The sequence below is a fragment of the Malania oleifera genome, chromosome 2 (genome assembly GCF_029873635.1).
Source record: "Malania oleifera isolate guangnan ecotype guangnan chromosome 2, ASM2987363v1, whole genome shotgun sequence".
Taxonomy (NCBI): Eukaryota; Viridiplantae; Streptophyta; class Magnoliopsida; order Santalales; family Ximeniaceae; genus Malania; species Malania oleifera.
Window position 1 is genome coordinate 131,272,586 of NC_080418.1, and position 64,416 is coordinate 131,337,001.

At 36.0% G+C, this 64,416-nt stretch overlaps 1 protein-coding gene and 1 pseudogene across 3 annotated transcripts; one reads left to right on the plus strand and one right to left on the minus strand.

Annotated features, from left to right (window-relative positions):
- Positions 1-25,593: 25,593 nt before the first annotated feature.
- On the minus strand, positions 25,594-60,505 carry LOC131148514 (uncharacterized). Of its 3 annotated transcripts, none has more exons than XM_058098249.1 (6): positions 60,280-60,505; positions 60,127-60,158; positions 49,182-49,373; positions 42,601-42,651; positions 26,134-26,198; positions 25,594-26,024 (listed from the first exon to the last, which is right to left on the minus strand). In XM_058098249.1, the coding sequence occupies exons 1-6, from the start codon at positions 60,375-60,377 to the stop codon at positions 25,923-25,925; spliced, it is 540 nt and encodes a 179-aa protein (XP_057954232.1). In that variant the 5' UTR covers positions 60,378-60,505; the 3' UTR covers positions 25,594-25,922. The 3 variants fall into 3 exon arrangements, with proteins under 3 accessions (XP_057954232.1, XP_057954233.1, XP_057954234.1); XM_058098250.1 differs by having other exon boundaries at positions 25,594-25,979; positions 60,280-60,504; XM_058098251.1 differs by lacking the exon at positions 60,280-60,505 and adding an exon at positions 49,560-49,623 and having other exon boundaries at positions 60,127-60,149.
- On the plus strand, positions 33,042-33,415 carry LOC131149834 (large ribosomal subunit protein uL14-like; annotated as a pseudogene).
- Positions 60,506-64,416: the final 3,911 nt, after the last annotated feature.

Here is a 64,416-nt window from a genome sequence, read left to right on the forward strand (position 1 = left end):
CCTTTTTCAACTTTTGCTCCTCTAAATTTTCTAAAGAACTTTTTGTTTCTTTTATAGAATTTTCTGAGTCTTTTAGTAATAAAGGCTAGTTCATCTTTATCTAAGTCACTTGATTCACTATCTTCATCATTTGAGCTTTCTTTTGATGCTTTTAGAGTTATGGATTTCTCATTCTTATTTTCAGGATTTCTTCTTTTAAAGCCATTTTGTAAGTGAATAGTGATCCTATAAGTTCATCTAGAGATGTTTTTTTAAGATTTCTTCCTTCAGTTATGGTCGTAGCCTTTTGTTCCCATATGGGTGGAAGACCTCTAAGAATCTTACGAATCATCTCATAGGTAGAGTATGTTTTCCCTAGAGCATTGAGAGAATTTATTATGTGGGTGAACCTAGTATATATACTAGTGATTGATTCATCTGGATTCATTTTAAAAGCTTCATATTCACTAGTTAGCATGTCAATCCTATTATCTCTAACATCTTCGATTCCTTCATAGGTTACACTCAACTCGTCCCAAATTTCTTTAGCAGTTTTTCAAGTCATGACTCTATTAAATTCATTAATGTCTAGAACACAATATAACGCATTAATTGCACTTGAATTTACTTGTAGCATTTTGTGATTGATTTCAGTCATGTCTTTTTCTTCCTTAGGGACTTCTTTTCCATCTACTAACTTGGTAGGAATTAAGTCACCATCCTTGACAACCTTCCAAGCCCTCATATCCATAGTTTGAAGGTAAATTCTCATAGATTGTTTCAAAAAAGTATAATTCAATCCACAAAAGATTGGTGGTTGGGTTGAGGATTGACCCTCTCCAAAGGGAGCTATTCCTAAGTGTGCCATTCCGATCTTTATATAGCTTCTAGTTAATATTTACTATGACTTAGCTCCGATACCAATTGAAAGTGGAATAGTGTTCTCAAGAGGGGGGTGAATTAAGTTATTTAAAAATTTTAAGTTCCTTTTAAATTCTTTGTTTAGTTCTCATAGAAAAACTTAAGTTAATCAATCAATTCTTAATCAACAACTAAAACCACAATTAGTTGAAAAATTAAACAATCCAATCAACCACACAATGATTTAAGATAACCAACACAAACACTTAAACAATCAAGATTTTGCAACTCTTTGAAAGCTTTCAGCTTTTGATGACAGCACTGTAATTTGTATGCAAACCTTGTTTTGGATTGATTTTCATTGCATTCTCTTAATTAAGATTTCCGCAAATTAACCAATGTACTCCCTTGTGGGTTTCTGCAAATGGTTAATTGAAACGTACTTTCTGTAGATTAAGAGTCTTCTTAGAATTCAGTGTTTACGCCCTACAACCTACACTTAACATCCACAATATATATAATGCAGAAATTAAAAGAGTAGGGTTGAGAAGAACTCCAAGTTTTTACAAGGTTTGGCTTATCCCCAGCCTACGTCCTCACCTTTGGTGATTCCATTAAATCAGTTCCTTTCCGAGCGAAACAATGCCGTTACAATACCTCCTTCAATTAGGCTAGAGTGTGCCTCTCCAAACGATAACCCTCGCTTAGTCTAACAATGATTCAAGGACTGAACCATCAATCAATCTACGAGAAAAGATTCAAGAGAATTTGTACAAGAGATGCTCTCAAAAGAGCTAATTAGTACAGTTTCAAACTATATACTTCAAAGTAATTCAATATGAAATTTAAATTGAAGCTCAAAAGAATTTATCACCGAATGATTCTTCCAATGATTGAAAGGATTCAGAATTGTAGCACAAGATTGGTGATTGAGAGTCAACAAAGCTTCAGTAGAATTCGTGCACAAGATGAGAGTGAGAGAGCCTTTGAATGTTGAGAGCAATTTAAAGAGTATGAATGTTGATTTTGATGCTTGGTGAATTAATTCAATGATCTTGAGGCTATTTATAGATTTAGAAAAGCATTTAACTTGATCCCCAAGTTTACTTGGAGTAGTGCCCAAGTTTTAAACAGTTTGAACCCCAAGCAATCTAATTTTAAAAATTTGTCCATTATAAAAATTTGAAATCTGCTGCATGGTAGTAGCCTGATGCTTTTTGGTCAAGCACCTGTCACTGAATTTCTCAGTTTAAAACAAAGTCAGTAGCCTGGCAGTAGCCTGGCAGAACCCAAACAGGCTTCTCAGATTGCCTCGTCAAGCGCCTGTCAAGGTTCAGGTAGCAACCTAATGACATTTTGCCTGTGTGTTTTAAAATCAACTATATTGGAAGCCTACTATTGATTTCAGTCAGACTCTTGTCAAAACAAAAATTCTGATTTTGAAATAATTTTGTAAGAACTCTCTTTGCTTCTCAATTCTTGGAATTTCAATTTGTTTACTTGAAAAATATGTTCCAAGTTTTAAGTTTTTTGGTCTCTAGGTCTCTTATGCCTAATGAGCTTCAAAAATAATTTCATACTTGAATATACTTGAAGTACTTGCAAAGCTTGTCCTATTGACTCTTTTAACTCTTCATTTCTTGAACTCCTTGAAATTTTGAAGTTTATTGCTTTAAGTTCTCTTTGGTTCTGAGCTTCAAATCTTTATTGCTCTGAGCTTTCAATATTAATCACTTGAATTTGATATAAGCTTTCAAAAGTTGTTCCTTGTGATCATATGAAGTATGCTTAGGCTTCAATATTTCACAACTTTGAAGTATGTTAAATTATCTTACTTTGTTATCATCAAAATTAAGAGTCATGTTAGGCCAACAATTATTATTCACCACATACATTGTTCTCCTCATTATCATTCACCCCATGCTATATTCTCCTCATTATTATTCACTCCATGCATTGTTCCCCTCATTATTTTTCACCCCATACATTGTTCCACTCATTATCATTCACCACATGCATTGTTCCCCTCATTTTCATTCATCCCATGTTATATTGCCCTCATTATTATTCACCCCATGCATTATTCCCCTCATTATCATTCACCTCATGCTATATTCCCCTCATTATTATTCACCCCATGCAGTATTCCCCTCATTATTATTCACCTTAGGTTTTGTTACCCTCATCATTTTTCACCCCATGCTTTGTTCCCCTTATAATTATTCCGCTATATCTTGTTTCCCATGCTTACCCCAAGCTAAGTCCATTAATAGTCTTCTCATTGTAAGCACAAAAGAGGAGTTTTTTTGGAGATATTGAAGTCTTGCATTGTTAAGTTTGTTTCTCTTTGTGAGTGAGCGGTAAGGTTACATTTCATTCTATCGGGAAATCTAGTGGTTGACCAATCTTGTTTCCTACTACTGTTGAGTCATTCCATCTGAAGAAAGTATTCAGTAGTGCCTCAACTCAGAGTTGAGGAACTATCCCTGGAAAGACACTATAGATTGACCCCCTGAAGGCTAACCAATAAGAAAAGAAGACCAAAGGAGAGGAAGACAAGAGGTAAAACTAATAGGTTTCTCCCTCCTGAGTTATATTCTAAAATGTGATAGAATAGGTATAAAATTGTGAATGCAGGAATTCAGGCTCAACATTAGGTTCAACCTTGGATTTAAACCCCATTTGCTCCTCTGAGAATCATTGGATTCACTGAATCGGTTTGAACCGGTTACCCAGTATTTTCTTATTTATTTTTCTACTATGTTATCTATTTGAAAATTCAAGCTAAATGTGGAAAAAGAAAAAAATTAGAGATAAATCCAAAAAAAAAAAAAATATTTTTGAGACCTAGAAAATCGTTTTGTAAACTTTTCATCCCAAATGAGTTTAAAAACCTCCCAGAAAATTTATAAAATACTATTTGATATTTTGAAAATTTCTATAGAGTTTGCGAAGCAATTCTGGGAGTTATTTTCATAAAATATTTTCTTGATTTTTATCTCTATGATTTCAACAAAGGGGCATAAACTTTTAAAACTTCTCGTGCCTTAATTCTGAGGGAATATGTATGCTATATTATTTATTCCTTTGTTTGCATTTTATAAATTCACAAAGGGAGGAATCTAAATGATAAAAATTACTTCTGTTAACTAATCACTTTAAAGTTAATGTGAATAACCTTGAGGGTCACTTCTTCGACTACAATGTCTCTCTTTCTTATGAAGATGGTCGATTACAGATTAAGCTGTTCAAGCTTCGTATACTCTGATTCTGAGGGAATATACACATATTGTATATTTGTGTGATTCATTTATTTGCATTTTTTTTTCATTCTTGTGCATTTCATAAATTCATAAAAGGGGGTAGTTTCAAAAACTTGTTAAATTTAATATATGGGATAATTTTTTATTAATTAGGTACCGTTCGCAAGAACGGGGGTGTAGAGGGTGTTCACACCTTCCCCTCGTCTAACCGAACTCCCGATCTTGGCTCTAGTAGTGCAGACCAATTCTACCCTTAATTGGGTAGTAATCAAGTGTTCTAACCACTCTAAAAGGTTGGTGGCGACTACATTACACAATTTTTTTCTTTTTTCTCCACAAAAATATTTTTAAAACCACCTTATCCAGTTCGCATTCAGGAACGTCGCAACACTGTATATGTAAATCATCTGATATATCTGTATAATACTAATTTTTTTTCCTAGATGGATAGCTAACTAATATCATGTATTAACCCCACATGATCGGGTTGTGCGGCCCATAGAGGGGACTTAGCAAAGGCTGGCCTACCACCCTAAGTCAAAATTAAATGCGTCTATAAGTACGATTGGCCTACCCAACCTGGTCTAGACTGCCAGGGGGTTCGTTACTCTTCTCTGTGCAAAATCAACTACCAAACACCAACACTCTATCTAAGTAGTGTGGTGGCACTGACTGATCTGACTAGCAATGGTACCATGCTCTGAATTAGAACTAATCCATCAAGATTCTGCTACTATATAATACAATTCATATTACAACCGTAAAGTAAACCTCATTTCTCATAATTCTACATAAAAACCATCATATCATATTTCTGAATAAACTGTTATTTCTTATTGATCACGGCATTAAGCCGGTTGAATTATTATAATGAACTGAACATGACATTAAGCTGGCTGAACTGTCATATCATAATTTCATAATATTTATAACATTTTTTTGACAATCATTATCAAATCATACTTTTTTTTTTATTCATAAAATAATCTAACATACAAATTTTTACAATAAAAATATTCATACTCATGCCACACAATTTAAGCAATAATCTATAATATAATAACTTCCTGAATATCTCAAAAATCATATATACATCATTTAAATAATCATATGTTGCATTTAATTTGGTTAAATTCTAAAATAACTGACATAATCTATTCCCTTACTTGTTTACCGATGAAAGTTGATGTGTAGACCCAAGAGGTGGGGTGAATTGGATTACTAAAATTTTTAATGCCTTTTATGGAATCTTAACCTCTTGTTGATTCAATAATCACACAGTAAAGACTTAATTACTTATTAAATCACAAACCAAAACACAACACAAGTAATCAAAACTTGATCAACCAAATGACCAATCAACAACTTAAAGTAAACAGCCAAAGATACAAAACCAAGATAAAATATGCAGCCTTTTGGAAAATTCAGCTTTTGATTGTAGTCTCGTATTGAATGAAATTGTTTGCACACTCTTAACAAAGATTTCCACAAACGATTAGACGACGTACTCCCTTTTTAGGTTTCCGCAAACGTTTAATCAAAACGTACTTTCTTTTATTAAGAGTCTTCTTCTTATTCTCAGTTATTAACTTCAGCTACCTGCACTTTGCATTCACACAAAACAAAGTATATAGATGCTGAAAATAAAGAGAAGGGAAAGAGAGACACCAAGATTTTTATGAGGTTTAGCTTATCCCCAGCTTACGTCCTCGCCTTTGGTCAATACAACCAAAGGATTCCACTATTGCACTCTCCGGGCGGAGCAAACCGTTAAAAGTGAGACCCCACACTTAGCCACTCCTTCACTAGGCTAGAGCAATGCTTCTCCAAGTGATACCCCACATCGGTCAACAATCCAACAACCTGGAATCGTCCAAGAACTACAAGAAACAAGAAATAATTTTTGCGTACAAGAATACTCTCACAAAGAGTAGATTAGTACAATTTCAAACACTAGATACTTCAATATTCAAATATCAAATTGAAATAAGATTGAAGCTCAAGTAAGAATTCACCAAATTCCTTCCCCAGATGAGAAATCAGCAATGGGAACTCAGAGAATGGTGATCAGCAATACAAAGATTTAGCAATTCAGTTAAGTAAAGATTTGAGCAAGAGAGAGCTTTGATAGCAAGATGGCTTTCAGCTAATTTTTCAACTCTTGGTCTGATTTGATTTGCAAAACCATGTATTTATAGGCTTCTAAAAGTGTTTTTCGTGTTGCCCAAGATTACTTGGAGTATTTTCCAAGTTTTTAGGAAATTTGGGGCACAAGAAACCATTATTTGGATTTTAAAAAATTTTAAAATTTTAGCCGTTAACAGTGTTCAGACAACTGAAGTATCGAATTTAGTTTTCTGATGTTCCTTAACACATTAAAAAATTTGAATAGGACACAGGGTCAAGCGACTGAACTGAGGGTTTAGTCTTCTAAAGTCCCAGATCAGATGACTGAACTGAGGGTTCAGTCTTCTAAGGGTGTACTTCCTCTTCTGTATTCCTTCAGAGAAATCTTTAGTAGACTAAACTAATTCTTCAGTATTTTGAAAAAATTCTTCAGTAGACTATAGTAAAACTTCAGTTTTCTGAGGCACATCTTCAGTCTTCTGAGGGTGCGCCTTAGTCATCTGGGCAGACCAAATTCATATTTTTCATTTTTGTTTTCAAAAATCCTTTTTACTCTCTTGCTTTGATTTCTTATAAATATTTTCTGAGATTTTGAAATAAGGTCTCTAAGCCCATAATTAGCCCTAAAAAGCTTCAAAATATTTCATAAGATATTCAAACATGAAGTACTTACAATATTGTCCTTAAAGCCTAATACTCTACTCTTCAAGCCTTTCATTGTATTTTGCTTTAAGTTCCTTTTGACTTAAGCTTTGAGTCATCTTTAAGTGTCCATATATTTTTCTCATGTTGGTGTTGCTTTAAGCTATCTTTTGGATCACTCTACATATAAATGTGGCTTTATGAATCCTTGAGTTTTCCATTGCTTTTCTTTTGAACTTTGTCTTTCTTGAAACATCACCACTTAACCAACACATATTAAATTATCCTTTATTTGTTATCATCAAAACAAGATTGAAAAGCCATGTTTAGGTCAACAATCTCCCCTTTTTTTATGATGACAAACAAGGAGCAAAGATGAGGGTTCCTTAGAAAAGGCTCCCTCTTACAATTAGCATTCTTTTTAATGATTTTGAAAAGTGATAATATCAAATATGATAAAGTTCAAAGAAAATCTCAATTTAAGCATATGAACACCAAACAAGTATACACACTTTCCAATATATTTTTCAATATAGCATTTTTTTAACATTCATACCAGGTATAACATAACAATCATTCATGTTTCATATTATAACATATTCAAATTTGCTTCAAAGAAGGTCTCAATCCATAGTTTGCTCAAAATATATTTGCTTTCATAATACATCTTTGCTTACAATAGTTTCTCTCCCACTTTGACATCATTCAAAAAGAAACAAGGGTTAACAACAAAAAGGTTATCATACTAGCAAAGAGTCATTACAAGCATACATAAATAACAGTCAAGCAACTTACAAACTAAGTGTTTGAATACATCCAAGGATTTCTAAAATTTAGTTTCTTAATACATCAAAAATACTGAATACAGCAGAAAAATCTAACTATCAGCTGCATCATCCTTTTTGTCATCTTCTTCATCCTTGTCCTCTTCATCGTCATCCTCACTTCCTTCTTCTCTTATTTTGAATTCTTCTTAAACCACTTCCCTACTATGTAGTAATCCAAGTTCTCTTCTAATAGTTATAAATCTTTCTTCATTGAGAGGTTTTGTAAAGATGTTCGCCCATTGATCATTTGTGTTAATGAATTCAAGTGATATGTCTTCTTTTTCAACATGATCACTTAAGAAATAGTGTCTTATATCAATATGTTTTGTTTTTGAATGTGATATTGGATTTTTGGATATATTTATCACACTTGTATTATCACCTTTGATTGGAATGGTTGAATATTCTAAATTATAGTCTTTTAGTTGTTGTTTCATGTGTCGAGTTTGTGCACAACAACTCCCAGCTACTACATATTCAGTTCCAACTGTGGATAAAGTTACGGAGTTTTGCTTCTTAGAAAATCAAAAGACTAGTGATCGTTCTAGAAAGTGACAAGTGTCACTAGTACTTTTTCTATCTATCTTACACCTTGCATAGTCGGCATTCGAATAGCTAATCATTTCGAATCCGGTGTCCTTAGGATACCAAAGACCTAAATCCATGGTGTCTATCAAGTATCTTAAAATTCTTTTAAAAGCTATTTGGTGTGATTCTTTGGGTGTTGATTGGAAACGTGCACACATACACACACTAGACATTATGTCAGGCCTACTAGCAGTTAGATATAATAAACTTCCAATCATTCCTCTATAATACTTCATATCTACTGGTTTTCCTTTCTCATCTTTATCAAGGCTAATGGAAGTGCTCATGGGGGTTCCTATGGGTTTACTATTTTTCATATCAAATTTTTTAATCATATCTTTTATGTATTTTGATTGACTTATAAAAGTCTCATTCTTTGCTTGTTTAGTTTGTAGTCCAAGGAAATAGTTTAATTCCCCCATCATGCTCATTTCAAATTCTTCTTGCATACTTTTTGCAAATTCCTTACAAAGATTATCATTAGTAGCACCAAATATTATATCATCTACATAAATTTGAATTAGTAGCTTATCATCTTTCTTAGTTTTGATGAACAAAGTACTATCAACTTTTCCTCTTGAAAACCCTTTTTCTATTAAAAACCCACTAAGTCTTTCATACCAAGTCCTAGGGGCTTGTTTTAACTCATATAAAGCCTTAGTTAACTTAAACACATAATCAAGATTTTTTATGTCTTTGAATCCGGGGGGTTGTTCTACATACACTTCTTCATTAATATAACCATTTAAGAAGACACTTTTTACATCCATTTGGTATAATTTAAAATCTTTATGGGATGCATAAGCTAAAAGTATCAGTATAGCTTCCATTTTAGTTACGGGGGCAAAAGTCTCATCGTAATCTATACCCTCTTCTTGGTTATATCCTTTAGTTACAAGTCTAACTTTGTTTCTAACTACTATACCATTTTCATCCTTTTTGTTTCTAAATGCCCATTTAGTTCCAATAATTGAATGTTTTTCTAGTTTAGGGAATAATTTTCATACTTTACTTCTTCCAAATTGATTTAACTCTTCTTGCATAGCAATTATCCAAGAGTCATCATTTAGAGCTTCTTCAACATTTTTAGGTTCATTTTAAGATAAGAAGGTGTTAGCTTTACCGTGATCCCAAGAGGGGGGGTGAATTGGTATTTTTAAATTTTATCTCCTAGGTATTCCTCCTAGCAGCAATATATTCACAAGCCTAGGGTCAATCTAGTGCAAGTAATGTAAAAGTACCAGGAATTTAGTAAAGCAGTCTAAACAACCATACAAGCACCAGAAAGCAATAAAGAGCAAATGACACGCAGATATGTTATCGAGGTTCGGCCAACTGCCTACGTCCCCGCCTTGGCTAACCAGCACAAGGATTATCACAATAACTTGCTCACTTAAATGGGTGGAGCGGCACCTATACAAACCAGGTCAAATTACCACAGGGCTGACCTCAACCTTTACACCAATCCTTACCGGGCTGGATTACCGCCCCCTCAGGCCACGCCTGGAATCACTCAGATATACAATCAAAGGTACAATACAAGAGTGCTTTCAAGTAAAGCATATTTGTACCACAAAATGCGCACAAACACAAACACCACAGATGATTTAATAATGTAAGCTCAATGTGGTCTAAGCACATTAACTCTCAAAAATGTTTTCTATCAATGTAGTGAATACGTGAGAGTGTCAATAAAAATCGGTGTATCTTAGAGTGTTCAATCAAACGCCTTCACACAGAGTATTAAACAAGCCTCAATAATATCACTCAATAGAATGTGTCAATCATATGAATGTGTATATGCTTAGATGGCAAAATAAATAATCTTTGTTTTTGGAAAATGATGTATATACTTGTATAAATAATACCACAAAGATTAATGTATCACACACACGAATATCTTTTCACAAATATATCAATATGAACTCCACAAGATATTCGAATATGTTTGAAAGTGTTTTTGCAATCCCCAAACAAAAACGAACTTCCTAAGATATTGCAATGAGAATGCAATACTTGGGATGTCACCACAAGTCTTTCTTAGGGTAGGCTTATTGGCAAAGCCTCCTAAGAAAACTTAGGTTATGCTCTCAAAAGATCGATTCAATTATGCAACAATATGGAGAGCAAACCTCAAGATAACAATACTCAATACACTTACAAATAATATGGATGGATGAAGAAGGTAAGCTTGAGTTGGTTTTCAAAGATGTAAGCAATGAGGAGTAAGATAGAATAATTTTTGCTTGAGAGAGGATTTCTTAATCTTTTTGTTAATCGCTACTTAATCCACCAAATGAAGGAGTATATATAGACATACTAAAAATTTTGACCGTTGGGGACTTATTAGGGATTATTGGAAAAGTTTAATTACACTTAAGATAATTTAACCCTGTTTAAAAAATTATTAACCGCGGTAAAAATAGGACCAAACCGAGAGGTCCGGTCGACCAGAACTGGTTCGGTCGACCAGGACTCAAGTAGCTCGGTCGACCAGGGCAATTTTGAACTGAGTGGCTCGATCGACCGGAGAGGGCGATTTGCCAAATTTCTGAGGTTCGGTCGACCGGGGCCTTTTTGAACTACAGGGCTCGGTCGACCAGGCCGTTGGAAATTCTCCCAAGACCCCTCGATCGACCAGGTAGTTGGAGTACAAATCTGGTCGGTCGACCGGGAGGTCAAAGAGTTGACTCCCAGGAGGTTCGGTCGACCGGGCTTGGGTCAAACAATTGACCCGGACCAGTTTCGGTCGACCAGGCCAAGAATGAACTGTTTTGGCCGGTTGACCGAAAGTGCACCAAGTGTGCATTTCAGTCCCTTCTTGCAACATATAAACCCTATTCAAGTGCCTATTACATACAAGTGCAAAGGTGAGTGTCCTAAGGTCACTTGGGGTCCAATTTGAAATCACCGAAAAAGTCCGGTGTTGGTCGACCGAAGGTTCACCCTAAGGTCTTTCTATGGTTCGCTTTGAGCTTACAAATTAAATCATGCATGTGATGTGTGTGAGCTTATTACAAACCGAAAACCCTAATTACTATTATAGACAAATTTCATTTAAAAACTATTACAATTAAGAGTATGAAATTGTCTTCAAGTCTTTGAGCTTTTCACGTGCCACTGAAGATATGCTAATATGAACCTGCACATGAACTAGATATTTATTAAATACAATTGTATTTGTCATTATCAAAACTAGGGTGTGACCTATAAGGTCAACAGAAGGCATAATGATTGCATAGATTCTTTAATGATGATCTAGTGGTTACACCTCTAGAAGGTTCTCCTATAATTTGATTTTGAGAGTGATTTCTTACATACTTCCATTCTCTTGGTAATTCAAGATTTTCTATAGGATTATCTTTTGAAGTTTCTTCATTGTTTTCTTCTTTGATTTCTAGATCATTCTCTTTTTGTGAAATATCATCTTTTTCTTCATTTTTGATTTCTTTTGCGAAAGGATTTGATTCATCAAAGTTTAAATGAATTGATTCAATGATGGTTAGTGTTCTTTTGTTATAGATCTTATAAGTCTTACTATTTGTAGCATATTTTAGGGAAATTCTTTCATCTGACTTGGCATCAAATTTCCCTAAGTCATCTTTGTTATTAAGAACAAAACATTTACATCCAAAAACATGGAAGTAAGCTATATTAGGCCTTCTTCCTTTCCATAAATCATAAGGTGTTTTGTTTAGGCTTGATCTAATGGTAACCCTATTTATTACATAACAAGTTGTATTTACAGCTTCAGCCCAAAAGTATTTAGGTAGATTATTTTCATTAAAAATAGTTCTAGTCATTTCTTGAAGGGTTCTATTTTTTCTTTCAACAAATCCATTTTGTTGTGGAGTTCTAGGTGCTAGGAAATTATGGCATATTCCATGATCATTACAAAATTTTTCAACATATTTATTATATAACTCTCTTCCTTGGTCACTTCTTATGTTTGAAACATTGTAACCTTTCTCATTTTGAAGTTTCTTGCATAGATTTATTAACATATCACAAGCTTCATCTTTTTTTGCTAAAAACAATACCCATGTGTATCTAAAGTAGTCATTAACTATCACGAAGGGATATTGTTTTCCTCCTAAACTTTGAGTTCTAGTAGGACCAAATAAATCTAAATGTATGAGTTCTAGGGGTCTACTAGTTGATATATGTTTCTTCTTTTTAAAGCATGTCTTGATTTGTTTTCCAAATTGGCAAGCATCACAAATTTTATCTTTAATAAACTTTGTATTAGGTAAGCCTTTTACTAAGTTCTTTTTTTGATTTAGGTGTAATCCCAAGAGGGGAGTGAATTGGGTATTTTAAAATTTTTTGAATCTATTTACCACTTAATCCCCATTTATATATTTAGCAAATCAATTTCAGGGATTTATGACAGACAAATTTATTTTTCCAATGAGTTATTTGTACACAATTAATTGTGTGTAATGTTATTCAACCAACACATGCAATACGAGTAAATCAAATGTAGTGCAGAAAGTAAAGAGTAAAGGGAAGAGAGAAGAAAAACGTAGTTTTTACGAGGTTTAGCCAACTCGGCCTACGTCCTTGCCTTAAGCAACCACTCAAGGATTTCACTATAATCCGTGCTCCTTAAATTGGGACGGAGCTTCCCTTACAATCACCTGCTTACAAGAGGTACAACTCCCTCCTACTCCGTTGCTTACAAGAGATACAGCTCTCTCCTCAAAGCCCGATTCACACACCGAACCGTGAATACAATGAAATCTATAAAACACTCAAAATTGCTTCCAAACAAAGCTGGTGAGTACAATTCAAAATCCTAATATATTACCATATGATGAAATTTGAAGCTCAGAATGTAAGAAACGATACAATCGTTTATGAATGATATGCTTCAACACACAAACCCCTTTTTATAAAATCTCCCAAAAATATTTGCATAACTCAATGCTTTGGAGAACTTAGGTTAAATCTTTGAATACGAAAACACTTTGAAGATTGCAAAGATGTTAAATTACACTTTGTCAAAAACAATATTTCTCTAAATATTTCAATCTCAATGTGATCTTGGTAATATTTGACTTAATGTATATATATGTATCTATAAGATAAGAATACCAAAGATCAACACACTTACTATATGATTTTTAGAAAATATCCTTCAATATATATATATATATATATATATATATATATAGTTATAAACATTAAGGATCTTCAAATAATTAGATTTGTTATATTGCAAATATCAACTCTTTAAATGAAAAACTCACTTGAACCAAAAATATTTAATCAATAACTAAAGCTCTTCTCAAGTGGTAATCTTCTCAAAAATGATTTTCTATATGCACACACAAGATCAACCTCTTATCAAATATTCAAAAGTAGATTTTGCAATGATCAACTCTATGAGAAAATAGATATACTCTTGAACCAAAAGCTTATTCAACCAATAGCTAAAACCTTTCTTAAGTAATGAACTTGTCAAAATCAATCTTTATATGAATGTGAAAAACTCAATATCAAAGTTCTCTAAAGATGTTCAAAAATAGATGTTGATATGAGAATTTCTTAATAAAACTAAATGAATTAACCAAACCTCAATACCAAGTTGAACGAAAGATGTATGAGTGAGATCCCTTTTGGTTTTCTGAGTTGATTTGGCCAAAGAAAATGAATGAAGAATGAAGTGCAGGCAATCGTACAGCAATCAACTCAAGTTTCTCTATTCTCTTTCAATAAGATGTATTCTTCTCTTCTTGTTTATCTTTTCTCTTGATGGACTAGGGTTTAGATATGCAGTATAAATAGGTGCTTAACCCCTAGAACCAATCTTGACATTTGGATTATAAGATAGCTCGCGTGTTTGATCATTAAAAATTAAGTTTTTAATCTTTCCCGCAAATTCATACGACTGAGATCAAGAGCCCAGATGACTGAAGTTCTTTTTAACCTTCAAAAAAATAACCCGGACACAGGGTCTGACGACTGAGGTTGGGGCTCAGACGACCGAGGTGTCGGGTTTAGATGACTGAAGTGTGAGTTCAGTCTTCTGAGGTACTTCTGCCAGGTTCTGAGTTTCACCAGAAAATCTTCAGACGACTGAACTTAATCTTTAGTCTTCTGAAGAAATTCTTCAGATGACTGAAGTTAACTTCGGTCTTCTAAAGTTGCCATTTCAGACGACTAACCGTTGACTTCGGTCTTCTGAAATTCCTAATTTCTAAGATTTTCTTTTCTAATTTAAAAATATGCTTTGCTCTCTTTCTAGACCCTTTTATAAAAACATTTTCTAGGGTTTTGACATTATTTCCAAGCCCATGAATGTCCCCTAATGATGTTCATGAAATGCATGATTCCTAAAATCATTCTAAGATATGATTTGAGCCTCAAATTAAATCATATGAAAATATAAGTACATGAGGTCTAAGTACCCATTCCCATGACATTCTTAAACTTTACCGCTTGCATCTTGATTCTCATATTCTTTAAGTTACATGGAATGTGCAAAGATATGTAAGCTTTAATTCATAGCTTCCATTACTTGTTATCTTTTCATGCATACTTAATATAATTCCTGTTCACAATCTCAATTGCACAGATCAAATACCAAGTTATTTGTCATTATCAAAACAGGATTGGACTCGTAGAGTCAACATCTTCTTAGATAGTTTAGATAGAAAGTTCATGCTTGCATGTCCTAATCTTCTATGTCAAAGCCAACTATTTTCACTTATGGCAGTTAAGCAAGTTACATCTTGAGAAATTTGATTATCAAGATTTATGCAATACACATTGTTCATTCTATATGTTGTGAATAGAATTTCATGATTTTTAGGATTTTGGATTATGCATTTGTCCTTCTTAAAGATTATGTCAAACCCTTTGTCACTAAGTTGACTAATACTTAAGAGATTGTGTTTTAGACCATCAACTAGCAAAACATCATCAATGGTGAGTGAGGATTCCTTACCTATCTTACCAGTTCCGAAAATTTTTCCTTTTGCGTTGTCACTGAAGGTTACATATCCTCCATTTTTTGAGTGAGGGTGGTGAACTTTATTCTATCTCTCGTCATATGTCTTGAACACCCGCTATCCAAGTACCATTTTTCTTTTGATGGAGTAGACCTAAAGCAAACCTACAAGAAAGGATTTATGTTGTTACTTTTGGAATCCAAACTTTCTGAATTCTTTTTAAATCTTGTCTAGTTTTGGTGTTTATTTTCCATTCATTCTTTACTTTGACATATTTCTTCTTAAGTGGACAATTAAACATTATATGTCCCTTATGTTTACACAAGTACTAAGTAGTATGTTCATATATGTTTGTGGAGGATGTACTTGCATAGTGTTTAGCTTGTTTTACAAAGCATCCCATGAGTAATTTTTTCTTTATTTTATTTGTAATTCCATTGTAACCTATTCCCTCTTTATTGTCAGCCATTCTTTGATGTCCTACCATTTTCTCAAAGTTTTCTTTACCTCTAATAAAGTTATAAATAATCTTTTCTTTATCTTCAATTTGACTTTTGAAGTCATTTATTTCTAACTCTTTCTTGCTTTGATTATTTTCTTGTAATTTGTTCAATTCTTGAGACATAGTGTTTATTTTCTCCATTAGTTTGTCAATATGAGATTCTTTTTCTTTTTCAACAAATTTTGAGGATTCTAGCTGATTTTTAAGATTCTCATTTTGTTCTTTTAAAGCTATGTTCCTCTTTGATACTTTAATAAACCTATTATGAAGAGCAAATAATTCATCTTGGAGTTCTTTGTAGGATGGCATACTCTCAAATGAATCATTACACGATTCATCACTAGAATCGTCCAAGGAGGAGTAGTAAGAGTTTACCTCTTCGCTGTGTGCCATGAAGCACATATTTGTCATCTCTTGTTCGATAGATTCGTTCTTCGATTCACTTGAGCTTGTGTCGTCCCATGTTGCTTTCATTGCTAGCTTTTTCTTCTATTTTTCTTTCTAGAGCTGAGGGCAGTCTGGTTTGATGTGTTCGACCTTTTTACAATGGTAACAAGTAGGTGGATCATTCTGATTTTTGTTGTCCTTTTCACTAGTTTTTGAACCTCTGAATTTTGTAGTGAATTTCTTGTTTCTTTTGAATAATTTTCCAAGTCTTTTAGTTATAAATGCTAATTCTTCATCATCTAATTCACTGGTTTCATTCTCTTCCTCACTTGAACTCTCTTTAGAAACTTTAAGAGTTATGGATTTCTTATTTTTATTTTTAGTGTTCCTTTCTTTCATAGCCATTTCATAGGTGAGAAGTGATCCTATGAGTTCATCAAGTGAGGTTGTTTTGAGGTTTCTACCTTCTGTTATGGTTGTGGCTTTTGGTTCCCAAATGTGTGGAAGTCCTTAGAGGATTTTGCGTAACATTTCATAATTCGAGTAAGTCTTTCCTACGGCATTAAGGGAGTTTATGATGTGAGTGAACCTAGTATACATACTTGTGATAGATTCATCCGAGTTCATTCTAAAAGCTTCATATGCACTAGTGAGCATGTCAATTCTATTATCTCTTACATCAATGGTGCCTTCATAAGTTACTTCTAGTTTATCCCATATTTCTTTGGCTAATTTTCAAACAATGACCCTATTGAATTCATTTATATCAAAAGCACAATATAATGCATTCATAACACTTGAGTTTACTTGTAACATCTTATGGTCATTGTCGGTCAGTTTTTTTCTTCTTTGGGTACTTCTTTTCCATCTACAAGTTTTGCAAAAATTAAGTCACCATGTGTGACAACCTTTCAAGCCTTCCAATCCACTGTTTGAAGATAAATTCCCATGCGTTGTTTCCAAAATGTGTAGTTAAGTCCATAAAAGATGGGAGGTCTAATTGAGGATTGACCCTCTCCAAAGGGAGCTACTCCTATGTGTGTCATCTAGATCTTTATATAGCTTCTAATTAAGATTTGCTAAAACCCCGCTCTGATACCAATTGAAAGTTGAGGTGTAGTCCCAAGAGGGGGGGTGAATTGGGTTATTAAAATTTTTAATGCCTTTTATGGAATCTTAACCTCTTGTTGATTCAATAATCACACAGCAAAGACTTAATTACTTATTCAATCCACAAACCAAAACACAACACAAGTAATCAAAACTTGATCAACCAAATAACCAATCAACAACTTAAAGTAAACAACCAAAGATACCAAACCAAGATAAAATATGCAGCCTTTTGGCAATTTCAGCTTTTGATTGTAGCCCTGTATTGAATGAAATTGTTTGCACTCTCTTAACAAAGATTTCTGCAAACGATTCAACAATGTACTCCCTTTTTAGGTTTCCACAAACGTTTAATCAAAACGTACTTTCTTTTATTAAAAGTCTTCTTCTTATTCTCAGTTCTTAACTTTAGCTACCTGCACTTTGCATTCACACACAACAAAGTATATAGATGCTGAAAATAAAGAGAAGGGAAAGAGAGACACCAAGATTTTTACGAGGTTCAGCTTATCCCCAGCCTACATCCTCGCCTTTGGCCAATACCACCAAAGGATTCCACTATTGCACTCCTTTTCTAGTGGAGCAAACCGTTAAAAGTGATACCCCACACTTAGCCACTCCTTCACTAGGCTAGAGCAATGCCTCTCCAAGTGATACCCCACATTCGGTCAATGATCCAACAACTTGGAATCATCTAAGAACTACAAGAAACAAGAAATAATTTCTGTGTACAAGAATGCTCTCACAAAGAGCAAATTAGTACAATTTCAAATACTAGATACTTTAATATTCAAATATCAAATTGAGATAAGATTGAAGCTCAAGTAAGAATTCACCAAGTTCCTTCTCCAGATGAGAAATCAACAATGGGAACTCAGAGAATGGTGATCAGCAATACAAAGATTCAGCAATTCAGTTGAGTAAAGATTTGAGCAAGAGAGAGCTTTGATAGCAAGATGGCTTTCAGCTGATTTTTCAACTCTTGGTATGATTTGATTTGCAAAACCATGTATTTATAGGCTTCTAAAAGTTTTTTTGTGTTGCCCAAGATTATTTGGAGTATTTTCCAAGGTTTTATAAAATTTGAGGCACAAGAAACCATTATTTGGATTTTAAAACATTTAAAAAATTTAGTGGTTAACAATATTCAGACGATTGAAGTATCGAGTTCAGTCTTCTGATGTTCCTTAACACATTGAAAAATTTGAACTAGACATAGGATCAGACGACTGAACTGAGGGTTCAGTCTTTTAAAGGTGTACTGCCTCTACTGTATTCCTTCAGAAAAATTTTCAGTAGATTGAACTAATTCTTCAGTCTTTAGAAGAAATTTTTCAGTAAACTGAAGTAAAACTTCAATCTTCTAAGGTGCATATTTAGTCTTCTAAGGGTGCACCTCAGTCGTCTAGGCAGACCAAATTCAAATTTTTTATTTTAGTTTTCAAAAATCTTTTTTGCTCTCTTACTTTAATTTCTTATAAATAATTTTCTGAGGTTTTGAAATAAGGTCTCTAAGTCCACAATTAACCCTAAAAGAACTTCAAAATATTTCATAAGATATTCAAACATGGAGTACTTAAAATATTGTCATTAAAGCCTAATACTCTACTCTTCAAGCCTTTCATTGTATTTTGCTTTAAGTTCCTTTTGACTTGAGCTTTGAGTCAACTTTAAGTGTCCACATATTTTGCTTATGTTGGTGTTGCTTTGAGTTATCTTTTGGATCACTCGACATATAAATATGGTTTTATGAATCCTTGAACTTTCCATTGCTTTTCTTTTGAACTTTGTCTTTCCTGAAACATCACCACTTAACCAACACATATTAAATTATCCTTTATTTGTTATCATCAAAACAAGACTGAAAAACCATGTTTAGGCCAACAACCGAAGATATGCCTGTAGGGATCCTAAAACAATGTCTGCAGCATTCTGAACCCAAATCCCTGTATTCATATATTTTAGTTTAATCAATTCAATTCTGAAATAACAACTATTATAACAACTCTGGGCTCACGTACTCCCGTTAACCAATTAGATTTTGGAATAACAACCAACTCGATATCCAGATACTCATACTTTCCAATTTAATCGGTTAATCTTTAAAAACAACTAACATAATTTATTTTCCTTACCTTGACCTTGGAGTGGTGCCTAGGAACCCCAAACTACGAATTTGCTCTAGTTAAATTGCTAAGAATCGATGCTAGGACCTCGAAATAGCATTTATCCTTCAATTTAGCTTAGTTTCGGGGATAAAATTGAAGAGAGAGAGAGAGAGAGAGAGAGAGAGAGAGAGAGAGAGAGAGAGAGAGAGAAAGCCGCAACCCTAGAGAGAAAGTGAGAGAGAGTGGAATTTTTCTTCCAAAAATGAGCTTAAGTTCCTTTTATAGGTGTGCCGGTTCGGATAAAACCATTGATGGTTTGGTCTTTAACCAAACCGTTTTTCACCGTTTTACCTTTTCTGGGCCTCGGTAACTCAAAACCGTCTATGGTTTTTCCTGAGCTCAGAAAACCATCGACGGTTTGGCCTTTGCAAACCAAAATCCCCTTTATCTTTATTATTATTATTATTATCATTATTTTTCTGGGTCTCTATAAAGAATCTTTCAATCTATTTGTGACGATTGAGCTTGTTTCTTAGGGTTATCCTCGATATTTTTTTTTGTTAAGTAAGGATTTGTCCTTCTTAGTGATCACCATAAACGCATCCATAACAATACCAATTTAGTGCTTGATTTCACTCAAAAAATCCTTTCGATTCTTCACCATTTCGGACAAATAATTAAAGGGATATATTATATAGAAAAAGAATCTTGTGTTATTTCATGTAAAATAAGAATGAGATAGGACTAGACATTCTCATCGTGAAATTTGAGAATTGCGATTCCTTGTTTATTTCATGTTATGTATTTGTAAAAAAATTTGTATTGTTATTTACTTTAAGATGACAAAGCATCTCTTTTTGTAATTAAACGTTTTATGTTATGACCATTCTATTCTTATGAATACTGATTTCGTAAATCAAACATAATCTTAGATTGTAAAATCTCCCTATATAGTTTTTCCATTATATTTAAATATCAAGACAACTTTATCACAAACAATATGCATCATATAACATAATTTTGAATATATCTCATTTATTTATTTATAGATAAAACAAAAAATATAAAATTTAAAGTTTATTTGTAATAAAAACATATTGCAATTAAAAATTTCTTTTTTTTCACATAGTCAAAACATTAGTCATTAGTTTATCGTATATATAATTTATGATTTCAATTTATCTACTAATTTTTATCTCCCTATGTATATGACCCGCCATAAACTTCCTTTGGTTATTTATCAAAATTTTCCTTTTTTTTCTTATTATTAAATTTTATGATTAGGCCTTACACTTGAGCTTTGTTAAACGGCTAGTCAAATAAGTTTATTATGTCAATGCAACGACTCACTCTTTAATGCTTAAAAAATAATTACTTTTTAATAGTAAAAATGACAATAATTACTTTTTGATATGCTCTAAATATATCAACTTATAAAAGGAAATCAAAACCTAACAATCACTACCCATATCAAATTCTCTAGTAAGAGCAATTAGCTCTAATCCAATAATGAATGGAGAGATCCATGTTGGTGCCTTAAACGCTTAGAGTGATCCACGCTGGCGCTTTAAACCTCCAAAGTGATCAACGCCCACGCGTCATAATGACGAATCATCCCCAGGATCAAATCTCGTCACTATAAAAAAGGGTGAAACTTACTCTTAACCCACTTTACTGTTACATTTAACCTCTTTGAAGCATTCCCTTACTTAAGCATCGGAGTGATCCCCGGAGTACACCCCGAGTGCTCCAAACCTGCTATGTTTCAATCCTTTTCAGGTCATCGAAAGTCGGAGAGCAACGTCGTAGGTCATCACCAATTTTATCCCGCAACACTTTTAATAGTAAAAATGACAATAGTGTTAATAAGCCTATGTTAACCCAATTGTTGTAGTTACAAGGTATCTAACGTCTCAAATCTTATCTTTTGATATATCTTATTGCAAGAATTCCTTCATATATAAAATACCTATTGAATAGCGTATGTGGATTCTTGAATGGAAAAATCCTTGCAGATGAAGTTTTGTCAAATAAGTTCCTTCCACCAGTTAGCGCGGCTAATGCCAATGTCGCTAATGCATCAATTGAATACTCTTGAGGATAAACAAAAAAATTTCATTGCATTTTCATTTTATAAACCTACTTTTAATACTAGATTCCATGAAGGCCAATGGAACAATCTTAGTTTGAGTTAGAGTAGAATATGCACCGATGGACAAGGGCAGGCAAGCTGCTTTAAGTAGTGCTGTAGGGATGATTCTTGCTAATGATAAGTAATCTGGTAATGAAATTATTGTCGATGCACATTTCCTCCCAACAACGCCTATCAATTACAATGATGGTGTCATTATCTTTAGTTACATCAACTTAACCAAGTAAGATGATGCTCTAATAGCAATTCATTTTCATACACTAGAAGTATTTTCCCCTTAATAATATACTAAGATTGGTAAACAGCTAAAGGCGTAGGCTGTTATTTGAATTTAAGATTTGGTAACTCTTCTATTTCTTATTATAGGCTTTATCTTGGAGATTGAGAACAAGGTTAGGACTAGAGGGATGATTTGGTGGACATGTAGCATCTTAGGCCCTTTATTTGTGTCCAAAATATGGATACATATAAACAGGTTTCCCATGGCTTACATTTCAAACCCAGCAATGCAATTGGGCATAAGGCCAGCACCTGTTGTGAAACTTTCTCATTTAGGGGACCAAATCCAATTGTACTAAAAATTCTGACCCTATGTTTGGAGAGGCCTCAATTTGAAGTTGTATTGGATCCGGAGTTGTATTGGATTAGAAATTTATCCAACCCACCCAAATCCAAATCCAAATTCAAATCCAAAACCCGAAATTCATGCTCCCAAACACTACCTAACGGTTTTCTTAAGAACTAAATCTTTAAAAAAAAAAATTTCCTCATAAATTTCATATAACAACTTTAAATTAACTTGCATTTTATGTTTAGCATTTAGATTAACTTCTATATTATACTTTTAGCTTGATATAACTGCACTAGGGGTAAATCATTTTTTTTTTTTTTTTTTGAAAAAAGATGGCGACACCTCCTATCTTTGTCAGAAAATCCCTCACTTATGGCGGAGGAATACCATGGTTCCAATCTTAAGATTTGGGAAAAACAAAATCAAGCCCCAAAAACCTAAACACAAAGGCTTAATATCACCTTATATTATACGTCAAGTTCTCTTCAATGCAATTCATGTTGCTGACATCGTTGGGGTTCTTAAAACCCTCCATCCAAATTGGAATCTTGCAGCAATTAAATTACTAATCATGACAATTGGTGAGAAGACCATGTCGCTAATTATTTTGTAATATTATTGTTGTCATCAAAATCTCAAATATTTAAAAGGCGACAAATAGGAAAAAGTGCTTTGCCATTTAATTTATAGTCAAACTTGATAGTCAATCTAAGTATACTGTTGTCGCATGATCTAAAATTGTCCTTAAAAGTCCAATGAATGCATTTTGTCTTAACATCCTAGATAATCTAGTTATAAACTTTACCCATGAAGTTCGGGAGCGAATCGTTATTTTTCTTTTCTAATCATCCATCTTCTTATTACCAAATGAATTTTACAGTGATTATTTAAAGTCATTCATATTTTTAATAAACATATCGAAGTTGTATTCTATTTGAGTGTGTTCCATTAAAGTTTCATTTCTATATTTTTCTCCAGCGAATGCTTGATTTATTCCACTACTTGAAAGCAACACTGTTTGCTTATGGAGTAGGATACATGCAATCAAACAACACCATATAAATTTGCTTTGTGCCCTTTGTAATGGTCGAAACATATCTTTACCCTTATACATGCCCTAAATCTTTTATTCTAATAGACTTCAACCATCCTTCAATCACAGTAGCTAGCATCCATGGCCCAATCACTATCACTAGAACCCTTAAAAATGTTGGTTCATCTAGCATTTACACAGTACTTCTCCCAAATCTAAGTGGGAAGCTTGGTAAGAGAAAGACCTTTAACCTTACTTTGAAGGTTTTAAAAGTAGAGGTTGTGAGGAAATATTTATTTGGAATGTTGACATGCTAAGTACGTTATAAGTAGTCCTATTGTTGTAGGCGCAATTTAACTTTTGATTCTTGACATGCTCTATTTTTATTTTTTATTTTTTTAAAGAATGGCGGCACCTCCATTTATTTATTGATAAACCCTCACTTTTGGCGGAGGAATACCATGGTTACAAGATAATCAAAGAGAGAAAGAAAAGACAAAACTTTAAAGGTCTCCCAAATAACAACACCAACATCCAGCCAAAATAAGATTTCAAATCCAATCAAATCAAAACAAAATAAGGACCTACAAAACAAATATCACGCAACAAAACAAACAAAAGATAAACAACATAAAGTATAAACCAAAACCAACAGGAAATCAACTAAACATATCTCATATAAGCCGTACCCATCTTCTCTTGACTTGCTCTGTTACTCGATGCTTTTGATGTTAAAGACTAGATCTAAACTTTGGTTTCTATGCAAAGCTTTTTACATAAGGATGTGTTTCATTATGTATAAAAGAATTATGGGCATGTTAAAAAATACTGCACGTTTGGTTCAAGAAATCTATTTCAAACAGTATTAGCTTTCTGCACTTTTGGTTCAAGAAATCTATTTCAATCAATATTAGCTCCTTGATTTTGTACTACTTAATTAATACTTCATGAAAAATGATATTAATAATGGTGAATTAACTTTTGTTTGAAAAATTCTTCCTCTCTCAAAATTTCGCATTGAATTAGTTATATAGAAATTTAGAATGCATGAATAGATTCTATTTCCAAAGCCTGCCTCCTTCTGCACTTTGTATGTTACCTAACATTGGGCTATACCACACTGGTTTTGAAAGTAGAAAATGAACCAATCAGTGTTATTCTAGGGTTTTATTGACATTTGAAGGGCTCAAAATGTGCTACCCTATCCTTCCCTCAAGTCTTATATTTGGCTTCTTCCACTTATGGGTTCCCACTTCACACTTTTAAAGCAGTTCCTGCCAAAATAATTAGAGATGCCACTATAGGTGATAAATTACATTTTGATAGGAAAAAAATTTCACAAGCCCATTTACTACCTTTAAGACTTGATGCTTCCTTTAAGAGCATGAATAAATTCACATAGATTGCATTTAGGAACACAAATTTGCAGTTTACATATGTATATCATATATATATATATATATAAATTTGAAATTCACATATTTATAAACTTATTATTTGAATAATATTTAAAATCTATGTATTAAAAATTCATTGTTTCGATACCTTAAGAGCCTACGGAATTGATTATAAATTTAAATTTGGAATGAGAAAAGTAGCCTCAAATTTAAATAAAGATATTAAAAATCCAGATGTCAAATTAAATTTGTGTTTGGGGATGAGGGCACACAACAGAGAGAGAGAGAGAGAGAGATTCACCAAAGCAACATGCCAAAAAGAGTTGCATCAAGATTATAATTTAGGACAAAATGGTTTTACGAAATCTCTTTTCATGCCTTTGACCTATAAAAAATCATAGTCAAATATCAGTCTTCTTATTATCAAGATACCTTTCATCAGTTTAAAATCCTAGGATTTAAAATTTTCGTACAGTAGAACCCATGCAGTTTTTGAGATGATTAGCAAGAATTTTAGTACTGCATTTATAAATGATGGTGTAGCAAAACACAAGTCTGAAATTAAGAAAAACTACAAATTTAATAAAATGACTTTAACTGCACATTTTGTACATAATAATAGAATGGGCTTAATTGTGTGACTTAATTTCTTCATATTCTAGTTCAAATTTTCATTACATTTCATCCCATAAACTAAATATTAGGTAAGTTGAATTGCTTAAAATGATCAAAATGACCATACCAATTTGACTTCTCTCTTAACCGTCGGCTTCTCTCTTTAAATCTAATATACATTACCCAATCATCTATGACTGTTGCGGGATCCTTTTCGCAATTAAGCCTTAATATTATCCCATTCTGGGATACTCCTACTAATCCTGGGCTTGAATTCTTCTTGAACTCTATCCGGAAAATCAAGAACCATCTAAAAACAAACAGTAAAGGCACCAACAAAATAAAATGGCTTGTTAAAGAACATAGAGCAGAGGCTCGCAAGCAACGTGGTTGAAGTCAAATTACAATCATATGCAATCTTAATTAAGGAAACATTGGAGACGAAGAATAATTGAATTGAAAAATAAAAGAAATATAAATATAAAGATTCAATTAGTTTTATTTAAAAAAATAATAATTAAAACATATCATACATGCACCGACAGGATTATGCGTTTGCCATGGTCGCCGATTCTGCAGTTCCAAGCGCCTGGAAATTCAATAGAAGCCACGAGTTGCTGTTAAAACGCAGCATGTTTAACATGCGGACTGTGTTGTAGTAAATCAAACATGGCCTAACACCAATTGGATTTTCTAAATATACAACAGCTCTATTGAGCATAAAAACGGTGCCAGGTATAATATATGTTCTGCAAAGTCCATAGCCAAAAGCAAACTTCAACTAAACTTGGTGAGGTGAGAGCGTCAGGCTTCAGAATTGGCATTGCGCATTGCACGTCGAAGCTCGCCCAAGAAATCCATCTGACAACCAGAAGAAGGTCCAGCACTCATTGTTGGTGACATTAACTGATGAAAAACATAGAAGCACATCAATAGAGAGAGGGAGAGAGAGAGAGAGAGAGAGAGAGGGAGAAGCAAAAGAATTGAGGGACAGCAGGTAGATTTACAATTTTACCTGATGAGGAAGCCGAAACTGTCCCCATGCCGATGCCCCACTTCCCGAGCATATGACCGGTCTTTCTACAAAACGTGAGGAAAAATTAACACTAGTTTATATATTCAAAAAAAAATGGATCTTTCTTCCCATCCCAGGGTCCATTCATTAAGAAACAGAAATCAGTATCAGAAAAATGGAGTGGCAAAGAATCCTTCAGCAAACATAAAGGGTGCACGAGGTTATAGCCATTCTATTGAACAATATTTTGAAGTTTCAAAACATGTAAAGGCAGCCAAGGTCTAGGAGTGATTACATTTGAAATGCAGAGTACGGTTTTCTGGCTGAAAATAATCGAGGTGTCTAAGATTCTGTAAATACAAGGCTTCAACTTTTGAGCGCCTTCCGAAACTAAGAGTATGTTCCGTTTAAGCAAATGACTAAACTTTCAGCATAGGTGTTGGAACCAGAACACGCCTGCTCCCTCGCTCAATTAATAGAGCGTCTTATATTCAGACTTTCTTAACCAGTTCCATGCTAGGTAATACCGACAGTTCAAGAAACCAGACGTGTTGAGTGTCGACACATGTAGGATACCAACACCTGCCTAACACTCCGAAGCACCAATGTGTCGAAAATTAATGAATTAAATTTTTTTTTGGACATGATTGAGACGCTTCCAAGATGTTATAATATGTATACAAAGGGAAAATATGGTAGAAAACACTGAAGCTGACATGTAGGAGGAAATCATCGATGGTTTCCCTAAAACCGTTGACGGTTTTGCCAGGTATAGAGAAATAGTCGATTGTTTTTGGTGATATTACATCGACTGTTTGGTCTCGGTTTCAAACCATCGACAGTATGTCTAAAACCATCAACGGTTTGGCTCGATTACTCAGTGTTGATTTTCAAATTTTGAATTGGGAAGTTGGATAGGTTGGGTTTTGGAGGAAAAACCTTCGAAAAAGTTATATATGTAGATATATTGTATGATGTAACTCAGTGTCTTTGGACACAAGATAGTAAAAATTCACTGTCATTTGCTCCTATGAATGTGGATTTTGCCGAACCACATAATTTTTCGTGTCATTGTTTTATTGCTTTCATTATAATCTGCGTGATTGTGTTTTCTATATATTTCATATTAAGTGCTGCATTGTGAGATTGTTTCCGTTGGACATTGATTTGCACATGAAATTGGTATCAGAGCATTGTTGTAATGGCTTCTAGAATTTCTTCTACAAAATTTGATGTTATTAAGTTCGATGAAACGGGAAACCTCGAACTATGGCAAAGAATGGTTAAAGATTTGTTAGTACAGTAAGGTATGATAAAGGCATTATACGGAGGTCAACTGAAAGGCATAGATGAAACAATTTGGAAGGAATTGGAAGCGAAGGTTGCGGCAACTATCAGCCTTTGTCTGACCAATGACGTGTTGTATCACGTCATGGATGAGGAATCTCCTACGGCTGTTTGGTAGAAACTTGAAAGTCAGTATATGTCTAAGTTTTTAACGACCAAATTGTATCTTAAGCAAAAGTTGTATAAGATGGCAGAAAGTTTGGATTTGAACCAACACATCAATATATTCAATCAAATAATCAGAGTGATTTGATGCAGGTTGATGTGAAGTTCAAGAAAGAAGAAAAGGCATTGATGCTATTGAATTTCCTCCTTGTATCTCACACGTATGAAAATCTAATTGCTACTTTGACATGGGGAAAAGAAACCCTGAATTTGGAAGAGGTAACAAGCGCTCTACTAGGCTTTCATCAGAGAAAGAAGCCTAACGATAAAATTCCACAAGGTGAAGGGCTTGTGGTAAAAGGTAACCAGGAACGTGGGAGAAGCAAATTTCGTAGCGGTTCGAGTTATAATAAGTCTCGGTCGCAGTCCAAGAAGAAGGACATAAGGTGTTTTAAGTGCAGGAAAAAGGGGCGCATAAAACCGGAAAGTAAGAAAGGGAATGTAGAGAATCAAGAGGATTCTTCAAAATCGGCGAACGTAGTTGAAGAAGGAAACTCAAAGAGCAGTAATGGTGATATACTTTCTATTTCATCAGGGTTAGATCGCCTCACGGATTCTTGGATCCTAGATTCGACATGCTCTTATCACATGACACCAAATAAAGAATGGTTCAGCGCCTACAGATCAATTAATTCTAATTCTGTTCTAATGGGAAATGATGTTTCATGCAAAATAGTTGGAATAGGAAACATCAGAATTAAAATTTATGATGGTGTTGTGAGAACATTATGTGATGTAAGGCACATACCGGATCTACGTAAAAATTTAATTTCATTCGGCACTTTAGACTGTAACGGGTTTAGTTACAAGTCTCAAAGTAGGGTTATGAAGGTGCGTAAAGGCGTTCTAACGATGATGAAAGGACAAAAGATAGTAGGAAATATCTATGCACTGCTGGGCATTACAATTGTAGGTGGAGCTACAGCCATAGATTATAATTTAGATAATATTGTTTTGTGGCATATGCGCTTAGGGCATATAGGTGAGCATGAGATGAAGGAACTTCATAAGAGGAATCTTTTGAAGGGTATTAAAACATACAGGCTGAATTTCTGCAAATAATGTGTTATTGGGAAACAAAACTGGGTGCAGTTCAAAACAACCACTCAGTAAACGAAGGGTATTCTTGACTACATTCATTCGTATGTTTAGGGGCCAGTGAGAGTAGCATCACGAGGTGGACTTAGGTACTTTGTGAGTTTTATCGATGATTACTCACGGAAGATCTGGGTGTACTTCATGCGGCACAAGTCAGAGACGTTTTCCAAGTTTAAATTGTGGAAAGCTGAGGTGAAGAACTAGAACGAAAGAAGAATTAAATGCCTCAGGTCAGATAATGGAACTAACTACGCTGATTCGAGGTTTATGGAATTTTGCGAGCGGCATAACATAAGGAGACATTTCACAGTTCACCGGACACCACAACAAAATGGTGTGGCAGAAAGGATGAACCGAACTCTACTGAAAGGGCTCGGTGTCTCAGATTGAATGGAGAACTAGCAAAGAACTTTTGGGTCGAGACAGTATGGCATGTTTCTTGGTTAACCGATCGCCAAGGGCATCATTAGAGGGGAAAGTTGCAGTGGTATGGACAGGTAATGCGGTAGACTACTCCTATTTGAGAGTATTTGGTTGTCCAGTATATGTGCACATTTCAAGTGTGGAGAGATCAAAGCTTAATGCAAAGTCTAGACGTTACATTTTTCTAAGGTATCAAAAAGGAGTGAAAGGATTCAAACTGTGGGATCCAATGGCAAACAAGATGGTAATCAGTAGAGACGTGATTTTCAATGAGAAAGCTATGATGAAGCGTACTCAAGAGGAAGATAAAAAGAAACAAATGCTAGAAAACTAGAGCAGAAATGAGCATGTTGTGCAGGTGGAGTTAGAGACTTAGGGTCAGGGCAATGATGGTGGTGTTTAGAATGCAGGAAGTTCTAGCTCGGGAAACCAGTAGGATGACAGTATCGCTATACACAGACCCAGACGCACTATCATGTCACCGCCTAGGTATGGATTTGATAATCTGATGTCTTATGCTCTCATTACTAATTGCAAGGATCCAACTATTTTTCAAGAAGTGGTGCACAATCAGATGAAAAGTATATGGATGGGTGCTATGGTGGAGGAAATTGAGTAATTACATAACAACCAGACGTGAGATTTGGTGGAGCTTCCAGAAGAGAAGAGGACGACAGGTTGCAAGTGGGTGTATAGGAAGAAGGAAGTGGTATCTGAAAAGGAAAGAGAGAAGTTCAAGGCTTAATTAATAAAAAAAGGTTACTCACAAAAGAAAGAAGATTATGATGAAATCTTCTCCCTTGTGGTCAAATGTAGTAACCCGAACAAAAAAAATAAAATAATAAATAAATATAATAATAAATATCTTGGAGGAAATATTTTTAGATATTTATATACAAATATCTTGGAGGAGATATTTTAGTTACTTAAGAGCAAACTTATGTATTTTTTTTATATAACTCTCTGTCTCTCTCTCTAGAACCCACGCCCACTCTCTCTCTCTCTCTCTCTCTTTTGATTTTTCGCCGATCGTTGCCCGTTTCAACGATCGGAAGTTATCACGAGAATCAGAGAGTAAATATCTACAAGTCTAGCGGAGCGGATTCTCAAACTCGGGAAAAAGCTAGGGTTCGATTTTGGAGCATCTCGGGTTGTTTTTCAGGAAATAGGTAAGGGGATCTAGTTAAGTCAGCTTTTTAATGATTTTGAACCGTACAAAATGTTTATGGAATAAGTGTATTTATATTCTCAGCTGAGGTTTCAAAAACCGACCGTTCAAAATGTCATTTTTCAAACCTAGAATAAATGGTATCCTACTTTAAGTACAAATGAACGGTGGGAAGGCCAGTTTTATGTTTTTAAACCCTAAATACTATGTTTTCATGGTTGCCTATGGTTATGTTTTCAACCCTGTAGATCTATGCTTGGTGCCCAAGGTGGTGCTTCCACCTAAGTTCAAGGTGCACGAGTTTGAAATGTTTGACGGTACCCAATGACCTCAGACCCACCTGCAGCTGTACTGTCAAGCAATGGACGCATACTCCGACGATGAAAAGTTAATAATGCACTGTTTTCGGAATAGTTTAACTGGTACGGCGGCCAAGTGGTATATCCATCAAGATAGAACACGGATCCGCACATGGGGAGATCTGGCTACCGCCTTTCTAGCTCAGTACCGACACATTATGGAGATGGCGCCAACTCAGATGACCCTATTGGAAATGGAGAAGAAGTCTACCGAAACCTTTAGAAAATACACCTACATAAGGCGAGATATGGCAGTCCAAGTTGACCCCCCTTTCATCCCTCAAAAGCTCCAAAAGACGAGTGTATAGTCAAAGAAGTATCCCGCAAATGCTCACTAATTTACTAGGAGCCAATTCAGAGATTTGCTTACTCAAGTGGAATTTGAAAATCTGGTCAGGGGCGGTTACAGATGCATGTAACTGAGGCAAATTCCGAGTAGTGCTTCACTATAACTAGTCTCAAAGCCTGCGCATTAGAGCAGAAGTTGAAAGCTTGGCCAAGAATGTAACTGGGACAGCTGACCCCAGCTGACCCCATTTGCTTACATTCTTGTACATGCTTTGAAACTAGGGTCAGCTGCCCCAATTACATTCTTGGCCAAGCTTTCAACTTCTGCTCTAATGCGCAGGCTCCGAGACTAGTTATAGTGAAGTACTACTCGGAATTTGCCTCAGTTACATGCATCTATAACCACCCCTGACCAAATTTTCAAATTCCACTTGAGTAAACAAATCTCTGAATTGGCTCCTAGTAAATTAGTGAGCATTTGCAGGATACTTCTTTGACTATCCAGTCATCTTTTGGAGCTTTTGAGGGATGAAAGGGGGGTCGACTTGAACTGCCATATCTCGCCATCTGTAGGCGTATTCTCTAAACATCTCAGTAGACTTCTTCTCCATTTCCAATAGGGCCATCCGATCTAGCGTCATCTCCATAATGTGTCAATACTAAGCTACAAAGGCGGTAATCAGCATGGTTCGAAATCGCGGTCGCAGGTAACGTCGCGTAACAGTCGCGTGTGTCGCCAAACGCGTAGCGGGCATAACGGTTGTGAATTTTTTTCACGCATGCACAACCATGCCAAAATCGAAAAATAAGCATGAAATCTATTAATACATAATTTTTAATGAATTTTACAGGTCTTCATTCAACCTACAAATGCTTTTTAATAGGCATTATAATTTTTATATTAATTTTAGTGTGCTGTTTACAAAAAAAAAAAAACATATTTTTTAATAATTTACATTACTTTAAAATTTAAAATTTAACAAAATAAATATGAATTTGTAAATCTTACAATTTAGTTATTTAAATGGTAATAGACTTGAACTTGAGTCACTTAAGAGTTGAGACTTGACTAATTGTGTACAAATTAGAATTTATTATAAATTATAGATCTAATATTAAATTATTAATTGTCAAGGAGCTCAAGGTATTTAAAAAAATAAATCTGTAGAATATTAGTAAATAATTTTTTACTAAATCTGTACTCTAAGTTTCTAAGTTCTACGTTCTAACTCTCTAAGAGTCTACGTAACTCTATAAATTTTATATTTTAAAAAACTTTATACTAATTTTTTATTTTAATTAATAAATTCTACTTATACAATCATTAATAATTTATAATTGTCAATTTGTATTCTAATTAAATAATAAATAAACTAAATTTATATACTAATTATATTTATAAACTGAAATTATAAAACAAAATTTACAACTTATATACTAATTAGTAATTAAATAAACTGAAATTTATAATTTATATAAACTATAAATTGAAATTATAAAACAAACTAAATTTAAAACTGAAATTTACAATTTATATACTAATTAAATGAACTGAAATTTACAATTTATATAAAGCAATAAAGCATAAATTTAAATAATAAAAAAAAATAAATTATTAAGCAATAAAGCATAAATTGAAATAATAAAACAACATACATATTACATACCCAGTGGCCACCACCCACTACCCAATACCCACTCCCGACTCCCACTCCCACGGAAGCTGCGAGCCTACGACTGCAAGAGAGCTGCTGGCCTGCTGCAACTAGGGGTGAGCAAACGGTCGGTTCGGTGAAATTCGGTTAATTAACCAAATTAACCGAAAATTTCGATTAATCATTTTCATTAACCGAACCAACCGAATAAGAGGTATTAACCGAACCTCGCCCGACCGAATTAACTATTTGGGTAATTCGGTTAACCGAATTTAACCGAAATTATTTAAAACTAATTATTAAAAACAGAATTTTGGAAAAACTTAATTATTTAACATATATTAATTTATATTTTAAATTCCCAAAAACCCTAATTCGTTGTCTCTATTTTGCCTGCACGCCACAATGTCGAAGCGAGGTAATGGAAGGTCGGCTGGAAACAAGTTCAGAATGTCACTAGGTCTGCCAGTCGTAGCGACTATAAACTGTACGGACAACACTGGCGCTAAAAATCTCTACATTATTTCGGTGAAGGGGATCAATGGCCGATTGAATCGGTTGCCTTCGGCGTGTGTTGGGGACATGGTGTGACTACTGTGAAGAAAGGGAAGCCTGATCTCCGCAAAAAGGTCATGCCCGCAATTATTGTTCGCCAGCGCAAGCCATGGCACCAGAAGGATGGCGTCTACATGTACTTTGAAGATAATGCGGCCAGGCTTCAGCTTCTGTTTGAGTGTGTTGGTCTTGATTTTATTTTCTTTGATCATGGCTGCGATTAGACTTTTGGAATCATTTGAAATATTTAAAAATTGTTGTTAAAAAAAATATCGGTTAACCGAATTTATATTTCCTGTTCACTGAACCAAAAACCAATTCACCGAATTTTGGTGAAGCTTAACTGAACCGATCGAACCCATTATTTTACCCGAATCGAACCGACCAATTTCGGTCGGTTAAATCAGTTAATTTGGGTTTCTCCGAATTATGCTCACCCCTAGCAGTAGCTACAACCTACAAGCCTCCAAATTTTGGAGGAATCGAAGGCTTCGAATGGAGGAATCGAAGAATCGCTAATTTTTGGGTTCTTAGACGACAGAGACGAATGACGGACTAAGGGAGACGAAGCTGTACGAAGTAGATTTTAAGGGTTTTAGGGATTTCGAAGCTTCATATCAGTAGATTGAAGTTGTACGTATGAAGGAGACGAAGAGTCGAAGAGTGATTCACGTGAAGAGGGAACTGAAACCAGCTTGCGGACGACAGATATAAGGGTTCAAAGGCTCGAAGCTGCATAACGAACGTTACGTTCCGTAACGTTAGTGTAACAGCCGTTAACCATATGAATTTTTGGCACGCCGCTAATGCGGCCCGAAACGGTATCGAAGACCTGTTTTTCCGTTACGTAACGCTCGTTATGCTACGTAACTGCCGTTATTTAATACCATGGTAGCCAGATCTCCCCATGTGCGGATCCGTATTCTATCTTGATGGACATACCACCAGACCGTCGTACCAATTAAACTACTCCAAAAACAGTGCATCATTAATTTTTCATCATCGGAGCATGCGGTCATTGCCTGAAAGTACAGCTGCAGGTGGGTTTGAGGACATAGGGTCCCATCGAACTTTTCAAACTCGGACACCTTGAACTTAAGTGGAAGCAACACCTTGGGCACCAAGCATAGATCTACAGGGTTGACAGAGTTGGACACATGGGTCCCTTCGATAGCTCTTAACCGTTCCTCGAGCTCATCATAGCGATATTCAGCTACGATCTTCCCTGCCCCCACACCCGCCGTCATTACCGGAGGCATCCCAATTCCTAGTATTGGCACTGCTAGGATAAAGGTGGCTACACTTGGCGGTGGGCCCTCTAGGACAACTGGAGGTGGTCCAGACCATGGTATTAAATAACGGCCGTTACGTGGCATAACGGTCGTTACGTAATGGAAAATCATCTCTCCGATACCGTTACAGCCCGCATTAGCGGTGAGCACAAAATTCACGTGCGTAACAGCCGTTACATAACCGTAACGGCCCATAACGCCCGTTACACTAACGTTACGACCCATAACGTCCGTTACAACACATTACAGCCGACAGCCCCTTACACTATTGCATACCTTCCTTATCTCCTCAAATCTGCTCCATTTTGTGTGTTTCTCTATCATCTGGCTTAGATCTCCTCATTTGAAGCCTCCAAAGAAACGAAAGCAGCTTCGAAGCTTCGATTTGTTGTGATGTTCCCTCTTTCACTCTTCGTCTCTTTCGTACAGCTTCAATCTACTGATCTGAAGCTTCAAAATCCCCAAAATCAGCTTCGATTTTTGCCTTAAAGATGTTCTTCGCAGTTCGCAGCCATCGCAGGTCAGCTGACTAGCAGTTCGCCTTGAAGGTGTTTGATTTTTCCCTTGAAGGTGTTTCGATTTTTCCCTCTTCATCAGTTTGTCTCCTTTGTCCAGTGTAAGAACCCAAAAATCAGCTTCCAATCTTCGATTTGTCGCTTGAAGGAGCTATGCTCTGCAGGTTGCCTCCATTCGCAGGCTCGCAGTCACAGCTCCAAAAATAAATTTTGAAGCCTTTGATTCCCCCAAATTTTGGGGGCTTGCAGGTTGCAGCTCTCTCGCAGCTTCGGTGGGGACTCGAGACTCGGGAGTGGGTATGTTTCTTCAGTTCTTCTACTTCATTGGTTAATGTAATTGTAAATTACCAATTTATTCTAAATTAATAATTTAGTTTACTTTATAATTTCAGTTTATATTTATTATTTAATTAGTATGCAAATTTATAAATGATTATATAAGTAGAATTTATTAATTAAAATAAAAAAAATTAATATAAAATTATTAAAACATAAAATTTATAAAGTTACTTAGAGAGTTAGAGTACAGATTTAGTAAAAAATTATTAATTAATATTCTACATAATTATTTTTTTAAATACCTTGACTATTAATAATTTAATATTAGATCTAAAATTTATAATAAATCATAATTTCTACACAATTAGTCAAGTCTCAAGTGACTCAAGTACACTACCATTTAAATAATTAAATTGTAAGATTTACAATTCCATATTTATTTTTTAAAATTGTAAATTGTAATATAAATTATTGTATTGTAATATAAATTATTGGGTCTATTGACTCATTTTAAGTAACTTTATGTCTTTAATCAATTGATTCTTCATTTTAATTACATTTCTACATCTTTTTTACCCATTAAACTAATGCAAACTTTAAAAAAATGTCTTTTTTTGTAAGCAGCGCACTAAAATTAATATAAAAATCATAATGCCTATTAAAAAGCATTTGTAGGTTGAATGAAGGTTGTCAAAATTCATTAAAAATCATGCATTAATGGATTTCATGCTTATTTTTTTATTTTGGCATGGTTGTGCATGCGTGAAAAAAATTCACAACCGTTACACCCGCTTCCCGTTACGTAACGCCCGCGTCCCGCGACCGTTACCCGCTACCGCGATTTCAAACCATGGTCCAGACGATTACCCATGGACTGGTGTGACGCTTGGAGGATGGATGGGATCCATGTCTACTTCATTATCCTACTCTTGAACTATTTTTTCCCTTGTTCAGTAGCAAGTCCAGTATCTTTTTCATTTGGCTGCTCAACTCCTCATGTCCTTGCTCTATGCCTAGGATGCGACTTTCCAACTGCTCTACCATGACTTTCGCTTTAGTTCTAGTGTTGTAAAGGTGGGTAGAGGTGGGCTCAATCTTGGAATTCCGATCTTTTGTTCAGCCTGATTTTACAGGAAATCGGAATGTGATTACCGGTCCATTGGAGATGAAATCTTATGCATTGATGCGTGGAATGCAACCTGAACAATCATTTGGCCAAGGTTTTGGAAAAACCCCATTCATTAATGATCACGAAAATAATCCGTTTTCCCCTTGACAGGGTGTTTTGGAAGATAAAATTTGACTCCATGAATGAAATGGGCTTTTTCCGTAATATTGGTCAAGTGATAGGGATGCCTAGGTGGATGCAGAATGTACAACACACAGCATTTTCCAAACATATGACAGACATAGATTACTACTTGTGGAGAAGGATGTGGCTTCTGTCCCAACCCTAGGGAAGGTATATACAGGGTTTTTCAAGGCTCCAACTTAGGCAAGAGACTCCGGATGATGATATGTGGTTAAGCTCTAATCCCTAATGACAAAAGGTCCTCAGATTGAAACTTCATCCTCCCTCACAAAGGTTCAGACGAAGCTCGCATTGAGCGGAGTGGTTGGCGAGTCCCATCAAGCTCTGCCACGAAGGGACTGACGCTATTACACTCCTATCTAATCCTAAAAGGGAGAGTCCAGGTATAGAGTTGTGAAAGTGTGTGAGTTTATCAATTTCAGCCTACACCCTCTACCCCACATTCATCCATCCATTATTCATAAATAAACACATGTTTTAATCAGACAAATCATGGAAACAAGTGGCCACATGCTTATCATTTCATGCTAAATTAAGGTCTTCACATTGCATGCTTATTCGGTCAATAAAGTAATCACCGGCAAAACCAAACATTTATTCATTCACTTACTGTGATTATTCGTGAAGTACCTGCAAACAAATAAACATACGAACAACATGTACAAAACACTGAAGGAGTAATCAAGAAGGCTTGCTAGATTTGAATTTTGGGATAATCCTCAATTAATCGTTGGCTCGACTCTCAAGCATACCTAGCAGAGTCGCCAAGCTGTCGCGACGTCCAGAAGCGGAACGAGGCGAATGAAAAGTGAATTTAATTTTCAGGAAAAATGGTGTAATGGAGTCGTCACTAACCTTTTGGAATGTGGTTAGAACACTTGATTACTATTTAATTAAGGGTAGAATTGGTCTACGTTGCCAAAGTCGGGATCGGGAGTACGGTTACGCGAGGGGAAGGTATTAGCACCCCCTATGCGCCCGTTCTTACGAACGGTACCCAATTAATCAAAAATTATCCCAGAATAAATTTAATAAGTCTTAAAAAATTACTCCCTATCAAAAGTGTAAAAGAAAAATGCACAAAAACAAATATTATATAGATATTACCTCAAAACCGAGGCATACCATACTCCGAAGAGCTCAATGCCTCCCATTACAATCATCGTGATGGAAAATCGAGAAAATAGTTTACAAAAATACACTCTCAGGGTTTTGAAATCTATAGGATTTTTCTAAGTATGAAAATAATATTCCGGGAGGTTTTCGGACTCCTTCAGGACAACATAAACCTCAAGACCTCAAAAATATTTTTTATGGTTTTCCTATGACTTTTCTAAACCTTTTTGTGATTGGCTTTTTTTTTTTTTTTTTCAAGTGCAAAGACATTTTTCAAAATTTTTTATTTTTGTGATTTTTCAATATTTTCCCTGAGGTAATTAAACAACAAAAAGGAAATTAAAAGAAAATCTGTAAAAATTGAAAAAAATGAAAAATAAAATGGAAGGCTAAAACCGGTTTCATACCAATTCAGAGGATCCAATGATTCTCAAAGGAGCAAAGGGGTTTTAAATCCAGGGTTGAACCCAACGTTGAGCTTGAATTCCTGCATTCACAATTTCATACCTCTCATCTTCCTCTCCTCCGGTCTTCTTTTCCTATTTGTTAGTCTTCAGGAGGTCAGTCTATAGTGTCTTTCCGAGGAGGGTTCCTGAACCTTGAGTTGAGGCACTACAGAGTACTCTATTCAAATGGGATGACCGGGCAATAGTAGGAAACATGATTGGTCGACCACTAGATTTCCCGATAGAATGAAACGTAGTCTTACCGTTCACTCTCAAAGGGAAACAAACTTAAGATGCAAGACTTCAATATCTTCCAAAAACTCCTCTGTGCTTAGAATGAGAAGCTATTTATAGACTTAACTTGGGGCAAGCATGGGAAACAAGACATAGGGGAATAATTATGAACAAAGCATGGGATGAATAATAATGAAGGGAACAAAACATGGGGTGAATAATAATAAGGGGAATATAGCATAGGGTGAATGATAATGAGGGTAACAATGCATGGGGTGAATAATAATGAGGGGAAAAATGCATGGAGTGAATAATAATGAGGGGAACATAGCATGGAGTGAATGATAATGAAGGGAACAATGCATGGGGTGAATATTAATGAGAAAAAAATAGTATGGGATGAATGATAATAAGGGGAACAATGCATGGGGTAAATATTAATGAGAAAAAAATAGTATGGGATGAATGATAATAAGGGGAACAATGCATGGGGTGAATAATAATGAGGGGAATATAGTATGGGGTGAATGATAATGAGGGGAACGTGGCATGGGGTGAATAATAATGAGGGGAAACAAAGCTTACTTGCATTTTACAAATTAGATAAATAATAATAATAATAATAATAAATATATATATATACACGTGTCAAGTATGGCCCCAAATCCGTGTGGGGCCCATGAAGTCATGTGGAGAGGGTTTGACACGAGGCCTCCTCGGAAAGGCCTAGTTAAAATTGGGGTGTTTACGGGCATCATTTTCAGATTTAGGCTTGGGCCCTCAACTGACTACTTTATGGGCTGTATAAGCTTCATTTTGAACAGGCCCAGTATTTCGTAGCGTGCAAACTTAGGGGTGACAAAACAAGTCAAAACCCGACGGGTGACCCGTGACCCACCCGTTTAAACCATATTAGGGTTTAACACGAGGCAACCCGTTTATAAACGGGTCAACCTGGACCCAGCTAACGCACTGCCCAAACACCCCGCACGCAGCACAGCATCCGCACGGCCACAGCCCATAGATCTGCAATCTTGTCAAAATTTCGGTCCATTGATTCCAATAGACAGTCGAAGCTCCCCATACCCACACCATCTGGTGATCTACCCATACCCATAAGCCATAACCCATGTCATCTCGCGCCATTAAATCTAGCAAAGAATCGGGCCTCCTAGACCTCCTGGCCCCTGCCGACAACCCTCCTACCCCGTCGAGTCCCGACCCCCATTTTCCTCTTTCTGTGTGGTGTCACTAGTGTGTGCCTGTGTGGTGACGAGTGTGTGGATGTTCAATGTTCACAGTGTTACTTTTTTTTTTTTTTTTAATATATTATAAAACGTTTAAAAGTTTTTAAATAAATAAATTATATTTTTTAAACGGGTAACTCGTGACCCGCCCGTTTCTTAAATGGAGAGGTTAGGGTTTACATGGTTGTGACCCGTTAAACACCGACCTATTTACGACCCAGCCTGTTTACAACCCACCCAGATCCAGCCCACAAACCCATTTTACCACCCCTATGCAAACTGAACCTGCTCAAACTGTGACTCCCTTCTACTTGCTCAAACAGCCCAGCCCTTGAAGTTGAGCTTCATTCAAATTGGAAGCCTTCCCTGATAAGGAAACCTCAACCCCAAACCTTTCTGCTGAATAGCCATCTTACCCAAATTAGACTGTCTCTTCCAACTGAGATTGATTGCCGAATAATTTCCCCAAGCGATTACACAATGATTCCAATATTGAGAACACCAAATTTCTTTGATGGAATCTTAAAAGATAGACAAACTGTTGCAATTGAAAATGGCATATAAGAACCACCAAATCAGTCAAGGAATCATGCATTAGCAAGTTTGAAAAGTCTTTTTCACTAACCAAATATGTCTACCGATGGATCATCTTAGCATTTCATAGTAGCTGCCCACATGCAGAGAATTCAGGGTTTTAGACATCAAGTTGACGGTGACTGTGGCACTTGGGTTTAGGTCTTAAAACCATGCTCTAGTACCATGTTAAGAATATTGCGTAAATTGAAAGACCTAATCACAATGATAGGTCTCTCCCTCTATTTATAATACATGCCAAGCATATTACAATAACCATAATAGCCTTACTAACTCAAGCACAAACTCACGCTTACTAATACAGCAATAACACACAACAATAGTGCTGAATAACGAAAGTAACCAATAACAATAGCTAACAATAGGGAATCTCTAAAATACTCCTCACTTCTAAGATTCTTTATTTTGCCTTACACTAATAAGATAGGGTGAAGCCCATGATCATAATCTCAGTGGCATATCTTTCTTCGTCCTTGCTAAAAAAGAAGTGAGAACTACTGGAAGTCAAGACTGCACATAGGTGCATCCTCATTATAAGATAAAGCAACACAGCTTTTTAAGTTAGTGTGCTGTATATTTTGTGGTGTTGCAAGTGAGAGTTCTTGGATTGAAAGAAATTGCACTATGATTCGCTCAACAGCCTGTTTAGGTTAAATTCATAAATATTTTTTAACCTCCAGACCATCTTTTCTAATAAAAAAACTTCAATGAAGAACCTGCAGCATGTTGCACCTTGTCTGCCTAGAAAGAAATATAATTCTATATATTATGGAACAAGAAGCTAGTGTTTGAACATTTCCACAAAACATAGTCCTATGCGATGTAGGACAAGAAGCAAGATCATGGGAAGATCCTCATTGGAAAATAATTCCAAAGAATTGGGTCAAGTTATTACTGGTTTAGCTAATAGTTAATTGTGTGTTTAGTTTAATTAGTATAATATTATGTGCACTTGGGGCTTGTTTGTAATATTTGCGTGTTTTAGGGGTATGTTTGTAATTTCACCAAGTTTTAGGGGTAAATGTGTAGTTCCACGTATTAAAGGCATTCTTATAAATGTGTGTGAAAGCCATGTATAAGTTGGTCATTGAATTTGAATTGAGAAAGCAAACGTGAGTACGTGTGTTTCCTCCTTTTGTATCCTCTCTCTCCTCTCTTCCTTCTTCCCCTTTCCTCCCTTCTATATCTCTCATGGCTGCAGATCATTGATGCTGTCACATGTCATTCGGTATCGTGCAAATGGGGAAAAAATGTATGCGAATTCATCATCGATGGAAGACGTCCTATGAACGTGGTTCTTACAAATGGAGTCACTCATATGCAACTTCATTTGGAACCCCACCCAAAGCCTTATGACATCTTGGATTGATAATACTACTTTACATGTTTGTGAAAGATGTTTGGTTCCTATCCACATGGGTTATTATTTTGATAGCATACAGTGTGATAATTCCTAAGATTCTTAGCCATGTATTCTGTGATTCTCCTTGGTTGAATGATTTGGGTGTGACTCAAGGACATGAGAACACATCTTCCACTATAATTTTAAGAAGATAATTTTGTAGCCCGCTCTACCAATCAACCAAAACAAAGAATTTTCCAGAGTAACTCTTATTGAAGGCATTGCAAGCAAGGAAATGCATGTGTTTGAAGACGTCCAAAATCTTTCAAACATTCGTATTGTTGAGTTTGTCATTCCTGATATTTTCATTGATGCCAATTCTCAATTCAAATCTATGGTGCTGTCAATGGAACATGGTGTCTTATCTCACTCAAAGTGCTGGCTTTCAAAGAGTCCAAGTTTGCTTCCCAACATTTTAAAATTTGAGCCCAATTTTTTTCTAACTAGGGGAGATTTCATAGGATAAGAAGTAAGAACTTTGGAAGATCCTTGTTGAAAGATAATTCAAAAGAATTGGGTCAAGGGATTGTTGGTTTAGTTAATAGTTAATTGAGTGTTTAGTTTATTAGTACAGCATTATGTCTATTTGGGGGTTTGTTTGTAATAATTGTGTATTTTAAGGGAATGTTTGTAATTTATCTAATTTTAGGGGTAAATGTGTAATTTAATGTATTAGAAGCTTTCTTATAAATAGTGAGTGAAAGCCAAGTAGAAGTTGGTTATTGTATTTGAAATGAGAAATTGAATGTGTCTCCCCCATTATCTCCTCTCTTCCCTCTTCCCCTTTCCTCCCTTATCTCTCATATAATTGCAGATCATTGTTGCTGTCCCGCATCACAATGGCTTTCTTTACATGAGAGAGAGAGAGAGAGAGAGAGAGAGACTGTTCTGCAATTAAAAATAGCATAGAAGAACAGCCAAATCAACCAAAGGAATCATGCATTAGCAAGTTTGAAAGGTCTTTCCACTAACCAGTTAGGTCTATTGATGGATCATCATAACATTTCATAGTAGCTGCCCACCCTGCATCAAGAGACATGAGAGGCGGTGATAAATTGGAATCTAAATCACAAGGATAGCAACTTGCAATTATCAAATCAACTCAAAACAAATTCTGCTCAAGCTTATCACAGTCGAGGTGAATGGCCAAGGAATTAGTCCAAGACTTCCATCTTGCAAGTGACAATTGCAAGAAAAAAATTATATACAACTAAAAAAGCAGTAGAATCAAGCATATTTTTCAAAACGTAATTGTCTGTATTTCTTATCCAATGAGCAAAGTTTTGATAGAAATTCCTAATACAGGAGAAGTTCAACATGTATGATATCAATCCCAACACAACAAAGAGGGCTGGGCATATGGATCTCAATTCTGCTATGCAGGTCACATGGAATAAGACGTCGCTAAGACAAAAAGGCACAAGAAGCCAATTAATTAAAGACTCAAGTAGATGCATATAAGAAAATCCTATAAAACAGCAACCAAGCCTTAAATCTCACTAGGTGGATCATCTTCTGCCATTCCACACAATCTTGGCAATATCTTCCAAAAGTTGGAAATAAGAAAGTCCCATATGAGGTAATTCGTGAGAAAAGAAATAGATTTAAGTTAAATCATTCATTGTTATCAGGTTATTATCACTCATGCAAGCCCTCGGAAATTTATCCCCCACCCCCCTCAGGTTTTCATTCCTCCAGTGAGATATAGAATTAGTAATGGTGAGGAAGTTTGGTTCCAGGAGGAATTTTACAAGGAGAGATTTTTTTTTTTGAGACACTGGGACACTACCCAACTTTAGGCACTATTTGGATCAAAGATTTGTTTGAGGAAAGGAAAGGAAAGGAAAGAAAAATGAGAAGAAAAATTCATTTTTCATTGTATTTTCTCTCTACATTAAAATACTATTAAAAATGAAATTTCGTTCTAATATAATAAAGAACTTAGAAAAATCATATGTTAATGATATGTAAATAAATTTTTTGTTCATTGATTTGTTATATATTTTATTTTCTTTCTCACTTTCCATAATAACCAAACATGCAAATATTGATTCTTTCAAATTTTTCTTTCCTTTCCCTAATGTTTTCTAATTTCCAAAGGGGCACGTAAAGTCTCTAGATTCAACTATGGTCCCATTTCTGACATTTAAGTCATTGATGAGGTTAATATTTCTTGGAATTTTAGGAGAAATAGTGAGGTTTTTAATGTTGACCGAGGCCCTAACCCTATAAATAGAGGCTTCAACAAGAGGAAGACACAACAGAAGGGAGAACAATCAAGGAGGCCATACACACAGACATTTGGTGTCTCTCGAAGAGACACACATATTGAGAGTATAGTGAGGAACATTGTTAATGAATGTCCTTAATATTAAATTTACCAAACACATACAAATAACAAATTTTTGGATATTTGAGAAAACATAGAAAGAAATTAACCTAACAAAAAAACAAGAGAAAATTGTGATACACATTGGAGTGTTGTCGAGGATGGCATACAACAAACCTAAAGATCACATGTTCAAGTCACGGGCAACCCCTCTCTCTCTATTCAAATGTGGAGGTATAACTAAAAACAGCATGCAACCCACCCACCCCCGACCCCAGTTTTGGAGCCTTGTGCATTGGCTGTTGCATAGTAAAGACTTCTTAAAAAGTTCACACAATTTCCTAAACAATTTTATTAGGAAGTACCAAAGTAGTGTGTTTTCCACTGAGACGTTCAAAAGGAGCTTTAAGTTCTTCTTTTTCTTTTTTCCTCCTTTTTTGGAGGAAGTAGGGTGCCTAAAGGAAAAGATAACAGAAAACTAAGAAACAGATAGGGAACAGAGCCCCTGCGAAGTCAGATATAAGATTATTTAAACCACAAGCAGGAGGTACATTAAAGGAACAAAATATTTGATTCCGAAGTTTTCCTCTAGCAAGGGCATCTGTGCACTGGTTTCTTAATCAGAAGATATGAGAGATAGCGCTAACCTGAATCTGCTGCATGAACCACCTTCAATTAAGGATTAACTCAGAGAGTGCCTATCAGTGTTGCTTCCAGGAAAAGAAGAAATAACAGCTCTAGCATGAAGCTCAACTGAAATATGGGAAAGGCTAAAAGTGTGGGCTAAGGAGAGAGCATATGGTATGCTTCAGACTTCAGCTTTGATGTTAGATGGTGGGAAAACCCAGCAACCCAGCTTCTATAACAATCCCAGATCAAACCCCTGCTCCAGCCCACCCAAGTTGACCAAGAGAAGAGCCATCCGCACTGAACCTACAAAAGTTGGGGGAGGGTGATTCCATTTTATGAGGGCCTGATGAGAGGGATTTCTTTTGAGAGAGAAAACTATGAGGGCATAAAATTTAGCAATCCTGGCCTTGATCCTGCCAAAAATGAAGCACATACAGAGCATATTGTCTGGTTGCAAAAGTCGAGTTTCTTGCAAGCCAAATTTTGAGAACACTCAAGGGAACAAAACCATCCATGGAAGGGGTGGTCCTGCTCATAGTTGCTAGAATCATATGATTCTCAACATAAATCGTACGATTCTCGAATGATTCATATCCAGAAAGGCATAAATCGATTCAAATCGCATAGAAGAATTGAAGAAGACAGTGAATCAAGGGGAATCGTATGATTCGCCTGTTGAATCGGTGAATCGAATCGTACGAATCATAAGATTCAGAAGCAACTCCTCTAAACCCCAACTTAAAGATTTTTAAACCTTTTTCTTTTTTAATGGTGGCCTTCCATTTGCTATTACATGACTTGTCTTTCAAGAGGGAAAAAAGAAGTCTGTTGGCCCTCTCATTCTGCATCGCTTATTTCTAGCATTAGATAAGATTAGAAGAAAACCAAAGAGAAGGAAACCAGTCTTGAGAAGAAAACTTAAGTCAACTAGTTGGGTGAGCATTTGGTTGGCACGTTGTCCTCTCCACTCCTATGGATTTAAAGATCCGATTTTCATTAATTTCTATATTTTAGTAAGTTTTGTTTATGTTTTTTATTTACTTTCTCTTCTTGTTTTAGTTATTAAAGCAAGCCCATGCATTAAAAATGACTTTTCTTATTAAACACCATAAAGTTCAAATTTTTATTGTTTTTCATTGCTTCATTCCCTTAAAAACCATAAAGTTCAATTTTTCATTTGGTTTTTCTTGTTTCCTCTCCTTATTGTTTTTTAAAGAAAGCAAACACATGAATCTTTTATTGTTAAACGTGTAAATTTACACCATAAGCATGAATTTCAATTTTGTAAACATTATTTAGCGTCCTTATCTTAATTTTTAGTGTATCTTGAACTCTCAGACTTAGTGCTTTGGTTTTGAGTCACATAACAAGTGTTATACTTTCATAGAAACTAGCTTAACTTGGTACTTGATAGAGGTGGAATGGTTAGATCATGGCATATCTTGCTTATATGGCTAGTTCTCCTTTTATATCAATATATGTGAGTTAAATAGATCATGGTAGGATTTAGACCTACGAAACTTGCTTCAAAGGCAAGCTTCATTCCAATTATCAACATGGATGATCCATATTTGTTGAAATTTCAACATATTTTACTATTTTACTTGCTATACATATATGCATGTCATTAGGAATCAATTTTTCAAATTTTGCACTGAATCTTACAATTCGATTTGATTCGATTCTCAATTCTCAATTCATGAAATTGGGATTTCGATTCATGATTTGAATCTCGATTTGATGACTATGGTTCTGCCACATGGTCCTGGAGACAGCACTTTATCTTGAGCCGATCTTACAGGCAATGTGAAAGGCCTGGCAGCTTTAAAGGATGGAAAAAGATAGCCAAATCTCCTGAGCCTTAGGACAGTCACAAAGAGTGTGGCTGAGTGGCTGACAGACTCGAGGGTATTTGAGCAGCTAGGGCAAGTAGGAGAGGGCCAGATTTTCATGGAGCATGGGAGCTCCACAGTAGCAGGGCAGCCACGGAAGTTTGCAAGAGGAAGCATTGAATACTAGAACTCCAAATCCAATTCGAATCTAATGTAGGATCTTCCTTCATAATAAAAAAGTGCCAGTAAGTCGACTCGGAGATGAAACATCCTTTCCTGTCAGGGCCCCTGAATATAAAATCTTCTAATATCAAGAAGATGCTGCGCAGGACTGAGAAGATTCTCTCCTTTAAATTGGTTAAGTACAGTGGGATAGAGACAGAGTTTAAGTTCCAAGAACCATCCATATCTATGTCAACAGATTGTGCCTTTTTTGAATACTACAGATGATGGATAGATCCATGTTTGGACAGAAGGGCAAGGTAATTGTGCCTACTAAAATTACAGTATTTAGATTCTGCAGTCTTAACCCAGGCTGCATCCTTTTCTTTCATTAATCTCTAGTTGGCTTTCAAGCTGCTTGGCCGGAGGCAGTCATTGTTCTAATCCCAAGAACCCCAAATCTTTTTAATGTATTATTAGTAATACCTGCTGATCATTTAAACATTGTTGGATTTTCAGATATAGATCCGATGGTGATCATTTAAATAGAAGGTCAATCTAATGCTAATTCCATGGTATTTGGTAACATAAACGAGCAAGACAACTTTATGGCTGTGTAGAAAGCAATATGTACAATCTATAAGATGATGTGTGTAAAGTCTTTCACAACAAATGAGATTTACCAACACAAACCTCCTACAATATTCTGTAACAATCAAGCTACTGCATACATTAAAGATATATCATGAAAAAAAGCAAGACATTGGAACAGATCAGTTTGCAATAAACATGGCGTGAGAAAACCAAAAACCAACAATTGAGGAGGTCAATATATCAAATAGGCAACATATTCACTAAAGCTTTCAAGAATGTATTTTCTAACATGTAACAAGTTCTGCATAACTTTTAGTAAAGAATTATCATTCCAAAGGAGAGATTCTACCTTCCTTGTCAGCAAGACAAAATACTAGTGTTAAAGAACTCAAACAGGAGACTACCATGTCTTGTAGCACTTGTTTGGTTCAGGGGAAGTAGAGAGAAGAAAAGAAAAGGGCTTCCCTACAGTTCTCTCCTTTGGTTCACATTTCACATATAGTGGAGAGACGAGAAATGAAGTGGGAAGGGAAAAAAGGGAAGAAAAGTGGGGTTACTTTGTTTCTTCTTCAAAAGGGATAGAAATGGGGAGAAACTACTTTAAGAAGACAACACAATTTTAGACAATTTTATAAGGTTTATGGGTTGGGAGTGTCTTTGTTTTGTTTCTGAAATATGAAACCTCAAATCAACCCAGAACGAGGGCAATAGCATACATTTGAAATTCAAGAATACTTCATAATTCATGTTTCTGGTGGAAAAAAGAAAGGCCTATAAATCGGTGGATTTGAGTCTCAGTTTTTTAAGCGAAGTGGGTTTATAAATGTTTGTGCTTCATTATTTTAGGGAAAATTATGAAAATTAAAAACCAAAAACAGTTGTTTGCTTAATATTTACAAAACTAAAACAAATTAAAAACTTGATTGAACAAATACTCATTTCTGTCCTTGAAACAAATAACAATTAAAAAAGTATGATTAAAATAATAAAAGCACAAAATAATATAAATAAATAAATATTAAAATAAAAATAAAAAATATTACATTTATTTTACTTAATTATTATATTTTTCAGATTCATTTTATAAGAACAATTTCATTGTACATACCAACTGGAAAACAGTAAAAATATTTTTAAAATGGCTTTCATTATTTTAAAATTTTTTTTGGAATTTTGAAAACACTTTTACTTTTTTGATATTTTAAATTCATATGATAATTTGATTTAATTTTAATTAAAATTTATGTATCAAATGAAAAATTAACCTACAAAAGTTAATTCTGGATGCTGAAGTATTCTGTCAACAAGTAGCCAAAACAACTGAAAAATCATAAAATCTGGTTTTTCATTTTTTTTTAAAAAGTTGAAAACCAACAAAAGCAGAAAACTGGCAACTTAAACAAACACATTTTCATAATCTGTTTGTCTTCAACATTAGAAACGCTAACATAAACCAGAAATGAAACCAAACATATGATTAGGCAACAGATTCAAGTGGAAGAAGAGACTTGGGAGTAATCTATTATGAGTGAAAAATATAAACAATCTTAGAGGCAAATTTTTGGATTTGTAAGGAAAAGATCTCAAGTTTCTGTTCCTGCTAATAGTAGAAGAGATTGGGGATGCCCTGAAAAAAATGATTGGATGTTTATAATTCAAATGTTGAAAAGAAATAGAAGGGTGTCACTGAGCCAAAAGTTGTTGAAAGAGTTCCGTAAACAATAATGACAGGGCATTAGTAAAAGAAATTTCCTTTATAAGCAATTCCTTTTGTTGAATTGTTCCTCTTTTTTTTTTACATTTTTTAGAGGACTTATACCGCTGGTTTTATTCTCATTTTTCTCTCTTGATAAATTCTTTCTCCAATCAAAAATTAGATATAAATGGCATGTGGACCACTACAAGTTAAAACAATTCAGTCGGCAGTAAACAGCAACAACCTTCTTTGTTTGCTTGCTTGATAAAACAAAATAGAATCTATCAAGAAATATCTACTGGAGACGTACGATCATTCAAAAGCCGAAAAGCTTCACTGCTGCAACACCCATCTAAGGCTATTAACTCAGAACGAGGATTATCATTCATAAGATTGCTGCTGCCTGCATCCTTGTCATCTACAGCAGGAACATTTCTTAAGGCCGAAAGTTGACTCTTCTCTTCTTCATTCCCATAAATGTTGTTTGTTCGCTCAAATCGTTCTGCAGAATAGTAAACAAATTCAGAGGATATAAATTTTTTTTTAGCATACATTGTGGAATGTTTTGCACAAGAATGCAACATCACAAGTTCTCTTTCCTCAAATCATTAACCCTATAATTATTAAAACAAACAGATATGTGCCAGTAAGTCTGCAAGAAGGACTGCTATTCTTCTACTTCGTCCACCTTGTGTTCTCAATGACTGCTCAACTTTTTGATATAGGGACATCAACTTTGCTTATTTGGCATTCTGAAAATAAATAAAGTCCATCCTTTAATCACCAGGATTATAAGATCAGTTTTATTTTCAGTCAAGATATTCATAGGCAGCAACATGAAACAGATTGTGCAATAGTTGATTTCCCACCAATTTGCAAATAAACAAAATTGAGGCAAGAAGATCAAAACAAAGGGACAGAACATATTTGGTGACACAGCCTGGTAACACATTCAATTAATTAAGTAAAAATGCGAGAGAGAAATGGGGGGGGGGGGGGAGAATAATGAACAAAGATTAAATTTAAATTTGCATTGATATAGGAAATTATAGTGCTAACTGCCAAGGGCCCAGACTGAGATTTTCTGTAAAAGACAGATTACTGCTTAAATACGATCATCAAAAGCAACTCTCATTATAATGTATAGAACATTGAGAAGTCGACATGCAATGCCTTTTTCATACAAGTACACGCTACTGGGCAGGAACAACGATTTTTTTTAGATAACATAAACTTCATTAAAGCAAAAAGAAGAAAAAATTAACAGAAAAAAAAAAGGGGGACAAGCCATCCTCTTTTGCAAAAACAAAAGATAAAAAACAAAGGGATTTACATCAATGCTGCCTTCCAACCCCTTTCAGATACCAGACAGCCAAATACCCTTAAAAATCCCAAAAGAGTGAGCCCATAAGGAAGCCAAAAACATAGCTTTCTCCCAAATCAATTGCATTGAAGTCTTTTAGTCTCTAAAAATCTTGGCATTCCTTTCAAGCCAAAGAGTCCACAATATAGCAAAAACAACACAAAACCAAAACCTTTTTTTTTCCCTCTTCCTTCCAATGCCCCAAAACTGTACCAATATGAAATCATAAGCAGTCTTCGAAGCCCCCCAATCCTCACCACTGCGGGCAAACAAATTATTCCACAACCCTCTCGCCACCTCACAATGCAGAAATAAATGACAATTAGTCTCGCCCTCCCTTTCATACATCAAACAAACAGCAGGACTGAGCTTTATAAGCCTCCTTATCTGAAGCAAATCATTTGTATTTACCCTGTTGAGCCAAAGTCCAGATGAAAGCTCAAATCTGAAAGGGGAAAACAGCCTTCTACACTACTTTATCCAAGTAGAAAGGGCTAAGATTAATGGATTTAGTAAGATGAACAAAAACAGAAGACACTAAAGACAAAAACCCATTGAATCCCATGTCCAAAGCCTATTATCTGCCCCGCTATTAGGAATGAAAGAATTCAAAACACTCAACAGGCAAGCAAGCTCTTCTATCTCTCTCTTATTGAGACTCCTGAAAAAAATTCTTTTTTTTTTTATTTTTTGATAAACAAAGAAATTTATCAGAAGAGAGAAAAATGTACATCAGGAAAAATGAAGAACAGGGAGAATAAGAAATCCTCCCTTTACATCACTAGCAATAAATTACAACAAAATTCCACTATAAACAGAAAGCCAACTCTATGAAGCAAAGCCAACCGGTCCCGTGGCAGGTCTTCCAAAGAAACATGACGAAAAAAACTGTTAACCGACACCCACAGCAACGCAAGATATACCACTCTACTCCAAAGCAAGTCATTAGCAGTAACCACCCCTTTGAAAATTCAAGCATTCCTCTCCAACCAGACACACCAAATAATAGCCATAACAATGCATCACCACAAGGCCTTCTTATCCTTTCCTTTCCCAAACCCCCAAATGTGATGGCACAAAAAGCCTTCAAGGTGGAGGGGCAAACCTAGTTTCCCCAAATATAACAAAAAGTTTATTCCAGATAGAAGTGAACGCTCTCCACTCCTCAAACAAAGGACACAAACATCCAATGACAAGGCCTTATTAGGCCTTCCCTTCTAAAGCAAATCATTAGTATCAATTCTTTCAACAATAGCAGTCCAAATAAAAGATTTTACTTTTTACGGAGCTTTAGCTTTCCAGGTCAAAGAATAAAAACCAAGTATCTAAACTCCAAACACTTTTATCACTCACCAACATGAAAAGAATCAAGCAAACTGGTTAAAAGAGCCAACTCATTAAGCTCTCTATCTTTCAAATTTCTTCCAAAATAGAAATCCAAGAGAGACTATCCCCTCACAGAAGAAAAAAAAAAAACAAAATCAGTCGTATCATGAAGAATAGAGACCTAATCAAGGCCAGGAAAAGCAATTGACAAAGGCATCTCCCCAACCCATAGGTCCTCCCAAGAACGAATTCACTCCCCATTAACCACCATATATCAACTTTTGGAAAGAAATAATCATAAATCTAAGACACAAACTTCCAAGGATTCACATGAGTAATATTAACCCCAACTTTAGCATCCCACCCATGACAAATAGAATCAGGCTCTCAACAACTATAATGCCAAACATTGTGTGCAAGTGATGCAATGCTGCTCAACGACGCCCCACTTGGCCGACAACCCTCGCTACTTCCCTTCGTCATCTCCTTTCATCGACAACAATGGAGATTTACTTCTCGTGTTTCGACCTAGACAGGAGACCCCTTTCGACCTTGCCTTCCATCTTGCTCGAGCAACCCTCTTCTTGTGTTCCTACCATAAGCCCTTCTTTCTCCTAGCCAAACCTTCTTCTCTTCTCGGCAACCACACCTTCATAATCGTTCGTCACGCACTGGGTCGTATTCTCCAATTTTTCTCTCTGCTCTTTGGTGCTCGCAATCTTTCTCCATGTCGAAGTTGCCCTCTGTGACTAGTCCGCAAGCTTTCCTTTGTTCTTCTGGTGCTCACTCGCTTTCTCCTGTTCAAAGTTGTCCTATAGGTCAAGCTCTAGTTGACAAACTTTGTTTTTTGGTGACCACAAGCTTCTCTAGATCGAAATTGGCCTTTGGTTTTTTGCTAGAAAGTCTTTTTCTCTCATGGACCCTCCCTCAAAGGCTTGGCTCTGTTCGCTGACTACCTTGGCGAGATTTCGATGGATGGGAAGCGTACTGTGGTGGTTGAAAGGAAGTCCTTCAACCTAGTCATTGAAGGGAGAGGTTCTGATTTCCTTAGAATCATGGAATATCGCAAGGGAAGAAGGATTTCCATCTTCCTAGACTAGAAAGTTGCTTGAATCTTGGGAGGAACCATAAGCTTTGGGGAAAAAAAAAAACATCTCCCAAACAACTTCCTAGTTATGTGACGTTGAACAAGGAAAAAGGATAGAACACTCACTCTGCAACTAAACTCGAACAAATTTGGGAACTACCTTGCCCTTATGGAGATTTACAGTGATGGTTGAAGAACCTTGCATTTCCAAATGGGTATGAATCCAAGGGTGGATAAGGATCTCCTTCTCAGCAGCCGAGCTAGGCTGCCATCTTTTTCCTCCCACAAAGAAAGGTTCAATTTCTTCAATTGTTCAAAAGGTGGAGAAGAAGCCTACGGCCTCCCCAATTGATTTGAACCCTCTCCTTGGCAGATCAGCTCCCTTGTACCCCTGCCCTCAATGTGGAAAGGCTTCGAGTCTATTGTTAAGTGATGTCTTGACACCCAACTCACAAGTGGTGGGGAAGACAAGTATTCTCATGCAACCCTTCGAAAGTGTCGTGGGGCAAAAGAGCAATGCTGCAAATGGATATCTTGATTTCCCTAAGCAAGATAAAGGCAGGCCCAAAGATTTTGTCTCATTCAAGGATGTCAAAGCGGGCCTTAACTTGGGCATTAGAGCTACAAATACGAGGATTATTTCGGCCTTGCAATCTCTCTTGACTACTCAAAGTCCATACCCAACTCCTTTTCTCCCTTTAAGCTTCATGAGGTCCTTCTCAAGCTGCCAAAAACTTAGACCACTAATCCACTTTGGGAAGGTCACCCCCTTCAGGATCTCCCCTCACAAGCAGCTGAAACTAGAGGAGGTTGTTATGGGAGTAGGAACCCCCTATACCTCAAATTGATGCTGAAAGACTAGCCCTTATTCTAGCCCTAGCACTAGCTATGACACTTCGTGTGTCAATCCCAACTTTGAGGATTTGATTGATAGATCCAATTTCAATACTTCAAATGACTAAGACAGCACCCACTTCAAGAATCATGTACATGCTTGGGTTCTTCAAAAATAAAAATCAGTATGCAAAACCATAGGTGTGTCCTTCGAAATGTATGAGGATAGAGCCTTACAATTGTTTGAGGATATTGAAAGAAAGAGAAGAGAGGAGATGGAAAGTAATCACATAAAACTATAGGGCAATTCAAAAAGTTGGATACCAATAGAGAATTTAAGCGCTTGGAATCGCAATGAACTATGGAAGAACAAGTGGATGCTCAGAAATGGTAGAGGCATGTAGTAGCCGAAGCCCTTGTGTTAAATCATGTCAAGGAAAATGATTCAAAGAGGAGTGTAATTAATTCCTTAAGAATTAGGGGGAAAATGTGGTGTGCTTGCAAGAAACTAAAGCGGAGACAGTAGAGTAGCTCTTGATCAATGACCTTTGGGGCCAAGATGCTTGTGATTGGATATCCCTTGGAGCAGTAGGCAACTCAGGGGGTATTGTTGTCTTGTGGAATCCTAGTGTTGTGGAATTGCCACGCCATCAACTCCTTCTCAGTCTCCTGTTTGTTCAAAAGCATGAATGATAACTTTTAGTGCATTTTTATAGGGGTTTACAGCCTAGGTGAAGGACCCTCTAGATCTTTGTTTTGGAATGAGCTCTTCGAGATTAGGAGTAGATGGGAAGCCCCTTGGATCATTGGAGGTAATTTTAATATGATTGTTTATCTACACAAAAGAAGTGGGGGGCAGCCTTGAGACCAATAGCACAAGAGAATTCCTTGCCTCTGTCAACTTGAATGCCCTTATTGATTGCCCTCTCATTGGTGGCAACTTCACTTAGCCCAACTCAAGGGAGCCGCCTTCCTTTTCAAAACTTCACTTTCCTTGTGTGATTTAGAATCTGCTTCCTAGGCCCATCTCAAATCACTTCCCCATCATCCTTGACACCCGCCCGAGAGTGGGGGATTTAATGGGGGTCAACCCCCATTCGCTTCAAGAATATGTGGTTAAAGCATGATGATTTCGAGAAGTTAGTGAAAACTAAGCGGTCCTATGAGGAAGGCTAGTTTTGTACTTGTCTCATAGTTAAAAGGAATAAAAATAAAGATATGGAATGGAAACACCTTTGGGAATGTTCAAGCTAAAAAATTTATTATCCTTAATGGCATCAAAGAACTTGATGAGCAAGAGATAGTCCAGGCTCTTGATTATGATCAGGGAGCCAAAAGAGCAATGCTTAAGAAGGAAATGAGCAAGGTAATTAATCTTGATGAAATATCTTGGAGGCAAAAATCCATAGCTTTACGGCACAAGGAGGGGGGCCATAATACAAACTTATTTTATCGAACAACAAACAGTCATCTAGAAGTAAAACCTTATCCAGCATTAAAATTAGGGAAATTACCATAACCATGGAAGAGGATTTTAGGGAAGGTATTTGTGATTTTTACAAAGACCTTTACACTGAACCTGAGTCTTAGAGACCTACAGTTGATGGCATCAATTTCAGCTCTCTTAATTCAATCATTGCAAGGTGGCTATAGAGACCTTTTGATGAAGTAAAAGTCTTCCAAGCTATTAAAATTGCAATGGGGATAAAGCGCCTAGACCGGATGGTTTCTCCTTGGCTTTCTTCCAGGATAACTAGGGCCTTGTCAAGCACAACCTATTAGACGTGTTCAAGAAGTTTCATAGATCAAGAAAACTTGTCAATTGCATCAATACCACCTTTGTCACTCTTGTTTCAAAGATGTTGGGGCTATTAACATCAAGGATTTCCAATTTTCCACCCTATTAGCTTGGCGGGAAGCATTTATAAAATCATTGCCAAAGTCCTAGCCTAGAGGTTCAAAAAAGCAATGTCGAAAGTCATTGGTTAGTATCAGCATGCTTTTGTGGTTGGAAGATAGATTATGGATGCTGCCTTTGTTGCTAATGGGGTGGTGGATGCCTATCTGAAGGAAGGGAAAAGGGGAATCGTGTGCAAATTGGATATGGACAAAGCATTTGATTGTGTCAATTGGAACTTCCGCCTTTATCTTCTCAAGCAAATGGACTTTAGGGAGCACCAGTGTAGTTGGATTGTTCAATGCATCAAAACCCGAAGCTTCTCAATGCTCATGAATGGATGCCCTTCTGATTCCTATCACTCCTTGAGAGGCTTGAGACAAGGAGATCCCTTGTTCCTTTTTCTCTTTATTTTGGTTATAGAGGTGCTTAGCCTCATGCTAATGAAAGCTGGAAGAATCTTTAGAGGTCTCAAGGTGGGCAGAAATGAAAGGCTCACAAAAGTTTCTCATCTCCTTCTCATAGATGATGCTATCATTTATTGCGAAGATGATCTCCTTCATATCCTCAACCTTCGATGCATTTGCCTCGGCCCTTGGGTTTGAGGCTGCCTCAAGCTTGAAAGTGAGCCATGGCAAAAGTGAGCTTATTCCAAGTATAAACAGCCTCAGGATATGGAGCTGCTACTGAGAGAACTCTACAAGACAAAGATGAGGCCTAAGGGGGAGGACACTCCAACATGATTGGGTGTAAGAAAGATAAATTTTCTATTAATAACATTTGTAACCAAACCAGAGCTGAGAAACCTATTAACCTAACCTTTTCCCTTCAAAGTCAGTTTGGTGGATTGCAGTCTCAAGTAAGGTAATTTATTTTTGTTTCAAAAGTAGTTTAGAAAGGAATCTTAATTGGCAACAATCATCTTCAAAAAAGAGAGGTCAATTTGATAAACAGATGCTTGGTGTGTAAGAAGTTAAAGAAGACCTCCAATCACCTTCTTATTCACCATATCAACTTCCGGAGCTCAATATGGCAATGGTTTAACATAAAGCAGATGATGCCCAATGTAATATAGTTATATGTTAAGAATTTACACTTCCAAACTGAATGCACAAACCAAGCAGCACCAAAATCCAATTTACCGTCACCCTCAGTTTATATTCTACAAATCAGTTGTTTTAGTTTGGACAAGAGGCAGCCTACGAATGACCAAAACGCACAATAAACATGCCAAAAAGTACCAAATTGGCTTTTTATAATTAGAAGCAACAGTCTAGCTAATGTGTTCGTCAAAAGTTTGGCAATTCAGATTGTTGATTGATATGACATAAAAATGCCCTTGTATAACTGACGTGAAACTTTAATATATACATTCATGAGAGGGAACCATTACAAGACTACAATAAAAAACCCCCATATGAATGCCCATAAAACTTTATAACCCCCCATAAGCGCAATAATGCGCTCATTAATGCCAAATCAATGAAAGGTCGACCTCCACCACTATACAAGAGGACTTGGAGAAAAGGTAAGACATCTCACTCATATTGACTCTTTCTACTTTTGCAATTCAAAGTCTCTCATTAGTGCCTTACTTAGGCATCAGAGTGATCCCCCGGGGTCCTCCAAGTCATTCTTGTTTGATCTTTTTCAGGTGGTCGTGATCAAGGAACGATTCGTGAAGGTCGTTTCATTTTCAGGCAGCAACAGTTGGCGCCATCTGTGGGAACTATTTTGAAAGGTTTTTCCAATCCTTGATCATGGCTACATCACACAATTCGAGGTCAGAATCGGCAATGGGTGACCAATCACCCCAATTCATACACTCTGCACTAGGTGACAATTCCAGCATGACGAGAAGTGAATTTCTTACATTTCAGAAAAGGACGGAGGATATGTTCACTATGATCCTGCAACAAAAAATGGATCATAAGGAACTTGCTCCTAATCCTAACCGAGTAGAACTCGAGTCAAATGAGAAAGTTGCAGTTCCACCAGAAGTTGCTGATAGGGGTTCTGATCCAGCAAAGAAGTTGGAGGACGCAAATAGCGCGGGTATTTATGAACAACGGTCACACAAATTAGAAGAAAAATTCAAAAAAATTGACCAAATGGAGAAAATGATGAAGGAAGCTCGCAGCAACCCTTCCACCGGGGAGTCCTCAATCAAATCCTCAGATCCACCTTTCACTAAAGAGGTAATGGATGTTCCCCTACTTAACAAGTACAAAATGCCAAATATAGAAGGGTACAATGGCTTGTCCGATCCTGTTGATCACTTGGACACCTTTAGAGTGTTGATGCAATTGCAAGGCGCACCAAATGCAATCATGTGTCGAGCATTTGCAGCCACTTTAAAAGGGAATGTCAAGGTGTGGTAACAAACCGTGAAGCTTGGTTCCATTGGATCTTTTTTCCAAAATAGAGCAACAAATCATTGGACACTTCATCAACAGTCGAAAGATAGTAAAAACTTCGGCTCATCTGATGAGCCTTGTTCAAGTAGAAAAGGAGACGTTAAAGAAATTTATGCATCGTTTCATCAACACAACCCTGCAAATTCGAAACTTAAATCACGGAGTGGCAGTAGCAGCCCTGACAACGGCTCTCCAGCCAAGGGATTTCCTAAATTCATTAAGAAAGAAGCCCCCAATCAACATGGGAGAACTGATGACGCGCTGGGAAATACATCAACCTAGAAGAGGTGATTATCACAAGAAGGAGCTGAACCGACCTAAAAAGGAAGGGCCCAATTGATGAGCACCGCTCATGAGGCCCGCAGACCAGCCCACTTGATGAGCACAGCTCATGAGGAAAAACAAATACTGAGCACTGCTCAGCAGAGTGGCCCAACTAAATGAGCATCGTCAATGAGGCCCAAGACCAACCCACTTGATGCACACAGCTCATGAGGCCTGAAGATTGACCCAACAAATGAGCACCACTCATGAGACCCCAAGACCAGCCCACTTGATAAGCATAGCTCATGAGGTAAAACAAAGACTGAGCACTGCTCAGCAAAGTGGCTCAACCGATGAGCACCACTCATGAGGTCCAAAAAATTGACTCAACTGATAAGCAAAGCTCATGAGGCAAATGAGTGAGCACTGCTCACTGAAAAAACTCAGCAGATGAGCACAACTCTTGAGGTTCAAAAGCCCCTCGCAAACAAAGTTATTGGCCTACGACGAAAGATTCAACCGAACAGTTGCTTGGATTGATAAAAAATAACAAGACAACTGCTCAGATTGCGCCAAAGATCCAATAGAAGCTGAAATGGCTAATACAAGATCAATCAGCTCATATGAGCCAACAACATAACAAAATAAGTCAAGAAAATGGCTTGGTTGAGCTCCATTCGACTCAAATGAGTCCATAGAGACACGAAGCAAGTCGAGCACGCAGCTCGACAGCAGCAGAAATAGCTCAACATAAGCCTATTTGGCTCGGATGAGCTGATAGAGGCACAAAGCAAGCAAAGCGCACGGCTCGGCCACAGCAAAAACAACTTAGTGTTAGTCCATTCGGCTCAGATGAGTCAATGGCAACACGGACCAAGCCGAGCACACGGCTCAGCAGAAGCCGACGACAGCTCGGATGAGCCGATATCCTCCGCATACAGCTCGAATGAGCCAAAACACCCTCTCGGCTTGAAATTGGCCAAAGTTCTACTTGTGGCTCGGATTTTCAACAAATCGCTTGGATGAGCCTGCATCACCCTCATACGGCTTGGCTAAGCCACAACTTCACCTAACTGCTTGGCTAATCGACGAACTACTCATATGAGCCGATATTCTCCGCATACAGCTCGGACGAGCCAAACGCTCTCTCAGCTCAGACAGAGCTTGAGCTACAAACAAATCGGCTCAGATAAGCCGACCAATTTCCAAACAGCTCTGGTTAAGCCAAAGTCCCTCTAATCAACTTGGATTGAGCCACGAACCCATAAATTAGCATTAATTGTGCCCCAGGGTCCGAAATAACACGCATGGTCTAGTTGAGCCTTGATTTTCTCAAATAATACTCAAAACCCTCCACATTGAACAAAAGCCATTGGCACAAAACAAACTCTCGAGTTTTCGAACTAAACTTTTTCGACTCGAGAGCAAAGGTGAGGGACAACTGATATGACATAAAAACACCCTTGTATAACCGACGTGGAACTTTAATACAAATACATTCATGAGAGGGAACCGTTACAAGACTACAATAAAAAAAACCCCATATAAATGCTCATAAAACTTTATAACCATCTAAGCGCAAAAATGCGCTCATTAATACCAGATCAATGAATGGTCAACCTCCACCACTATAAAAGGAGACTTGGAGAAGAGGTAAGGCATCTCACTCATACTCACTCTTTCTACTGTAGCAATTCAAAGCCTCTCATTAGTCCCTTCCTTAGGCATAGGAGTGATCCCGGAGTACACCCCGGGTCCTCCAAACCATTCTTACTTGATCTTTTTCAGGTGATCGTTATTGAGGAACGATTCGTAAAAGTCATTCGATTTTTAGGCAGCAACATTGATTATATTACATCTCTTTTTTCTATTTTTCTTTTGGGGGATTCCAAGGGAGAAGAAAATTTAGCCATTATATTGTTAAGCCCATGCCCTACTAGTTCAAGCTTTTGGTTAAAAGAGAATGTTTAACAAGGAAATAAGAACATTATTGAAATCAGAGTGTAAAGAGTAAGTTCACAATCACAACAATTTTAGAAGTAATAAGAGATTAGATCAGTGGCAAACCTCCCGACTTGCGCCTATTGAGAACACGATTCCTGCCCATGGAACCAAAACAACATTCATCGATTTCATTCTCTAACCCCAACTTATGAGAGAGAGAGAGAGAGAGAGAGAGAGAGAGAGAGAGAGAGAGAGAGAGAGAGAGAGAGGGAGAACCTTTGAAAAGAAGGAGCATGACGCTTGGTGGCGGCGGCAGCGGCAGCGGCGGCGACGGGTGTGAGAACTGAAGAAGGATCTGAAGGGTTATCGAGCATCTCTGCACAACCCCCCAAATCAGACCCTCCTCGCTTCCCTCACAATGGCCGTACGGAACCTTTGGAGAGAGAGAGAGAGTGAGTGAGTGAAGCTCTTCTGAGCTCTGACGGTTTTTCTTCTTTTACTAATTCTTAAAATAAACTTTTTATTCTATTTACCTGTATTGCGTGGTATCACGCGCCCTCTGAGAACGCGCCGCACCTGCAGCTGCAGCTGAATGGGCATTGGCCAATCAATTGCCGCCACGAAGGCAGAATTAGATGTGGACTGGTCAATTTCTCTCAACCCGAATTTATAGAGTTTTTGCCTATTTTAATATTTTTTATTATAAATTATTTCAAAATAAACCTTTTTTTCCCTAAATTGATGTGTCTTAAATATTGTGTGCCCATACAACGTGTATTAACAAAAAAATACGAAAAGGCTTATTAGTGGTTAGAGTTCTTATATAATCAAAATAAAAATAAAAAATACTAGATAGACTAACATTTTTAATTAAAAACACTACTTTGTACAGCATTTTTTATTAAAAAAGTTTATACGGAGCAACAAAATATGCATGTGCTACGCAAGTACACCATTTTTTTCTTTGTAATCTTGAATATTGTGGATTTCAATTCAATGTGTCTCTTATTGAAAAAAAAAATTAAGTGAAATAATATTAATGACTTATATGTAAAATTTAGAAACTAAAATTATTGAGTCAAATTGGTGCTAACACATGCTTATTAAGTTTGTTTATGAAAAAATTATGATGCTAATCTACTCCTCAAACATGTAGAAATCAAAATATTAATTAGTATATTTTAAAGAGGTGAGTGTCTAAGCATGTAATGTTTTAATAACACTAAAGTTAATGTTTTATATTCACATTTTTTATATGTGTGTATGTGTGTGTCTGTACACGATACTATCACCTACTATACATTTTGCATAATAAACAAACATACATGTTGGAAGTCTAGCCAATGAGGCCAATTCTAGCAATTTTATATATATAGCATATATATATATACAATAAGGAAGTGTTTGAAATTAATTCATCCTCTGAGTTCTATAATTAAGTTTTTTCATACAATATATATTTTCTCGTAAATATTGATTTCATCCATCTAGCTACTTGTGTCTCTTCTTATAATTTTTTTTTTTATTTTCAATTTTTGCCTCTTCTTTTTTATTAATGTTGTGCCACTATGTATTAATGGTATTGTGATAACATTTATTGCAAGGATGGTAATAGTTAAATTATATTTTTGCTATTTTTGTATGACTAATGAGTAAGCTCCCTAGTTTAATTTCAATAGCTACAACTTGCAGTGTAGTGCCTTCTACATATGATTTCATTGCTGGTGTAGATATTGATGTTGTATGTGTAAATGTCGGTATTTACATGCAACAAGTGGTATTAATTCAAAATTTACATTGTGGAAGTATTATGCAACTATTATTTTGTAAGAGCATGGACATTCATAATAAAAACAAAATATGTAAAAATTCAAGCAGAGTGTCCTTTTAAAATTGGATATGCCCATTTTAATTTGCAACTCTTACAAGAGATAACTTTTAGAGAAGAACAAATATAATGTTGTTTTACAACATTCATACTCATAATATGCACATTCATAGCATGACCAAAGTCTGAAAAAAAAAATTTGATAGTCTCTCCTCTGAAAATTAGATATGTCCATTTGTATTTGCACCTATTAAAGGAGACAAGTTTCATGGTAAAACAAGTACAAAGTTCTTTTAGAACATTCATACCTTCAATTTGAACGTTCATAATATGACCAATTTTAGTAAAAAGTTCAGCAAAGTATTCTCTTAAAATTGGATATTTATTTTTGATCACACCTGTTAAAGGAGATAAGTTCTACAGCAAAACAAGCACAAAGTTCTTTCATAACATTCATACCCATAATTTAAACATTCATAATATAACCAATTTCTATAAAAAAAATTGGGTAGAGTCACATTCTAAACTCGAATATACACATTTTATGATCACACTTACAAAAGGAGAAAAGTTTCATAGCAGAATAAGTATAAAGTTCTTTCACAACATTCATATCTAGAATTTAAACATTCATAATATGACTAATTTCTACAAAAATTTAGGTAGAGTACCTTCTTCAAATCAAATATTCCCATTTCTAATCACACTTGTTAAAGGAGACAAATTTCATAATAAAACAAGTACAAAGTTTTTTTTTCACAAAATTCATACCCAGAATTTAAACATTCATGGTATGACCATTTTTTGTAAAAATTTTAGAAGAGTCTCCTCTTAAAATTGGATTTACCCATTTATTATCGCACTTGCTAAAAGAGACAACTTTCATACAAACAAAGTAATAAAAAATCAACCAAACTTTCAAAACATAGTGTCAACTTATTCACTCATATTCAACTATCTTACATTTGTTCAAAATAGATTACTCGTATCAGGAGTACTTCCCAATCATGGCATTTATAATATTAATGAAGTTATTAACATTGTTTGACAACTGCATGTACAAATCAACAAACAACAAATAAGCATGACAACTATACAAAAGTAATACAAGGAGACACAAAAGATAATATATAAAAAACAAAGTAATGTACTAAACAATATTATATACACGAGTACATAAAAGAAATATAACTATGGCTACTCAAATGTCACATGGTGGTTGTTTCCTCTGTTGTGTAGGTTGACGTCTGAGTCCCCCCTCTCCTGCTTGGTCATCCCTAATAGCTCTCTTGCCTCATCATCATCTGGTACCTCTACTATGTCTAGGCTAAAGTACTGGATCATTAGATATATAAAGCAAATAAGGAGATGGCTGAGGCAATGATGTAAGTTAGGAACATCTGGGAAGGACCTATGCATCCACGTCCTCGGAATCTGTACTTGGATCACACATAAAGGGTGTGTACGAGGTGGTAGGAAACTCGTAAGGGTTATTGTTGAAGTGGTCAACAATGTGTAAAGGAGCATATACGGTACTACTGTATGGCTCACCACACAAATGATGCGAGGATGAAGGTATATAATGAGCATATTGTGTACTAATAAAGGGTCAGCCTAATCAGGTACCATTAATGATGTATATGGTGCTGAAGGGCCAAAGAGGTTCTGACTCTCTACAAACGGAGGCTCTTAAAAATTTAGGCTAGGTGGGATGTGTGTGTACCACTATCTGCACTCAAGTACACCCTCCATGAACTAGAACTACTCGACCTCCACCTGGGTGTCATGTCAGGGGAGGAGGTGCAAGGACATGTCCTCGTCGTCCATGCTCGTGGACAGACGTCCATGCATCCCTTGCCAAGCTTTGAACATATTTTGGAGAGACCAGCTCGACCTCATGTAACATATCAGCCTATATTGTAAAGAAACAAATAGTGAAGACATTTTAAAAATAAATTTTTATAGCAATATTAGAACTTGTTTGTTAATGTATACTTATGAGGCTTGTATATACAATTGTTCTCATGTCTACCAAGTGTCATGCAATAAGCTTATACCAGGTGAATTATAGATAATCTATACGTGTAGGACCATCGTCAAACTCTCCACCAAGGATATGCTCTCTCTAATTCTCCCATAAGTGCACATATGTCTCATGGAAAGTTCTCCAATCAGTGACCCTCGATCGCGACTATCAGTGTGATGTAAGTCACTGACTTGAACCTATACCCATGACATGTCAAATGGCTTAGGAATGCCCTGTCAATTGTAAAATTGATGCAATACTTGGTCAATAAGGTACCACTCTACTGTATGAAAGCAGATGAGTGGCACCCGAGCCATCCACAAGTCACTCCCAATCAGATAATCAACCAGTAAGTCCTGCATAATGTCATCACTATATTACCTCTAAATGGATTGCATATAAGTTCAAAGAAGATTAGTCGACTCTATATACCTTACGACAAAAAGAGATTGAAACATTATGTGATATGCAGTTGAACTTTAATTGAACATAAAAATACCTTATGTTCGCAGTGCATGTCTAGCTCAAACCTGAGCAACGACAATGTATACTAAGTGAT

Bases quoted from the DNA above. Each gene is read 5' to 3' on its own strand.
- LOC131148514 (XM_058098249.1), bottom strand. From the start codon at position 60,377: ATGCTCGATAACCCTTCAGATCCTTCTTCAGTTCTCACACCCGTCGCC. The intron at 60,159-60,279 runs GTTCTCCCTCTC...TTCCATGGGCAG, and splicing joins CATGCTCCTTCTTTTCAAAG to GAATCGTGTTCTCAATAGGC. The intron at 26,025-26,133 runs GTAAAATTGTAA...GTTTTTCATCAG, and splicing joins AGTTTCGGCTTCCTCATCAG to TTAATGTCACCAACAATGAG.